The sequence below is a fragment of the Anguilla rostrata genome, chromosome 9, assembly GCF_018555375.3.
Source record: "Anguilla rostrata isolate EN2019 chromosome 9, ASM1855537v3, whole genome shotgun sequence".
In the NCBI taxonomy this organism is placed as follows: domain Eukaryota; kingdom Metazoa; phylum Chordata; class Actinopteri; order Anguilliformes; family Anguillidae; genus Anguilla; species Anguilla rostrata.
Genome location: NC_057941.1, coordinates 40,188,902 through 40,260,990, shown reverse-complemented (window position 1 = coordinate 40,260,990; position 72,089 = coordinate 40,188,902). Strand labels below are relative to the sequence as shown.

At 39.1% G+C, this 72,089-nt stretch overlaps 2 long non-coding RNA genes across 3 annotated transcripts; both read left to right on the top strand.

Annotated features, from left to right (window-relative positions):
* Positions 1-25,309: 25,309 nt before the first annotated feature.
* On the top strand, positions 25,310-27,703 carry LOC135263758 (uncharacterized). Its single transcript, XR_010332537.1, has 3 exons — positions 25,310-25,593; positions 26,257-26,376; positions 26,989-27,703. It is a non-coding gene; the product is annotated as an uncharacterized LOC135263758 (long non-coding RNA).
* A 10,864-nt stretch (positions 27,704-38,567) lies between these two features.
* Positions 38,568-42,547, top strand: LOC135262414 (uncharacterized). Of its 2 annotated transcripts, none has more exons than XR_010332225.1 (3): positions 38,568-38,751; positions 41,507-41,693; positions 41,930-42,547. It is a non-coding gene; the product is annotated as an uncharacterized LOC135262414 (long non-coding RNA). The 2 variants fall into 2 exon arrangements; XR_010332226.1 differs by having other exon boundaries at positions 41,507-41,711.
* Positions 42,548-72,089: the final 29,542 nt, after the last annotated feature.

Sequence of the window (72,089 nt, the reverse complement as noted above, 5' to 3'; positions counted from 1 at the left end):
TCTATGGCTACAGGCTTCTCACACTTTGTGTCCAGACTATAACTGATATATATACACTACCGGTCAAAAGTTGAAGTTATTGAAATTTATGCAGTTGTCTGAATGTACTTTGCAATTAGGATGAACCCCAGACCAACTAGGCGTTGCCTAGAGAGTATTGCATGGCGCTGCAAAATGCTGTGGTAGCCCTTTTGGTTCAGGGTGCCAGTCACTCTGTGCAAGTCACCAGCTTTGGATCCAGCAAAAGAGCCCCAGACATTCACGCTTCCTCCTCCATGTTTGACCTGTAGGAAATGTTTGCATCAATTTTCGAGGCTTAATTTACTTCCATTGCTGCAGAAAATCAGTAGTTGTTAACCCATTACTTATATCCTGAAAAAGGCCTTTTTTATAATTCTGACATTTACATTATTTTTCAGTTTTTGGTAACCTGAACTTAAAAAAAATAAATAAAAACCTCTGGCTGTTTACCACTTACCTTTGTACCATTTTAGGTCATTCACTGGACTTGAACTGCTTAAATTTCAATAAAACTGGACAAATGGGGATGTTCTAAAACTTTTGACCGGTAGTGTAAGCCTGAGCATAAAGGAGTGTCAGTCTTGTAGCCATGATGTGTAGCTTATGTCAGTTTAGATAGCTAAAAATGGTCTGTGTGGTTTGAAGGGAGTTTGTGATTCTGTGATGGGTTAGGCATGGTAACTTTGGTGTTTGCAATTTGTGTCGTGTAACCTATGGTCTTATGATTCTGAATTACAATTTTTATCATGTTATTGTCTAGGATTTTCACCTAGTTTTAATGAAGTAACCTATCAATTTATGATTGTGAAAATAATTTATGATAGCTGGTTCTGTGATGTTAAAACCATGGGATGACACTGTGACACTTCAGTATTTATAATTTGATTTATTATTGTATTTGATTTTGCTTGCTTTTAATGCCGTAACCTATGTACTGACCAGGGATAACAAATGGACATCATATTTTAACTAAGTCTGGTGCAATATATATATATTGTGCAGTCCCTGTCAAGTAAATTAATTAATTAATGAATTAATTAAATAGATTCATTTGGTCGAATAAACTGCAGTTTCTTTTGAAGAGCATGTTGTCAGATACTCAGGAACTTCTTCAAATGTTTTGATGCAGTGGGTATGTATAAATTTTAATTTATGCATTTCATACTTTCATTTCATGACTTGAATGCTTTAATATCAGAGATTGTGATGATGTCACTGCTAGTCCTAGATATATGTACACATTCTAGGGTACAAAACCATCTTCAACTCATTGGTAGTCAATAATGTCCATGTAGATGTACATTATGTAGAAACCAGTGGGGTATCAAGCCACTCGTGTTGTGGCTGTTAAGCAGACACCTGGATCGACACCAATCATTCTAGCTAGTTTTCCAGTAGCTGTGAGTGACATATTTTCTTCACCAATGATGTAAACTGTTTTTTGATGAGCTGTATGTAATTTCAATTGGCATTTTCGCTTTGGTTATTTTCATTTTATCCACTAGCTTTTGTATGCTGTTGTAATTACCCAAGCTTAAATATGTTTGTTTCTGTCTTTCATTATCATGCATGAAAAAATTGTTTTCGGGTGTTGTTAATGAGCTCTAAGTATATGTATACTGAATCTCTACTAAGCAACTTCCCACTGCCTATGCAATTCAACTAGATAGATACACTACTTGCTGGACTACTCGCACTAATTATCACCTGTTGTTAAAAGCAGAAGTAAATTTCCTTCTTTTTGTAGAGGTATTAAACAGCTGAGCTGGATTACCTTCTGACATATTCATGTTTGGTCTCGTTAGAATGAGACTAAAACCATGAATGTTTTGACACTAATAAATTGCTTAGTCCTGCTGACAACAACTTAAGACAACAATAAGTAAATCTATCAGCTTTTAGATATTCCAGTCCTTGTCTAACCCTCCTCCACACCTTAACTTTGCCTCACCCAAAAAGGCCATGCATTCTCCCCTGATCATGTATTACGTATTCATGTACCAAAAGTAGAGAGGACGTCCCTCCTTCTCTTTCAGTGACATAAATGTGGGCCTTTATTTACTTTTGGGTTTACATCAGTTGGCGTCTGAGTCTTGCAACTAGACCTTCATTCATTTATTTTGTGACTGTAACTTGTCTGTCAATAACATGCATTGTTGTTAGTTTGTTAGGTAGTTGAACCTTTGCCTTTAGATTAGAAAATGAATACCTGTTGTAACTTAATAAATCTCTTTATTACTATGGTCGTGAGTTGTATATTATAATAAAGGTTGATCCAACAGGTTGCTCTGCCTATCAATTAATTTGGCAATTTAATTGATAATTGATATCTTAATAATTAACAAATTAAATTTTTACAAAAAATCTGTTTATAAGTGCGGAGTTTAAACTGTCGATGCACTTTTTTGGTATTCAGAGTGCCAAACATTAGACAAGGGTGCTAGCTGTTAAAACCGGGATTCTGAAATTGCCATGTTTTAAACAAATTCTCACTTTCTCTACATTCATAATGTCTGAACAAAGAAAAGTACACAGACATTATTTTAAACATAGTTTAAACATAAAGAGAATGGAATATGGAAATATAGGACACAAGACATTGGTTCTTAGAAGACATCTTTCAACATTGAAAATAATAAATAAATCTGCAGCAACAGTTTTGATCAACACTGTTCTTCAAATAAATAAAAAGACATTGTTTCGAGGGAGTGTGTGCACCTCAACTCTTTCCACAGTCCTAATTACATTGTTGCTGCTCATGAGATATCAACATGTACAGGTGCTGCTTCCATCAAAAACACACCACAAATGTTGAACTGCACACAGGAGGATTGCTTGAATAAAAATTTTTTTTATCAAAAGGTAAATAATGACAAAACCATTACAATACAATGCAAAGATATTTCTGCCTTCATCAGTGTCAGTTTCAGACATTGCTCACCAGAGGGTGTCAGCTCCCAATTCCTAGCATGTCTTTCCTGCCCTCTTTCCCCATTGTGAGTAATCGTCTCTGTTTTCTCTGAGCATGGGTGTTACCTTGAACATTGTGACAATCAGACAGTAACTTCAGTACTTGTTTCCAGGTAAAATAACAATAATGGATCTTACACATTGATTATGTGCTGTATGTAAGGTTAACCTGAAAATAAAATTGAATCGCTCCATTACTCAACCTTCCAAATGGACTTAAAAAATTAAAGTAGATGTGTTAAGGCTTACTAAAATCATAATAAGTAACTGTGGAACTAATGGTATACAAATATAGATAAAGATAAATTTAAACTACTTTGTAATTTTGAAATAAAATTATAGATACTGTATGCAATTGCATGGTTTAACATGTTAGTGTGACATGCTTTTAATATTTTAGTTTCTCTAGTCCAATTCTCAAAAAATTACACAATAATATCCCAACTGCTAATTCATTTATTCCTTTGTGAAAAATTCATTCATTCATGAATTCATTCATTTATTGCCAAAATGTGGAGGTAGTCAGAACTCATATATACACTTTTAAAACCTGGTGTTCTTTCTTCTGTGCAGTGACCAGACCAGGGTTAAATGCATATTTGAAATATTTAACTGCATAGATGTAGATAAAGTAGGAAAGCAGTTCTGAAGATCCCTACGAATCATTAACTTAACACATTATGTGAAAGATGACTGTTCTGAAAATTGTTTAAAACTCCTTTAAAAAGGTCTGTAATCAACAGAGAATTTACTGCTATCTAAAGTATTTCAAATAAAATATTTGACCCAGGTCTGACAATGATTGCATTGGTACCTGGAATCTCAGCTGGCTTTTGAAGTAATTATCTCACAAGAATGGAACCCTACCTGTGAGGAATACACAACGACATTAGTGGTTACATATTGATCCTCTTCTGCCAATAAAGTGCACAGTACTCTCTGTTCATCAAGCATTGCCAAACTCTTTGCTTTCTATGATCATTTAAATAATATAAAAAGGAATTGTCAATTTCTCCCCTTTGGAATTTGGTGAAATTCCAAAAAGTAATGATTTTATTAAATATTACAGAATGTACCTGTGTCTGAGACATTATGACTATAATGCATAAATTACAACAACAAAAAAAGATCATACATCGAAGTTTATGGTTTTAAGAGTTTCTTTCAACTCATAACCAAATTAAAGACTAATCATAACCATTAAAGACTGAGGCCATTTTCCACAGCTGTAAGCTTTTCTCAGCAAATTAACTGACCACTTTAATCTAGGCTAGGTACAAAGGTAATTTCCCTAGCTGTTTCCAAGACTGGTTCAACAAGGACCTAATAATGAAGGCTAATAAATTAAGCCACTCTCTTGTGTAACAGAGATATCGATGGCCGACCATACATTGGAAGCGTTTGCGTTCATTTTCTGTTGTCAATAAATGAAGACTGAGGAAAATGGGACATGAGATCTGTGCTCCATTATTACAGTAGCAAATAAATGTATACATTTCCCTGGGAATTCAAATGTTTGTATTTTTGTTGGTTACAGTCATAGTTCTTTTTCAAATCTTTCCTCTTCATATAAGGGAATCTGACAGTTTGAAAAACACAATATAATTTTTAAACATCGTATTCATTCATAAAGGTAGAATTATTGCTAAATCTCGTGTAGTGTAGCAAACAACAGTTCACTTAATGATAAAAGGAGTAGAAAGGTGTCAAACGCCAAGATGACTGTCCCAGTGACCAGTGATGATTTGTTGCAAGTTAAAAAAAAAAATAAAAAAAAATAAAAAAAACGTGGTTGCCAGGAAATCTTTATTTATTTATCCTGTGCTCTTGGCCACATTGTACCAGACTGGTATAAGAAAAAGTGAGGTGCTCTCTGGTAGGAGATAGACAGAGCCCTGCAGTGTACACTTGATAGGTGCTCCAAGAGGGAATCAAGTGATAGGCTTGATACCCTCATGGGGCACCCTCAAGGGAAGGTACTTCACCTGAATTTCCATACATCCTGCTGCATAAACTGATTTGTATGTTAAAAAAGGAAAACGTAAGCTGTGTAAGTAATTCCATTCTCTCAGGGTCAGGATGGATGTAAGACAACCAGGGGCCCTCAGATTACCAAGGCATGCATGTCCATTTGCTATAAGGTTCTTACAGATTATCTTTAGAATGTCAGCAAGAGATGTGCCTCCTCATTGGCCTTAATTCTCTGGTAGCATGTGTGATTCATAATGTAGAAATACAGCTACATTCTTGTAAATGAAGTTGCATTTTATTAAAACTGAATAAAATCAATACAAGCCAAAAAAAGGGGGGGGGGAGGGGGGTAAATATTAGTAAGAATGACAAAAAACAACAACAACAACAAAACCATGCAGAATTCTTAGGAAGTGGTTACAGTACACTATGGTCAAAAGTTTTACAACACCTCCATTTTTTCGTTTTTTATTTAAATTTACGCAGTTGTCTCAATGTACTCTGAAATTAAAGCATAGAACAAATAAACTATTGGAGATTTTTTTTTAAAAGAAAGAAAGCATCGTTCTGTTTAACACAATTTATTCTAATTTTTTGACTCATGAAAGTAGCCACCTTTTGCAGATAGAACAACTGAACACACTTGTGGCATTTGTTCTACAATGGAAATCAAATATTGTTTGGAAAGATCTTCCCAACACTGTTGCAGGAGTTACCACAAATGTGTTGCACTTGTAGGTTGCTTTGCTTTATCCCTTCTATCCCGTTCTACCCAAGCCAGCTCGATAGGGTATAACTCCGGAGTCTGTGCTGGCTATTCCATGATCTGAAGCCTACCGTCTTGTTTTTTTCTTCTAAGATAGTTCTGACATAGCCTGGAGGTATGTTCTGGGTCATTATCTTGCTGTAGGATGAAACCCTGCCCAACTAGGTGTTGACCAGAGGGTATTGCATGGTGCTGCAAAATGCTGTGGTAGCCCTTTTGGTTCAGGGTGCCAGTCACTCTGTGCAAGTCGCCAACTCTGCATCCAGCAAAAGAGCCCGAGACCATCACGCTTTCTCCTCCATGTTTGACAGTTGATGTCACACACTGAGGAACCATCCTTTCACCTACTTGATGGTGTACAAAAACCCTGCGTGATGAACCGAAGATTTTGATTAATCGGTCCATAAGACCTTCTGACAGTCTTCAGTAGTCCACTGCCGGTGCTTCAAGGCCCAGGCAAGCCTCTTTTTCTTGTTTAGCCATTTTAGCAATTACTTTCATACTGCCACTCAAACTGTCAAACCTGCAGCTCAAAGTCTTCTCTTCTTGTTGAAACTGAGACTTGATAACTTCGACCACTGTTAAGCTGTGCTTGAAGCTGCTGTCCTGTCAGCCACCTATCACGCAAGCTGTTGACTCTCAGAAACTTGTCTTCTGATTATGTTGTGGATTTGGGTCTGCCAGATCTTTTCCTGTCAGAGTTTTCTCCAGTTTCCAAGTGTCTTTCGATGGTGTAGGAAACTGTACTCACTGACACGTTGGCTTTCTTTGCAATTTCTCTAATGGAAAGACCTACACTTTGAAGGGTTATTATGGTCGGTCTGTCTTCCTTTGTTAATTGCCTTTTTCTCACCATTATGATAGCAATATACTACTTCCTGTGGTGCAATATTGTCCAAATAATGCTTCAGAGGATGTAGTAATAGTCTGTTCCAACACTGATTTTATAGACAGAGAGTTTGTAAGTAATCAACAAAAGATGAGACACCTGTAAGAATTATTTGCATCAACTTTCAAGGCTTAATTTACTTCCATTGCTGCAGAAAAGCTGTAAGTTGTTAACCCGTTACTTGCTCCCTGAAAAAGGCCTTTTTTATAATTCTGACATTTACATTTTTTCAGTTAACCTAAACTTTTTTTTTTTTTAACCTCTGGTAGTTTACCACTTACCATTTCAGGTCATTCACTGGACTTAAACTGCTTAAATTTCAATAAAACTGGAAAAATGGGGGTGGTCTAAAACCATCCAAAACTAAACATGTATGAACAGAGAAGAGAAACAAATTGTTTTTTATCCAAACAAGCTAGCTTCTATTATCAGAATATATCTTGGTGGTGCTGGCAAGAGCAATTACAGAAATAAAACAGATATGAAATAAAAATGTAAAAAATGTTGTCTGTTAGCTCAAAGGTTGTAAAACTGCCTGAGCTGCAGATTTTCACTAGTTCCCTGTCTCGTACTGAAACACAGGGAGAAAAAAATGTGTTTCCACGGTCAATCACCTGCCTGTCATTCAATCTGTCTAACTGAAAATGACAGCTGTTACAGATTGTGTTCCCAGCAGGGAGGTTTTGCGCGGGGACATGAAAAATAATCTGGTCCGAGGTCTGTCATTTCCTGTCCTGTTTATTAAAAAAAACACTGCTATGTTTTTTTTCCAGTAGTACATTTACCTTTCTTGCATTAATGGAAGGTGACACAATTAAACTGCTTTTCATATTGTGAGAACTGGTAAGACGCAAACTGTAAGACAGGTAGAGGCATCCAAGTGTGTGCAGTATTTTCCTGTAAAATGAAATGAAATGCTTTGGTAAATGTGCCAAGGGCTATTCCACATCATGTACATGATTATTCACAGAAATCCCCCAGTGTTCTACAAATATGAAAATCGAACCAAATGCATGTAGTGAAATATAATGACATTACTTTATCAGGGAGTAGAACAGTACATTAGATATACAGTACAATTGCACTGATGATGTTTTACTTTCATATTTTTGTATTCATTGGTAAATGGTAAATGGACTGCATTTATACAGCGCTTTTATCCAAAGCGCTTTATAATTGATGCCTCTCATTCGCCAGAGCAGTTAGGGGTTAGGGGTTAGGTGTCTTGCTCAAGGACACTTCGACGTGCCCAGGGCGGGGTTTGAACCGGCAACTGGCAACCCTCCGACTGCCAGACAATCGGTCTTACCTCCTGAGCTATGTCGCCCCATTGGCTCATGTGCAATTGGAGGTTAAGAACATTTTCCACTTTTAAAAATTCTCCTGGCATAAAGCCTTGTGTGCGTCTGTGCTCACTGCGCACTATTGAGATTCAGAAGATTTAGGTACCAGCTTAAGGAGTTTTATTTAAATCTAAGTTACATGTGTTTTCTAGGCAGTTTTCTGACATAAACACTGAATGCAGTTGTTTAGGCCTACAGTCATTGTTGGGCCATACAATTCAGTTGTTAAATTGTGGGTGGGATTTATGTTGGAGTACCTTGGGGTCACAACATTCTTTTTAAAATTTTAATATTTTATCCACGATGTCATTGGAGGATAATGAGGTCAGCATACAGTGAGCTCCATAATGTTTGGGACACAAACGAAATAATTGGCACTGTAGTCCATGATTTAACATATGTAATCAAACAATTCATGTGATTAAATTATATATCCTCAGCTTTTATACAGTTTTTTATATTTATATATATATTTTGGCTTCACCATGTAGAAATTACAGCACCTTTTATACATCCCCCCCCCAAATTCAGGACACCATAATGTTAGGGACAAATGTTTTCACTGGTTTTTCTGATTAGGTATGAGTGTTCAGTTGCTTCCTTCGTGCAGCTATAAGATAGCTATCAGTATCTAGTTGTGATACAAGGCTTTGATTCAAGGCTTTTGATTGCTGGGCTCTGGTCTCTGACCCTACATGCAAAAGCGTGCCAACCTAAGGTATCCCTGATGCCAATGCACCTGTCAGGCACTGCCAATGGTGCAGCCAACCTATTTTCCAGGGGCAGATTGCAGGCCATTTGGTCCCGCTTCGGGATGGCACAGGGGGATATTTTTGTATCCATGGAGAATGTTCATTGTGCACTGTGGTACTCCATGATGGGCCCGATAGGGACCTTAAGTGTAGATGCCCTGGCAACCTAGTGGACTCCAGCTCTGCTTTATACTTTTCCCCCTTTTTTCATGCTGGTGGTTCTGGCGAGGCTCAGGGACTCGAGGGCATAAGTTCAGCTGACTGCCCCCAACTGGTCCCATCAGACCTGGATGGCCAACTTGAGGGTGTTGCAGGTGAGTATCCTGTGGCGCCTCCCGACTAGAGCAGATATGTTGTTCCAGGGTCAAGGACAACTTTGGCATCCAAGCCTCGACATTCACAGCCTGCCTGTTTGGCCCATGATCACAGATCATCGCAGGGCCTAGATCTGCCAGTGCTAGAGACACTTCATCAAAAGCCCCCTCTGCTAGGTCACTCTGTGCAAAAAGGCAGTTCAACCACTGGTGCCCCCTTAAGGGGTCTGACCCAGTCTTATGTGGCATTCTAGTGGTCCTTGCGTTCCAGCAATACCTCCTTGTAGAGGGAGTCCACACTGAGAAGTTATTTGGCAACGATCTCTGATTGTCATGAGTGTATCGATAGCCTGATGGTAGGATCACACCCTCTCAGTTTGGAATGCCCTCACTGAGCCACCCTTTGAGGGCTTTTCTAGACTCAATCTGAAGCTCCTCCGCCTGAAAACTGCTTTTCTGCTCGTCATTGTGTCTGTGAGTGAGCTGCATGCACTGTCAGTACACCATCTCTGTATGCAGTTGGGTGACTTCATGGCTTCTCTGTGAATGATTGGAACACAAGTTAAGAGCCAATCACATCATTTATTTCCACAGTTCTTCGGAAAGCAAGCAGCAGAAAAACAGCATTACATGAAAAATTTATATTAATTTACGGTTTTGCTAAATGGTGGTTAGTTCAAAGGCAGCCAAGGAAGTCAAGGCAGCCTGATTAAAAAAATAGTAGACTTCCTGGACCTGGAAAACACTGTTGCCTGGTGAAGATCATACGTACTAATTTACTGATTTATTTTTGATCTAGGGAATACATAAGGATGCTATTTAACATGTCCTTTATTATTAAAACAAAATCCCAGAGTCCACTGCGTGGCAATAGATGATGAGTGGTAATTACACTTGGGTTTGTCTGCTATTCAAAAAAAGAAAGAATAACCTTAAACTAATTATAAAAATTAGTCTGTTAATTACTGTCTTAACTTAGCTCTTTGCACACTCAGTAGGAAAGATCTGTTGGGACTGTGTGGGTTGATGTAACGTGTCAGACCTCCTTATGCAGTACTGCATTACACTGCAGACCAAGCCCGCAACAGGTGATATTTTGATGACCTAAAATAATAAAATGTGAAGATCGAATGCTCCCTGCATCCTGTATGATCACCATGTTAGAACTACTTTTCTGGATTGTATGGAGGACTAAATGTTCCCAAATTAAATAAATAAATAAATAAATACTTCATTTTACGTCAAAATAATTAAATAATTCCCACCTCATGGCTATTTAATTATTTCATGTAGTTCCAAATGGCTTTTTTCATTTCATAATGACACTTTTCCGAATGGCGTTTTTATTTCCGAACTCCCTTTTTCATTTCATAATGACACTTTTCAAAATGGTAGTGAGTTGGTGGAAGTCACTGGGGGAGAGAGACATCTGGGCTGCTCTGCTTGCTCCTTTGCCACCACAACCCTGATCTAGACTAAGCAGTTAGAGATTGGACGGATTGACTGTTGGTGGGCCTGGTTGTATTCGTTACTGACTGCAGAGCCAACACGTGCTGAACGTTTGCCCCTGATGTGCTGAACAAGACACCAGAGCTGACTGAGATGCTGTCAAATGTTACAAAATTGGTGAAATACTTCAAACACTCTGATCTGCAGAGCAACTTAAAATACTCCCTGACACAATCTGTCGAGACGCAATGTAATTTCAGTTTTGAGATTTTGTATTATGTTCTTCAGCAGCATGATGAGGTCTCCACATTGCTGCTGACTCATAACCAGTATGACAGAATACACAAATACACTAAAAATAGTGGTTGCCTTCCATAAGCCATTCAAAGATGCGACAAATGACCTTGAGTATGACAATTCCATTCCCAGTGCATCCTTTGCATACATGATTTGTGAGACTGATTGAACACTGCACAGTAGCAATATTAGAACCTGTGCTCTCAGAATTAGCAACTGTGTGTGTCCCTCGTCCTGAGGAATTTAATTGCCTTACTTTGTGTTAACTTTTAAAGCTATTAAGACTGTTTGGTTTACCCTGCGCCATGTTAGTTTTTACCCCAACCTCTGGATAAAATGTATCATTTCACTCCCAGTACTTTCGTTTATGTCCCAGAAATTTCATTATGGTGTGCAATCATAGCCAAGGGATGTTGGTTGTTTATTTAAAAAAAATGATGAATCTATTTCAAAATTGAGCCAAATAACAAAAACCATTATTTCCTTGCTTTCCCTTACATAGATCCACAACATAATATTACCTGCCATAGTAGGTGCGAGAGAGAGATTAACTATGCAGTGCTTTAACTAGTAAATGGATTTGTAGTTTGTAAACTCATAATAAATTCTGGGTGTTCAGATTTATTTGAGATAAAGTGTAAACAGGAGTGATTTCATTCTGCAGCAGAAGATTGACTGTGACTCAGCTGTCCCTACTCAGCAGTCATGAATAGTCGTAAATAAATTGCAGCACAATAATAAGTAGTCATAAATTAGAAAAAGAGGAACTCAAACCTTTCAACCTTTCATTTTAGAGCTCCAACATTTTTTCCTAAGGCCCTGTTTATAAAACTCATTAAATATCCAAAGAAAAGCATGGCACAATCACCATACAATGCACTACGTCATTTGATAATAAATTAATGACATACATAGTAACAACAGGAGGATGTCTGATGAAGGCTTGCCATTCATTGCTGCAGGGGTGTAGGAGTGATTTTGAATCTGCAGGGGACAATGCTAAAATGCTAGGGGGATTTGGGGTATGCTCCCCCTGGTAGAAATTTTTTTTTTTTAAATAACGAACTTCGGTGCTTATTTCTGATTACTTTTGAGAACAGAATATACTCATTATTGTGGTTGTAAGAAGGCCACATAGTTCTTGTGTAAACTGCTAATTAATGCGAAAACTTTTACGATACACCCTGAGAAGTAAACTCGACTACATATTTTCCTGACCAGAGTACAATTCCATAAAATACCTCCAGGTGAAAAAGAGCACAGCTCTATCTGTATTTTTATCAGGAATAGATATGGTTCAGTTTACCAGTGAATTGTAGGAAAGTGGAGCAATCATTGTTACAGCAAAGCAGTCTTTCATGCAGTGATTTTATTTCATAGCCAACAAACAACATTAAAACTGAAATAATTGCCTTAATAATGCTAAATCAATAATAAATCCCAAATGAGCTAAAATTATTTGATCATAAAGTGAACAAAGCTTATCACTTTTGCAACTTGGTTGTCTTTAAGGTTGTTTTTCAAAGAAATGCCTAATGTCTGGGCCCCTCCTTTTCTCTTGCTGCATAAAGTCAAGTGCAAACACAAGGATGTGTGTGAGAATGATGAAGATGAATTAAAATGGCACTCTACATAATGTGCCTTGTGTAGGATATCTGATAGATCCACCACCAGATAAATAGGTCCAAATGACTATATAAATGATACAGCATATACATATTGATTCAACTGTAATATGGACCACTAAGTAACAGAACCTTTACTTTCACTGAGAAATCAGTAATATGCGTACAGGTAGTTACTGTATAAAGAGTTCACTAATTTAGCTAGAATGACAGGATTCCTAAACTATAATTAGTGGTATTACTCCATCAAAACGACATAATAAAATCTTATAGATTTGTATGTCAGGAAGGCACACAAATACTCCTTTGAATTACAATGAGTGGAGGAGCTATCTGGCTAAATTAACCAAGTGGATATAGTAGGGGGAATTATGCGAAAAGTCATTATGTGGCAGATAGAAGCATGGAATTTGGTACCTATGTCCCTTGGGTGATCCTAAGACATCCTAAAAGGGGTGCCCAAAATAATCATAAACAGGAAGTGTGTTATTGAATAAATTCAAAATGGCCACCTAAACAGTTGGCAGTTGACTCAAAAGGCACCTAAAGAACCTCATAAAAGCATGAAATTTGGCACAAATGTCCCTTGGGCGACCCCAAGACATCCTAGAAAGGTTCCCAAAAAAATCTTAGACAGGAAGTGAATTATTGAAGAAATTCAAAATGGTGGCCTAAACAGTTGGCAGTTGACTCAAAAGGCACCTAAAGGACTTCATAAAAGCATGAAATCTGGCACACATGTCCCTTGGGTGATCCTAAGACATCCTAGAATGGGTGCCCAATTTTTTTTTTTTTTAACAGGGAGTGAGTTATTAAAGAAAATCAAAATGGCCACCTAAACAGTTGGTAGCTGACTCAAAAGGTACCTAAAGGACCTCATAAAAGCACAGAATTTGGCACACACGTTTCTTGGGTGATCCTAAGACATCCTAGAAGGGGTGCCCAAAAAAAATTTTTTTTTAAATTTGAAGAAATTCAAAATGGCCACCTAAACAGTTAGCAATTGACATAAGCAGGGCTTAAAGTTCTCCAGCACTGTGCTGGAATTTCGGCGCGGGGCCGTTTTAGATTCTAAAATAGATAATTATATGTCTATGGAAAATATTCATGCATATTTTTTTAAACTGTTGTGTAGCAAGAATATGGCTGTATATGTATGTATACAGCCATAAGGAACTCTATATTTTGTATTAATAAGGTGGACCTACTTCCTTCATTTGCACTGTGGCTCAGCGAAGTGTCAGCTCAATAATGCACGTGACTGCGCTACTTTTAAAAAGCACTGCAATGAATAGGCTATTCGTTTTGTTTTCATATTATCGTTGCAATCTTTTGGACTAATTTGGTAATTGTTTGTCCTATGCCGCATGCGCTGTTTAGAGACCAACGGAGGAACGAACGTTGAAAAGTTTGAAAGATAGGCTTATTGGATATTCTTTATGGCTTTGAAAGTTGTGCTTGGACTTGGATACAATTACCAGACTACGGTTTCCGACTGAGGAAAGGATGAGTAGATAATGCATTTTTCCGCCATTTGGACCTTTCAAGTTAACGTGAGGATTCACATTTAGAAACGATTAGATTTGGTGTTCTTGTCTTTCTGAAACGGGTCGCGATATGCGCCACAACCGTCATCCATCTGGCTTGTAGCCTACAGCTCTCTAGGCTTAGGCTATGTTTTTAGCATCTTATACCACCAAAGTATCTCTAATATCTTCCATTTGTGTTTTGTTTGTGCGCATATATTTTGTTCGTTTTGAGCGTATAACAGTAGCCTAGGTATCCAATCACGTTCAGTCGTCATCAACATTTCAAGTCATGCTCACAAGAGGTAATGTTTTTTGGTGAAGAATGGAAGTAAAATTTATTAAACCTGGTGAAAACACAACCGTTACCGTAGTTGACAGATATGTCAAAAATAAATGGAGATGGGCTTGGGTAGAGGAAACTGGTGGACAGTGCAAATAGACAGTGCACTTTACCTTTTTGTTTGTTTGCACAGTTTGTTATAAAAGTATATAATTTGGTACGTACATTGAGTGATCCGAATATATCCTAGAGGGGCTGCCCCCAAAAACTCTTAAACAGGAAGTGAGCTATTGAAGAATTTCAAAATGGCTGTCTAAACAGTTGGCAATTGACCTATGATGCACCCAAGTGGACTCATTTCAATCTCAAAGTTGCTAACATTTGTCATCAGGTAATAACAAATAAAAAGCTTCTAACATGCAGTATAAACTCTCATTTGAGGGACATTATCTAGTAGTGACTGACATGTGTGCCAATTCACATGTTCCAGCACATTGGAAAAATGCTGTGCGAGGTAACCCACTATCCCGGCATCGACACTTTCGAGAACAGAGGGGCTCAGTTTAGGAGTCAGCCACACTTTAGGAGTTCTCTAGAAACTTTGGCAGCCTCTAATAAAAATAAAATAATAATACATTTAATTGGTAATGCACTTTTCATTAGAAATAAATCTCAAAGTGCTACAGAGTAAAAAAACAGAAGCATAAAAAATGAACCAACAGCAGATAATATTAAAAGCCAGACAAAGGAAGAAGGCCTGAATTAAAAATGAAAAATGGCCTGATTAAAAAGCAAAAATTTATAGACCAATGCATTTGAAAAAAAGATTTTAAAAACCAGCACGAAGTTAAGGAAAGGCTCTGTTAAAAGGGAAGGTTTTTAGGCCCCTTTTAAAAGCATCAATAGTCTGTGGTGCCCTCAGGTGGTCAGGGAGACGAGGTGCAGCCGAGCAGAAGGCCCGATCCCCCATGGTGTGGAGCTTAGTCGTGGGGGGATGGAGAAGGTTGTTATTTCTGGTTCGCAGTTTACGGGTGGAGGTTTGTGGCATAAGAAGTTCCTTGAGTTAGGCAGGGGCATTTCCGTGAATGCACTGATGTGTTAGCAGAGATATTTTGTATTCGATCCTGAAGGAGACAGGGAGCCAGTGTTGTGAGTGTAGGACGGGTGTGATATGCTCATATTTTTGCACTCTCATCAGGATCCTAGCAGCACTGTTCTGGATGTATTGGAGCTTCTGGAGTCTCTTGCTAGTAGTCCCAATGAGAAGTGCATTGCAATAGTCCAGCCTTGAGGAGACAAAGGCGTGGACGAGTTTCTCCGCGTCTGACAGGGACAGAGTTTGGAGATGTTCCTGAGGTGGTAGAAGGAGGTTTTGCACAGTTGTTTGATGTGGGCACCAAAGGTCAAGTGAGAGGCGAACCAAACTCCCAGGTTGGATACTAATGAGGAGAGGGGAATGTCTTGGCCAGAAAAGGTGATGCGAGTTATGGCAGATGACTGGAACTGGTGTGGGGTGCCAACTAAAATAGCGTCAGTTTTGGAGCTATTTAGCTGCAGGAAGTTGTCTGTCATCCAGGCCCTTTTCTCTCCTCAAGGCGGGTGGTTAGTGATGATTATGATGATGATGATGACGATGACGACGACAAGGCTGCAGAGGGGGTTGGGACAGTTTTTAGGTATAGTTGGGTGTCATCAGCGTAGCAGTGGAATGATATTCCATGCCGGCTAATGACACAGCTGAGGGGGAGTATGTACAGGGAGAACAGGGTGGGACCGAGAACTGACCCTTGAGGGACACCACAGATGACAGGGTGTGTCCGGGACTTTGCACCTCCCAAGGAGACATACTCAGTTCTTCCAGACAGGTAGGACTGAAACCAGTTCAGGACAGAGTAAAAAAGTCAGATGGTGTAATTGAGGCGCTTAAGGAGGATGTCATGATCGACAGTGTCGAACGCTGCCGTCAGATCAAGGAGGATCAGGAGAGATGGGGAGCCAGCATCAGCCGCCATCAGCAGGTTGTTCGTAACCCTGACCAGAGTTGTTTCAGTGCTGTGTGCGGAACAGAAGCCAGACTGGAACTTCTCAAAGAGGTTGTTGAATTTTAGATGGTCCTTAAGCTGAGCAGAAACCACTTTTTCCAGCACCTTGGACAGAAATAGTAGATTGGAAATGGGCCTGTAATTGGCAAGGACTTCTGGGTCTAGGGTGTGTTTCTTGAGAAGAGATCTGATAACAGCAGTTTTTAGAGCTGATGGAAGATGACCAGCTTGGAGGGAGTGGTTTATGACTTGGGTGATCAGGGGGCATAGAGCACAGATGTTTGATTTAACCAGGGCCGTGGGAAAAGGGTCCAGGGCACAGGTGGAAGGTTTCATCTTGCGGATGATGTCCTCAACCTCTTGCTGTGTGACAGAGAAGCAACTGAGATGCTGGGAAATCCCAGGCTGTTGGTCAACAGTTGGGACAGGCAGAGAGGAGGAGCCGGAGAAAAAGTCAATAAAACTATTGCACTGTTCCTCTGTGGTTTCGGTGTAAATGCTGGCCAAGACACCAGTGTTTGAAAAGGTTGGAAATTGGAACACACTTATTCCAGTCCCATGGAATGACCCCTGAGCTATGGTTGATGAAGGATTATGGTCTATGTCATCAAGTGCCCCAACAGTGAAAAGACCTTTCCTTAGGATAGCAGGGCAGACCAGGTCCTGTGCCACGTGCTTTCGACAGACAGCAGATGCAAGCTGGGTTTCAATCTGTAGTTAATATTGATTCCCAATGTATTGAGGGAATTGACCATGTTCTTGCTTCTTGTTTGAGTGTGAACTTGAAGACCAATATAAAGAGGAAGAAGAGGCTTGTGAAGTTTGGAAGACCTTGATGGTCCTGCTGCATTAGCAGATCTTTTCTTTGTATTGAAAAGTATCAGCTGAGAAATGGTTAGGCATGTTGATTAACATGTTGATTGACGCTATCTTGATTAATGATATTTGGGCCATTCATTAGCATGGAAACCAGCGCCTTCAAACTGGGTGGGACGGAATCATTCTGACAGCTCTGTGGGAAGCGACCATCACATTCAAACCCTATATAGTCAAACATATCATTGCAAATTGATTTGACTAGTTTTGCCATTGCAAGTGCCTCTTTACCATAGTCATAAACCATTGTGCTTTCTTTCAGCATGGTCTGCATTCCATCTTTGAAAACAATTAATGTTGTATTTCCACAAGATTAGTCCTGACATCCATCAAAATGACCCACAATTTGTAATTTAAGTCTGTTTTTTTGATTGTTTTGTTGATACCAAGCTGACTTATCTGACTTTCATGTAAACCATGGAGTTCTAACAGTTTGAAAATGTATGTTCCCCCTGCCAAATTACTTTCAACGTATGATACCAATTCAGCAAAGCCCAAAGCTTCAACACATTTTTCAGTTTCATTTGAATCTCTGTTTTTCTCAGACCTTTGGATACTCCTGTATGTGTTTTTGTATTTAACAAGACATTCAAGATAGGATTTAGCTTCGATTGCAATTAGGTCCCCACCTGAAATTTTAGCTGTGTCCTGCATTTCAGTGGGCCTTTTCTGCAGACTGTCATCAAGATTCATTGTTGAACATTGACAGTGTTTTCAAAGAGTCTTCAAAGAGCAGAACAGGCACTCACTTGGACAGGTATTTGAAATGGATTGGCGCTTTGATCGCCACAAGTCTTCATCAACAGAGTCTTGTTTTCTTTTGTTCAGACTCTGACGCATTCGTAATTTCTCCAACTTGGTGAATGAAAATTTCAGATGGCATGACTTGTTCCACTTGGCTTTATTTTCCTCAAAAGCTTCAACTGTACCACAACCTTTGAAATCAATCTCCACAGGCATCCCATCCAATTCCCTAAATTATTTGACTAACTTAAGGAAAGTACTGTACACCTTTGCACCGTTTCTTTGCAGAGAATCTGCTGGACACCTCAGATCCCCTCCGCCCTCTGAGCAAATCACACACACACTCCAGTCAATGTTTGAAAGCCATTAAAAAGGCTGTTGGTTGAACAAAGCTACTTCGATATTACTGCTACTCAAAATTAGTTAGGTCTCTACTCTAGATAAAATCTAATTACAACTGAACAGAAAATGAGAAGCAGAGCAAATATTAGTAAGACACACCCCCCTCCGTTTAATCAAAACCAAAAGTTAGAAATAAATACAATAATTTAGAAATGTTTTTATCTAACCATGATGTGAATACTTGAACAGTTCACAATAAAAATCTGAATCTGAAAATACTGAATTCCAATCCATTAGTATTTTTGAATCTCCAACTCATAATGTATTTTTAAAGTTGAGGTAGAAACAAAGCTGGATCTAGCATTGGCAGACCAGGGTTTAACTGATACCCATGACACTTTGACAGCATGCATTTACGACTGTCTGCATCTCAGAGTATCAATCAATTCAGCAGGGAAACCGAGTCAGTTCAATTGCGAGAGCTGGCATTCATTCAAAACATTGACGGACAGGGGCAGTATGGATGACATGATTGAATATAACTTAAATATGGGATGTTTTTTTTAAACCACAGACACATAGCCAATGTGTCACAGGTGTCATCCCCAGTCATTCCGATAGATGGAAATTCCTACATGGAGAGCCCCTGAAACATCTGCACTGGATTGTCAAAATTGACATCGGGTTCTCATGCCTCCCACCCCCATGTACCCCTCGTCACTATGCATACGGTATCCCATCAGCAAAAAGATGCCATTTTCTTAGGACTCACTGTCCCACAATTCGCTAATAGTACGCTAACGTAGTAACATTACTCAGTCAAACCCCTATTCAAACAGATTGGCTTGCTAATGCTAATGCAAGACATGCATTGTTTTAAGACTCCCTGTCCCACAATCCCCAATTCCCAATAGTATCTACACCCAACTGGGTGCTTCTATCCACAACATAAGAAATTAGCCAATTGTTGGCATTAAAATGCTAATGAGTTGTGCCCCAATAGAGGGCTTGATCTCTGGTCTTATAAGATTTTAACAATAACAATTTTAACATTATCTATAGATTTTCATTCATTGGGTCTTTTAAAAGTTTTTAAAAACAATTATGTATATATGCCATTGACAATATACCACTCATAAAAGGATTCATTTGGAAGGTCATCTCATTCCGAGTGTTTTTTAAGCCTATGTTTGGTGTTTAAAGCTGTTTAAAATGTATTTAAGAAAATTTTCATGGATTATTTTGGGCAAATCCTTTAATACTTGTCTGTTTACTATACATGTAAAAGCTAAAATTAGCATAATAAGCCAAAATATCTAAATTATATCACTTTTTAGGAATCTTAGGTCTTTTCTGGCGGCCATTTTGGATTTTCCCTTTTAAAAAGCCTTTAATGGGTCCGAATTTTTGGGCACCCCTTCTGAGATGGTGAGATACATCCTAAAGAATGTCTGTACCAACTTTGGTTCTTCTATACACCGCATAAAGAGTTGGCCATTTTTTGAGCTAAATTACCCTGACTAATAGTGATTGCTGCCAAGTGGGGGTGTTGCCAGATTTGAAAATGGTAAACCCGCCCAATAATTGAAAAAAAATATATAGAATAATGCATGTTCACATATACAAACACACACACACGTTATATATGTTTTCTCCAGATAAATGTGAACGTGCTCACATTTGGTCAACAGTGCTACATGCAAGATCAGGGACAGCAAACACTCACCACCGATGTGATAACAAAGATAAGATAAATAGTTTGTTTTTAAGAGGGAATTCTTTTCAGTTATGTGCAGGCATATGAGAAAATTCCAAAAACATAACACATATACAAAAAAAGTCTTTCTCCCTACCAAACTTTCACATTAACTTTTGGTCACAATAAACTCAACTACAATTTTTTGCTTCCATGTCATTATCGAAATGTTGTTCAATGCAACATTATGTAAACATGCAGCGCATACGTGTGTCAAATATAGTAATATGATGCATTGCGCTAGATTAAACGTTGGATTGGATCCGTTCCTGGAGTGCTTTTGTTGCTGCATTTTTGGACAATTGAATGCTGGAGATAAATTAAATGAAGACCGCCAAATAAGCCACTGGGACATCCTACTATTAACGCTGCTCTGATACTTTCAATAAACATTACAACGCATTCCAGCTTCAGAAAAGTCTTGCTAGATTCATGATAAGCTTCTATCATTATGCATAGCAACAGTAACACAGCTCCACCTCCACGGCATTGCACAATTACACAGGTTCCTCTGGAATGACTGCTTCTGTTCACTTGCTGTGGAACCACGCCAATGGGTTCTTTCTTTCTTTGAGTAATAAAACCTTACCCTTTTGAGCAAAAAGAAGACACCATCATCCAGAGGCATCGGCTCAGGCTGTGAGGCACAGCAGCCTCACATTAGAAGAAACACTCATGCCATCAGTCTAGCAATAGCTGCTGTCACAGGAAGAAATCATTTCGTTGCCCTGCCTCAATCTCTGTCTCCAGCTGGGCTGAAATGGTTTCGCAGATGATGTCTTTGTTCCCCAGCATGCATATTAAAAAGAGCGGAACGGAGATGTGCTGTTCCTGGTGCATATCCTTTTAACCCTCAACAATACAGAGGGCCACTACCGTTCAAAGGCTCCACTGTTCTTAGTCATTTGTACAGTCATGCTTCACCTGCCCTGCCCACTGCTCACTGGCACTTGATTTCTCTCTCAGCCCCAGCAGCAGCATCACGCATTCCCCTGAAGGACTGCACTGTCACCCTGAGAGATAGGGCCAAGGTGCTGCAGACATTGTGACAACATGGCATTGTGTCACAGCAATTTGTTAGAGCAACAGCTAAGGCCCTAGATGAAAGCTTCTACAGCACCACCACCAACAGTGTACTCTGCCATGCAAAGGCAAAAGGCCTTAACTTCAATTTTGATCGAAAATGAGTTATTGTCATTTTTGGAACATTAAAGGTCTGCTTTATCGTGTGGACAAATATCTTGAGTCAATTTTGTTGTTTTTTTTTGGAGAAAATAGTGGGTTGTCCTTGCCATAACTTCCAAAGCCCTAGAGAAGCCAAGGCAGAATCCTCGTATCATCAGTTACGGTTCTTTGTCTTTGTTTCGCTGCACTCCGGAATGCTCAAATTGAGTTAAGGTACTCTGCCTTTGTTTTGCTGCGCATCAAAGTGAAGTTACTGTTTCGCGCTGGAGTTACGGTGTTATGCCTATGTATATCTGTCATCGAAGCATTTCTGACACACACAGCTTGAATGAACTGAAAAGCAAATCTAGTGTTGCAGTGGTTGTTACTAACTTTACATCTAGCTTTTTAAGAATGACCCATTGCTCTCGAGGGAAAATTTTGGTGGAGATGGCTTTGAAAAGCAGACACCAAGATCAAGGTAAGAAAGATTAGGCTACAAGAAAGATAGATAGGCAATCTACTGAAATTGCGTGCTAGCTAGCTAACTAGTTAGCTAACTACTTGACAAAACCAAACCTCCCATATGCGATCAGAATGCAAACAAAGCATTGGAAACAAACAATAACTAGATGGCTTGCCAGCTAGCCTATAAGTAATTGTAAATCATATGCAATGAATGCTTTTTTCGTGTCATGCAGGCTAGTCAGTGCCAGCCTGTGACAGCCCGACACTGACAGCCAAGTAAACAGCGCGAGTGGGTTAGGCCTTGCATAGACACACGACACACCCCCTAAGTAGCCTAATCACACACACACGAGCTCAGCAGTAACAATTCACAATTAAATAGATAGCCTACCTTTTCTTGTAACCTGATAAAAATCCATTGCAAACAACGTCCTCTGAGAAGTTAAATCCACAACATGAGTTTTGAGCATTACTCGCTGGCGTTCAACACGTTAAATCCATAACTTGAGTCGTTCTTGAGTATCCTACTGTGGCATTCATCCAATTCAATCGAAAACACGAGTCTTGTATCCTTTACTATTCATTGCGTGAGTAAACATTGCACTCAATAAATTGGTTGAAAAACGTTCTCACATGCAAAACTATTTTGTTTGATTGATGTCATCTGTGTCTACATTTGTCATGTCAGAAAAACAATAAATCCAATCATGTTACTCCATTTACAGTCATATAGGGCTGCCCCCGACCAAAGATTTTCCTAGTCGACTAGTAGTCGTTAGTTCAAACCATTAGTCGACTAGTCGTCGCACGTTTATGATATTAATTTAATTATCGAAATATATATATTTTTGGGGCATCAGAAAATGGTTTGAGTTCCAGGGCTGAGAAAGAATGTTATAAGTAACATTGTTAACACTGTGCTACATTACAGAGAACTAAAAAATGTAATAATGAGCCTTAAAAAAAATAATATAAATAATATATATATAAATAAATATAAATATATAAATATAAATTTTACAAGCACGCAGGAAAGCGAGCCGCCTGTTTGACAATGCTAACAGCAAAAGCGGTAATGATTCTGAATGTGTTAGAACAACCAGCAAGGAGACTGAACATTTTGTTAATTTATTTCAACACAGTATAACATCACACAACTTATGAACTTGTAACACCAACACAATAACGTATAAAAACAGCCTTTTGTTAAAAAACTAAATTGAAAAAATATTTTTGTTTCTTTTTAAAATATAGTACAGCAAACTGAAACACTTAAGAGAAATATCAGTGCAAAAGCAAGCAGACCTATGGAGAAGTAGCCTCAACATGGAATGAAAACTTTAAATTTTTTCTGAGGCCAGAATGCAAACAAAAATGTAACATTAACACATGTATCGGCAGCAATGTTGGGTCGATTCGTTTCATGTTTATGGCCCTGACTTTGAAATGGCTATCGAATCCGATAAATAGAGTAGCCTACATGGTTGTAGCCAACTTCCGTTTCATTTGTGGAATAGATGGCCGTGCAGAAGATTACAGCGTTTTCAATTTGTTCTACTACCACGTTAAGAGCGCGCATGCTTTGTGTGGCGAATGGGGAACAGGGACTTGTCACGGTACGGGTGCTGGGACCCAGGCGCAGAGTGGGGAAAAAAAAAAAAAAAACACGAAACTCAAAAAGGGAAAATTAACAAAGACTTTACTAACGAAAGGTGAACAAACAGGGAACAGACAAGGCCACAATGGGCTAAAACACAAACTCAAAAAATAATCTAATGAAACAGAAAACAGGAACTCAAAAACACAGACAGGGCAGAACACGGGAAGGCAGAGCACAAGGGAAGGTCAAAAACACAAGTCAGGAACAAAATACAGGCAGGTACAAACGGTTTGTAACAAATAGAATTCGGGAACAAACACAAGCAGGGCAGAACACAGGAAGGCACAAGGGAAGGTCAAACAAAACACAGTCAGGCACAAAATACAAGCAGGTACATACAGTTTGCAACATCGGAAACAAACACAAGGAACCAGCACCCGAGTCAAGGGAACAGAGAACTTAAATAGACAGGGGTAACAAGACACAGGTGAACTCAAAAAACAATCAAACCAGAAGGAGGGGATAAGACACAGGTGGGAACAATGATGGGATAACGAGACAATTGAAACAATCATACAATTAACAGGAGGGGAGCAGGACACAAAACAGAAGTGCCGCCATCTGGCGGCCCAACAAGGGAAACACAGACAGGAACACAGGACCATGACAGGGACTGACATTCATCAATGTCAGTCTTAACAAATAATAATGATTTGTGAATCACAAATCATTATTATTTGATAATAATGATTAACAGTCAATTATGATTAATTGTAATGCGCATCAAAAAACTGAGCCATAATCTAAAAGTTTCATATGAATTGAAAGTCACAAAACAGTGTAGACAACAACAACAACAACAACAATAATAATAATAATAATAATAATAATAAACTTTATTTGTACTTTTCAAAAACAAAGTTACAAAGTGCTTTACACACATAAAAATAAATAAAATAATACAAGATGTAGACGACAGCTTAAGGGACACATTAAAACAAAGTATATGAATAAATTAACATGAAAATGGGAGCAGCAATAATAAGATTAAGAACAGGGGGTGCAGTTTAATTAATGTGAATAGCTATCTATTAGCCTACACTACATTATTGTATATATGTATTTACAAAAAAACACAGATGGGTTACAGTCACCCACCTGTATGTCACAAAGGCCTATACAATATTAATTTCCTATGCATGTCTGTAATGATTATTTGCTTTATTCATTTCAGTTTCTTGTGGGGATATTCCTTGCAAAATGCAGCCAAAATTCCCCCTGCAGAAGAACTAGAAGAGAAAAAGTGGACAATTCTGGACAATTGTCTGGATGATATCAGTTTTCCTGATGATGAGCTGTTTTATGGAACAGATTATCTGTTCATCACCAGCACACCTTACTCCACCCTTGCTCCAGCCCCTGAAGAGCCCACCCTTCCACTGACTGCACCAGAGCCCGCCCTTGCTCAAGCCACAGTACCACAGCCCACCCTTGCTCAGGCCACAGTACCACAGCCCACTCTTGCTCCTCCTCCAGAGCCCACTCATAAACCACCAATAAGAGAACCACATGGCCCCAAATGCAGGAGAAAATGCTCTGAGAAATTTTCAGAGGACAGACGGAGAGAAATCTGGGGCAAGTACTGGGACATGCCATACCCTGAGAAACGTTCCTTCATGTTTCACACTGTGAGCCAGGTACCGACCGCTAAAGTCTGTGGTGATGGAAAACCAAGTCGGCAGGGCAGGTCTTTCATCTACATGCTGAAAGATGAAGGCCAGGTCCCACAGCAGGTGTGCAAACATTTCTTTCAACTTTAGGGTACCACCCGACCAATGACAGCCTGGTCCTCTCAGTGATGGGCAAAGAAATCACAACTCCTCTTGCTCCACCGAAAGATCAGAGAGGGAGACATGCACCAGCCAACAAGCTGGACCTGAAGCCATTGCATGATCACATTGAGTCCTTCCACCCGACTGTCAGCCACTACCGGAGGGAGCATGCCCCATGCTGCCACTACCTCCCCAGCGACATTAGCATCAAACTCATATATACTGACTATGTAGAAAAAGGCAAAACTGCTCCTACGAGTCTTATCGAAAGGCTGTAAAGTCTAAAGGCCATGATACACGGGCAACTTTTTTGGGCAATATTGCCAGCAATATTGCTGACAACGATTGCCGGCAATATTTTCTATTGAAAAGCGGCAACTTTTCATTATCTGGGAAATTAGATCGATGGGGCAACACAGTAGGCAACTTTTCGGGATCCTCCAATCAGAATACAGATTTTAGTCATGTGACTACTTCTCTTGGCTGAAGAAAATCGACGAAGATGGCGGCCAATCTTGCCTGGAGCGAAGAAATGGAGAGGCAACTGATTTCATTTTTCTCAGGTAAATTGAATCATTAAAACGTGTTGTTCTCATGTATTATGCATATACATGTATTGCTAATTGTTTTTCAACAACTGTCATCAACTGTATTCTCAGCTATCTTTATTTATTAGCATAAGTTACTACTAATGTTTTCGTACGTTTCCATGGTTACCATGGGCTCCGTCAGTCATAAATGTATGCATAATTTGGATTAAATTAATTATTTGACGGAAATCTGTCAAAGTAACAGAACCTGGGTAATTAATATGACCCAATATTCATAGCTAGCACATTGAATAAGCGTAGTATTTACCTTAAAAAAATCGATGGTAGCTAGTAGCAAGCTAGCTATCTAACGTTAGCTAGCAAGTACCTAACTTAGCTAGCTAAATTAACTCGCTTGCTGGCTGTGTGCGTGTGAGTGTGTGTGACTATGATGAAGCTAGCTAGGTGTGTGTGTGTGTGTGTGTGTGTGTGACTATGATGAAGCTAGCTAGGTGTGTGTATGTGTGTGTGTGTGTGACTGATGAAGTAAGCTAGGTGTGTGTGTGTGTGTGTGTGTGTGTGTGACTGATGAAGCAAGCTAGGTGTGTGTGTGTGTGCCAGTCAGAGTCTGTGTTGAGGTCCCGATTTCTCTCCCCCCCACATCACATCCATCTCTCCCTATTTCATTTATAACAGAACACCCGTGCCTTTGGAAAGTGAAGCTTGAGGTCTACAAAGACAAAGACAGGAGGGACAGATGTATGGAGGCCTTGCGCAACCAACTAAATTCTGCACAGACAGAAGTTGTTGTCACAGGTAGGAAATTGAAAAGGGGCAGTTAATGATAACTTATAGGTCTTTTTAAATGGGTGCTCCTGTAAGTTTTAGCAACACGCTCGGTGGTGATGTGGAGTCCACATGCAGCCAAGGCAATATGCCCACCTAGCTATTTCTCTGTGAATAGAGTATCTTGCCTAATTTCCATTAAGAATAATACAACCAACCAAAATGAGCAGTTGGGTCACAGTATGCTCATCACCCCAACTACAGTACATTACTGAACACACGCAAACAGACATAATGGGTGTGTCACATTATGTCATAGACGCAGACAGACAAACAGACACTGCACATTGACAGCTACAGAGGGGCTTTCATTTTTGGTAACGCAAAAGTAAATGTAACATGTTACTTTTCTCAGTAAGTAACATTGTAACGTAACAAGTTACTTTTAATGGAAGTAACGTTGTAATGTAACAAGTTACTTTTAAAAGTAATGTTCCCCAACACTGTTGGCCAGTAGCTTGGCACTAGGCCCAGGGCTCCAGGGTAATGAGAGTGGAGCTGAGTAGGCTGTATTAACTGTTAACTGTATTAACAAAATTCACTTTAAAAGCTTTACGAAAATTATCTCCTTATCCTTTGCAGTCGATATCATTAAAAAAAATTTCAAAAACATGCGGACAACCTTTCAGCGGGAAAATAAAGCAGCATCCAGTAAGTGGTCAGGCGATGGAGCAGATGACGTTTACATTCCAAGATGGAAATACTATAAAGACCTGCTTTTCTTGAAAGAAGGAGGAGAACCCAATGAGACCGAAGATAATATCCCATCCCAATCCCAACCCATCCAAATTGAAACCGCAACTCCACCCATCCAAATTGAAACCGCAACTCCAGACAAGACCACTTCCAAAAATGTAAAAAAACAAAAAACAGGGGACATCAGCAAAGCAGAGGTGGCAATGGAGTATGCCTTGGAGTGCTTGAAAAGACAAGAACAGAAGTTGGAGTCAGCACATGCAGGATTTTTAAAATATTTAGATGAGTGTCTGCAAGAGGTGCCGGTGGAGAAACTGAGGAGTGTGAAGAGGAAGATTATTGAAATTGTACATACCAATATAGAAGAGTAATCTCAGATAGAACTAGTTTAACCAATTAGTTTTTTTATTACCCATTTTATTTAAGTAATAACATACAAGAGGAAAGACTATACTGTAATTAATGTTCAATAAAATCTAACAAAATTTCATTTTATAATCACCTGTTCACTTGTTTTCATTACTTTTCTATGTGCAGTGTGAATTTGAATGAAAAATTATTTTGAATAAATGTGTAATAAATTAACTGAATAAATATAAATACATATAAATTAATTCAAATTAATTTAATTAATACACTTAATTCCCCTTCCTTAATTTGAATTGGGTAAAGAAGTTATATGCTTTACTTCTAAAATCTATAGTATGTTCAGACCTTCATAGGTCATAGGTCAGGAACATCATGCACTACAAGGAAATGGCACTGTTCTGCCAACTGACTGCTCCATTTGTACACAAGTAGGAGGTAAACTCTTGTCTGATAGTTTTGGCATCAGTAGTTGGGTTTCTGTCATGAGTAGGTTCCAGCTGTAGTAGGCACTCTGGTTCTTCTCGCCAAGATCCTGGAATTACATCTCCAGTTTCTTGGTCTTTTTCAGTTACGTTGCCCATTGCCCATTGCCACCAGTGTATCAGGGCAACTTGAGTTGCTGGCAATATTGCCCAAAAAAGTTGCCCGTGTATCATGGCCTTAAGAACATTAGCTTTACTAAGCTTGGAGAGGAGGAGTGTGAGAGCTGTCTGCTGCAGGAACAGCACATGAAGGCTGACCACCGGGGGGAGGCTGCAGTGAACTGCCCGCAGTGTGAGAGGTGGCAAAAACAGAAGAATTCAGCAGCAGAGAGCAGGCTACACTCAGATGAGGAAAGGGACTGGCCTGAAGATATATCGACCAGAAGTGTAGACCTGCAGGAGGTGATCATACTCCCACGAATGCCTGGTGATAAGACGGATAGTTGCATATCATGAAACCTTTGCGTCAGTTGGAAAAAAGACCAACAAAAAGAAGACCATCTCTGTTGTCTGCCACGAGGGGATTGCAGGGCGGAGTGCTACGGAGATAACATCGGCTTATGCAGCGGCTTGGAGAAGGAGCGGGACATCAAGCACGTTGTCTACTGGGTAGACAATTGTAGCGCTCAGAACAAAAACTGGTGCCTTTTCTCTTCGCTTGTGTCCTTAGTTAACTCCAACACCATCTCAACTGAAGACATCACCCTTAAGTTCTTCGAGCCAGGGCACACATTTATGAGTGCGGACAGTTTCCATCATGGCGTGGAGCAGGAGATGAAGAGCTGACCAGGAGGGGTGGTCTATGATTTCGAAGACTTCCTCTCTGTGGTGGCAAACTCCAATTCCAATAAAGTTGAGGTGGTGAAGCTCAGAAATTAAGGCATCAGGGACTGGACGGATGGCCATTCTGCAGTCAAAGGGAAGAAGATACCCAAACTTAAAGTTGTCCAGTTGCGACGTGGTTCAAGGAGCATGTTTGTGAAGATGTCCCATGAGGAGGAGGACTTTACAGAGCTGGATTTCCTGCAGAATAAGTTTCAGCTAAAGATACCCACCACCTTGAGGCCACAGGACAAGGGCATAGAGGAGGCCAAGAAGAGGGATATCCTCAAGAAGCTGGGTCCCCTCATGCCACCCACCAGGAGGCTATTCTGGAGCTCCCTGGCTGTGAGCAACAACGATGAAGAGTGATGACAGGAAGAAAAAAAATTCTCAAGAAAGAATACAGTGGGAGAGAACTTTATGGATAAGATTAATTTGTATTAAATTATTTCTATTTCATTTTGTATCTAATTTGTGGGAGAGAAATTTACGGAGATAACATGAATTGTCATTTTGTATACCATCTGCATTTTTCATTAAATGATATACATTTAACTTTCTATCTGAGTGAATTTATGTATACAGTGTGACTTTTATTCACTATTAGAAAACTTACACACGACATCATCAACAACAACTTTTATCCCCTGTACAAATCTGAAAACATTTACTGATATTTAACCTAGGGCATTGTTACCTATTATTGGCATTGCAAAATCAGTTGCAACTTGCAATTTAAGGAATAGGAAGAGAAATAGTTTTGTTTTGTTTCAATTCAATACAACAATGGGGTTATAAAATAGGTCCTAATGATATGTGAGTTGGTAATGCACCTTCATGACCTTCAAATACACATTAATTCATTCTCATTTACATTATATTATATTTATGTTTATATTATATTAAGCCTAATTGTGCCATGATCACTAAATTTTATGTAGATGTTATCATTATTATCATATACTGATTTCATATAGTGATCAGCAACCAAGTGAGCGATCAAATGGAAGTTAATGCCTTTTGCCTTGGCATGACCCCTTATTATTTTGCAGACAATGCAAAGGCAGAGTACATTAACTTCCGAATAAGGGTCAAAGGTCAAGTTTGAGCTCAAGATTTTTATGTAGATAAATAACTTCATTAAAAAAACAAAGAATTGCCACATTTCCAATATTCTGCCTACAATTCATTTGGCTGGACAATAAAACAACTTTAAAGTCATTTTTCTCAGTTCTACACTCTGCCGACCATTTGGTTGAGTCGTTGTAAAGACAGATATTAAAAATATGAAATATGTCCCTCTTTCCTTTCTGTCAACTATGGTAAGCATGGTGATGTTTGGGAATCTCAGCTGCTGCCTCGATTGCGGCTGGAGAATCTGCCCTGCCTTGGTGAAAGGAATGGCATGCTGTGCTGGGTAGAGATTCTTGCAATGGTTGATATCAATGCAGATGGCTACAGTCTCCAGCATGCTCTCAAACAGCCCTGGGAGAGGGACGCAAATGCGGGGAGCATGACCAGCACCAGTTTGAGAGCAGCTGAGAATGTTAAAGTGAGGTAGAATGAAGTTTTTAGCCTTGTCCCAGCAGAAGAGGTCAGATGAGTTTGGGAGGACACCACAGACTGACTGAATCAAGAACTTCATGCAATGGGTCTCAGTCTGCCATAATTCAGACCGAGAAACCTAATGGTCCAGTGGCTTTTTTGTTTGTTGAGTTTGTAGATATTTCTGACTGCACAAATAAACAAATTTCTTCTGTAAAAAGAAGCTGAATCGCTCAACTGAGCTGCCAGTTAGAGAGTGAATATGTCACTCAGTGCGACAAAGGGGGGATATTGCACAACAGAAATGTCACAAGGTGCAAATATGAATGTGGAATGTTGGTGGAAAAAGCAATAGCTATGCAAATGACATAAATGTAGTGGTGATGCAAATGACATATGGCAATAACATGTTGCTTCACTATTTGAAACCCTTGGTGATCAGTGCACTTTTAATGGATAAAGCCTGTGTAAGTGTGTGCTTTTACATAGCCTATTCTTCTCTTATCAGTTCCACAGTCAATCTGCAGCTTTGGTGATTTGCTGGGACCGCACGTACACAAATTGGTTACATTTAACGCAGATATGTAGCTGCTCTATTCTGTTTGTTCAAAGTCTCTGTTCCTGAGAAATCCTGAAAATATGTCAGTGGAATTATTTCCGCAGAGTTCCAATCATTTCTAGAACTACAGCATCCACAAATATTCAACCCCTCCCCAAAGGCTTTATAAACTTCATCAGACAATTAGCAGTGAATTAAATTTGTGTGATTATATGTGTGAAGTTAGTTTCGTTAGCACTTAATTGGGAAGATCGTATCAAATTTCATTTAGTTGCTGAACAGCATGCTTTAGTAGACAGTGACAGTGGCACGTTCGCACATGGGTAAAAGCACCTGTTGTCTATTGTTCGGGGTTTGTGAAGAAAATGGCAGAAACTGCCTGTATTTCTTTACTGGGTCGATTTTTTTAAATTTAAAAACTCAGTTATTTTAAGCCCTCATATTTAGGAAAGCTGTGGAAGGAATTTTAATGATAAAGTCCCCAAAGTACTATGGCATCGCTCTGGCCTATCTAGTTTTAAAGGAAACTCACTCACTGTCTCTCTGCAGGTTTGTGTGTGTCTGATTGAGAAACTTGGTGTGGACTTCAGAGAAAATCGCATCAAAGAGATGGAAAAAAAGATCCAGATATGAATAATAATAGCCAAATTTGGGAGGAGAAAACATTCGGGGAGAACGCATTATTCGAGTGTTGCCGAATATGGCACCTAGTTGCCACCCCAGTCACTCAGACTCCTCCCCACTTGTGGCTGATGGGCCAGTTTTCATACGTAGGTGTCCTCAAGGTCACAAACTGTCACAAGCCATATTTGCAAAACAGATACCTCATTTTGTAGCTCTGCTCCTCTTGTTTTGTCAATAGTTTTTATCATCCCCCTTTACCACATCCAGTGACGTATAACTTAATTTGCTCAAACTGCCTATATATGTTCTGTGAATTTTCTATATTTCTGTATATGCATGCAGCATAAAAACAAAATTTATACAAATTATAAAGATGTATACAATTAAATTAAAAAAATGTCAAGACTAGTGTATTGAAGCAATTAAAAGCAAACCACTCCTAACAACTATGCCACAGCAACTACAGTACCACAGAAATTAATGTCAACAACAGAAATATTATTTTAAGGCAAACTTTTTTCAACAGGAAATGTTCAATTTCATGTCCTCAAGGCATCTCTAAATATTTCTTCATTTCATTCCCCATGATATGCTCTAAAATGTATATGTTCTGTCTTTCAGAATTGATGTACCACATTATATATGATGACACTGGTAGCACTAAAGTTTCAGCTGATATACGGATGAAACCCCATTTCTGTGGGATGACAGAGAGATAGATCTGCAATGAAGTGCTTGTTTTTTATTTTTTGCCTTGTGGTTACAGAGGGATTTAGAGAGGACTAGAGACTGGATTAGTGTGTGAATCCAATAAAAAGTTTTTTCTATTTTTTTATATATGAAATGCAAATAGTGAAGCACTAAGACACACAAAGGAATTGATTCAAAATACACACATATACTGCAAAATGTTTCTGCTTTGTCTCAAAATTAGCATTTCTTCCTCCAGCTTTTATAAGAACTTATTTTCACACATAATAATAATAATAATAATAATAATAATAATAATATAGCACACCTTTTATATGTTGGATTAATATAAATAAAACTAAAATGTAATGCTTAATAAAACAGGTACATTCCAAAACACCACCTCAAAAAAGTTCATAAAATAGAAATAAAAAACAAAAAACTAAAAGTTATTTCAAAGTTTTGTAAAAAAATATGTTTTTAAGAACTTTTACTGACGCTGAAATGAAAGCTGACATGAAAGGTCAGATATTCTGCACAATATGGAAATACTGATGGATATGAATGTAAAAACTTCTAAAAAATGATGTCTTCAAAACTCAAAAGTCCATAATTTAAAATGAACTGATCATTAGTGTAATTCATATCATTTACAAATTAAAAATGAATAATGGTTATAGTCATCTCACAATTAATTAGCTATGAGCGCAGGAAGGAAATTCAGAGAGCCAGACTGCAATTTTGGAAGGGCACAAGATCCCCTTGAGGTTATAGTTGCTCATAAGCCTTAACTGAAAATAAGACCCATTATGCAAAGCAGGACGTACCCCCTACATTGCGCACTAATATAGCACGGAGCACATTCAGCAGATGATTCATTGCGCAAGTGTGAAAGATTTAGGTGTTCTTTCTTCCTGCAGCTAAGGAGTTTAAAGTAAACCCCCACTGAAAAAACACATGATCTCAGAATGCAGAGGATGGAAATTTAAGAGGACACTACCTTGCAAAAATATTCAGACCTCTTGAAAATTATTAGGGAGGCACGGATATGACAATTTCTGATCGATATCGATTCCAATCATTTGGGGGACACATCGGCCGATACAGATACCGATAGGTGGCTCTGCTTCCATAAGTTTTATGGACAACAATTTAAAATCTTGCCATTCTAATAAACACAATTTTAATTACACAATTTTCAAGTAATGCAACAAAGTTAAACATTTAAAAACAAAAACATTTTTTATGATATTTCTTCGCATTCATCCAACTTAAAATGTATCCCTCCAACTGAAAGTGCAGTATCAGTGTTTCTCCTAGAATTTTTTATGCACTAAAAAACCCATAAATAGACCCAGCAAGCAGGGTGGCATATTGATGTGGATTAAATTAAAGTGTCAGGGATTTGCTGGATCTTAAGCATTGCTACTGGAGGAAAAAATAGGGACACACTTGGCATTACTTTGCAGGTTTACCAAGGTTGTATGCACCTTGTGCATTCTTTCTTCTTACCATGAAGAATGCCGGACTAGTTTGCATTTTGGACAGAGCTGAATGCAAGCAAATGTGTTGTGCTGCGTGTCAAACGTGCTGCGAGGGGTAACAGCAATAGATTCACTTGCAGTCACATCTGTCCAGAATGTAAACAAGTAAGGAATTCTTCTGACAAGCTCCCCCTCGCTCACTGTCACATATCACCCATGTCACCAAAACAAACTGGGGGATCCCCGAACGGGCAATTCTGCACTTCCTCCACCCTTGCACAGAGCTGGAGTGTTTCCCACCTAATTCCCCAGCTCTCATTGTTTATTTCCCTCCCCAGGGCAATAAAAAACAAACTTTGCTGCTTCCTTGTTTTTCTATTCTTCTTTTTTCTAAGTAATAATAAAAATAGTAATAATAAAAGCATGGTTGTTCTCTCTCTGTAAATGAAACTGAGACCCACCAGTTCACCTATTCCTCCAGTTGTCCATCAGATGCTGGAGGTTTCCCTACAAAACCGGCAGGTGATTCAACAGCTCACCACCAGCTAAAAAAATGTGAGGGTCAGGGCCCTAGGATTTTGGTGGCCCTAAGTCTGTCAAGGGGGGGGGGGGGGGTTGGGGGCTGCTGGATTCTGTTGAGCGGGGGGGGATAAAATCCTTCTTACATTACATTGTTGAAATGTTCTGTTGCCGTTCCATTTTCAATTTATACCACTAGTTCCGCGATAGGGGATGAATAACGTAATTATGAAAATAACGTTCTTTATCTTAGAGAAACACTGCATCGTGTGGCCCCCCCTCATGGTCGTGTGGCCCCCCCTAGCGGTTGTGGCCCTAAACAACCGCATAGAACGTTTATGCCACGGGCCGGCCCTGGTGATGGTACAACTGAACTTGGCAACGGCTCAATGAACACCACTGCCGGATCCTAGAGCAACCGTCCACCAGCTCCTTAAAAAGCTGACACCCCAGGAAGACGTATAAGCATACTTGCATACAGTTGAGTTTATGGCTCAATGAGAGCGCTGGGACCAACAGGAGGGGGCTCAGTTCCTTGGACCCTATACAATGGAGAAGGCTCAACAAGCCTATTACTTGCTCCTGCTTGCTGATGCCCAAAACTATGACATCTTGAAAAAAGAGGTTTTGGTTTGCCTGGTGTTATCCCCAACTGGTGCAGGAAAGGTTCCAGCTGAAACTGATGCACCCAAATTCAGAATTTATTCTCTCTTTTAATGTGCTTTTCTGCACATATAAAGGCGCTGACAAAAACAACTGCCAGTTGCTCTTCATCCATGGTGATCTTCTCCTCTTCTCATTGGCAACCACTGTGTGCAAACCCTTCTCGTTATCTTGCAATGTGCAACCTCTCGTCATTGTCACATTTTATAGTGTGCACACAGTTAAGATAGCAAGATGGGAATCATGGTCAGTAAATGTGAGATGCTCCCTGGTGATGTTTGGTTTTGCTTGACATGCAAACGAACTTAGTGGACCTAACACAAATATTAAGGTTTAGGTGGATTTTAATATTGTGGCTGATCGGTGTATACAGTGGTCACTGGTTTCAGATGACGCGTTTGCTGCCGCGGCGGCAGTTCTGCCGGCCAGAAGGAAATGGATGTAGGGTTCTGACAGTAGAGGGCAGCAGTGTGTAATATTTCCTCATAAGGACAGCTTCCACTATTCTGCACTGTAGTTGACGTCACGGCGCGTTGCATTTCTGGGTGATTCGCAATCTTAAAATGAGCTTAGCTCTGTGATTTTAAGATAACATTAGTACTAGGGAATAATAAAGCCCTAATACCAGCTGATATTGGGCTGGTATCAGCATAGAAGCCATTCAAATATTTTTATGGATCTGGTAACTCTCTTTAAAAAAAAAATATTACAACAGTTTGCAACATAAAACTCGTAAGACCCTAAAAGGGACGTCAAACCCGTTTTTGCGATTTTTCAGCTAAACAGTTTATTTTTCACAATTTCATAAATGCTACACATAAATACCTAACTTATCTCAAAATAACAGCTGTTTTCTTTAATGCGATTTAATACAAACCAAAGTCAATTGGGTAAAAAAAAAAAAACTAACCTATTTGTTATAATAAAAACCTAATACCATAAACTTTAAAATCGAGAGCCAGTTCAGTTTGGGTAATTGTATGATTAATATCATTTAATACCAGTTGATTCTCGTTTTTCAATTTATGTTTTAAAATGAATATCGAACACCCATTAATTTCTTGCTTTTTTATTTCTGTTCCTGAAACGGAAAACGATTGGCCAAAAACTACACAGATCCTTTCTCCCCAATGATAGTTATTTCTTGCTGAGGGAATCAGCTAATTTTTTTTACATCGTATTAAAGGAAACAACTATTTTCTTATGTTCTAAAAAGTCAGCGATTTATATATTATTATTTGATTATACTGTAGCATTTATGCTATTATGGATTAAAAATAAACTGCCAAACTCTGTTTTCTGAAAAATCGGTTTGACCTCCCTAGGGGTATGCATCATTTCACACTGGCAGCAGGTTGGGAACTGGGAATGGAAAAGACATGTCTCCTTTTCACCGTAATTAAAAAATAAAAATAAAAAACACCCATTTGTCAAACTAAAATGCTTTATATCACACTGCAGACATGATCTTAAGCCTACGTAATGACCATGACTGATAGATGGCCTAATGTAATACTCTTCATCAATTTCTTTGATGACAGACTGTCCAATTTACGCCTCTAATTACTCATTTGCGAAACAGAAGGAACCTGCCGGGTGAACGGAGATTTTTCTTGCTTTCTTATAAATCTTCGAGCAAATAAAAAATATTTTTTTTAAAAAAAGAACATAAAAAATGTTTATATAGGTCTTTACACAAATATGTGGTCGTTAAACATTTAAAAGGCTGTGTTTTTATTACTTCTGTTACTTCCCACAACAAGTTCATGCATATTATAAAACAATAGTCTATGTTGCAAAACTATTTAACATGATATCCACATACATCTTATGTGGCTTTAATTCCATTTCTACGGTTTTCTCATGGTTTTTATTTATTCTGGACAAAACAATTTCCTGTTGTGTCACCTACCCATGTATACTTTAATTTCAGTCATTGCAAGTGTACTTTAGTATCCGTTTTGAAAGTATACTTTAAATATGATTAAATAAAATTGTATTTCAGTAGACTTGTAAAACGTGAAATTTGTTTCCATCAATGGGAAGTGTACTACTACACTTTTCTAACACCTATTCAGAGCCTGTTGAGCCCTGTTGCCATGTGCAGTTGTACTGATCTGTGTGACTTTGTAATTGTATTGATATTTTGCCTGTAACTGTCAGTCATGGTTTTATGCATTCCGTTGAGGGCACTGCATGATTTAACATTATTGTATACTTAAATTATTAGCCAACTTGGCAGTTTAATTGAATGTTTTACAACAACGATGCTTCTGACAAGCCATGTTTATCAGGCTGTTGTGTGATGAAATAAATGTGGCATCAGTCTCACTTGGTTTTCAGTAATTTTTTTGTTGTACTTTCAGTGCTTGAAGGAAAAAGGTCTCATTGCATGTAACTTGAAGAAACAATGCCAAAAATGTCTACAAAACTGAGAGTGTTTGTCTTGGCCTTTAGCTTACAGGTGCTTCTTGGGTATTAAAGGGGCTAAAAATGAAGTTTGTACTTTTCTGAGAAAACTAGCTGATTTTAAGTGGATGTCAGTGTAGACATAATTTTCTGACTGGACTGTGTTTACATTGGCGGTTTTATAGCTGCATTGTTGTTTATTCACTCCCTCTCCACATTAGCTGATGTGTGGAGAGCATTCTGGTGCAAAATGCCTTGCTAAGTGAACTCCCATAAAAGTGGCCGTGTCACTAAAGATTGTTTCTTGTTCAGCTGAAGAAGTAGGATCTATTGATTTATTTTCCATTAACAACAGCCAGAGATACACTCTTTGAAAATACACATATTTCTATAGCGCTCCCAAATGGCTGACTGATCCCAAATTTTACATAGAAGTACCAAGGCAAGATGTCAACACCAAGTTTCAAGAAGATCGGCCATTGCTAAGCCTGTCAAATGGCTTCTGATATCTGATTGACTGATGCCAGTGGGTTTTACATAAAATATATCAAGATGTCTGTTGATCTTACAACCTACTGTTGGGGACTTGCACAGAGATGTACAATTCCAAATTTCAACCTGATTGCTCTAACAGTTGCTGAGTTATAGGAATTTAAAATTATTTGCAATAGTGCCACTATTGGCAAAGAGGCACCAATTTGTATGTATCCTCAAAATCAAGTACTGCATTGTTATAGCAAATTTGGTGATGACTGAACATAGTGTTCACAAAATTACAGCTGTTTTAGTAAGAATGGCCACATCCATAACCACTGATTGGCATGTCACAGACAAATGGTCTGCAACATCATGTTATTATTTATTTGGTTCAGAGGGGCATTTCAGCCAAGGAGGACAAAGGGGCAGAGGCTCGAGCCACTGTAGCCACCCCCTCTGCACGTCTCTGCTCAAAACCATGAACTTCATGCAAAGGCAGTTCCATAACAGTGGCTTTTTTTGGCAACGTCAGAATTAAACATGGCATAGCAGCACAGTTTGCATGGCAATGCACGGTAATCATGAGTAATCCCAGAATTTTAGACTTAAAAGGTTATCAAAATTATGACTGCAACCTAAAACGTCAATCCAAAAATCAATCCAAAACACTTGGCATTCAGTCTTGAGGTAAAAGTTAAGGACACATGTTGATTAAATACTGGCTATAGTATTTACCTTTCAGTTAGGACGACCAAATTGCTAATTTTTTGTGCCCATTGCCTGTATTTCATCGCTTTTCACGTGTCCCAACTTATTCTGAGATTTTTTCAATATTTGAGTGGTACCATATCTCAATGTTTTATGACTGTATTTGTGAATATCGGTTTTAATTGCATTACAGCATTTACACAGTTCCCCAGGGAATCTGGTCACCCTGAAAACCTATTTCAGTCCTGTATATAATCAGGTTACCGACCAGCTAACCATCAACAAACTGAGTGAGAAAGTGAGTATTTAAATTTAAATTTTCATTTTGCTCCTCCATTTAAAGGTCAGTGGTGTCTTGGTCTGCACAGAACTTCTTGGTCTCTTTTACATTATTCAGTTTCCCATAAATCGGTGTTATGAGGGCTGCTCTGGTCACGTAAAAAATGTTTTATTATCAAGAATGAACAAAAGCCTAAAGTCATAAACACACTCTTCCTTACAAATAAGAATGAGTTGTAGAAAGAATGTTTCCAAGAATCTTCCTTTTGTCTCAATTTAGAGGGCAAAAAAGACCCAAAGGAAGAAAAACGGATGGCTCTTTTGTTATTAGTTTTCCACAGAAGTGAAGATGCAGTTTCTTGGTGAAATGTTATGATTCATGTTTCAAGGGAATTGTTTTGATTTGTCTATGTGTGTACCCCACACACATACTAATTAAATATGTTTTACTGCATGAGTATAACTGAAATAAAAATTAACAAAAAGGGTATTTTATTGGTCCACATTGTGGTATGAGCTTGTCTTTGGAGTTGCAGATGGGAATATTTAAGAAAAACAAATACACCTAAGAAAATACAGTAATGAAAATGTTATGAGCTCACTTTGAGAGGCTAAAATGTTCCTGCTCAATATTAAAAACCATCAAAACAAATAAAAACTCTCCCTGTGGCAAGTTAACCCGACCCAAACATTTTAATTATTTCATGTGCTGTACTTACTTAATCCGATCAATAATAAGAGCCTACCGAATGTCTAACTTGTTCCTGTCATTCAGATGTATAATTACAGAATGTAATATGCTGTACAAAATAAATTTTGCAAAAAGCACTCAGTTTAAATTTTCAACTCTGTGAAATGTGACGCTTGGCCCATCCTTATCATGGACAATTTGACGTTGGAAAATTACAAGTAATGAATTTTTTACAGCATGGCAGCAGAAGCTGTTACGGGGGACATCAAGTGGAGCCAGACATATTAATGGCTCTATCTCTCCTCTAATTCCCTTGATCTGATCTGTTTAGATGATGTTGGATCATTGAATATTTAATATGGTAATTTAAGGAAAATGTTGCTTTGAAATGAGGGTGGGCTGAGCAACTGTAAAGGGGAGAATCTCTCCATGATTCAAGGACGTTAATGCAGCATAAATGAACCACAGCAGAATAATCAAAAGTGATACAGCTGCAGTATATCCATAGGACCTTGTCCAATAATTTGTTGGTGAATCTAACATTTAGTTAGAGTGCTATACTTAGGGCCACCAGTTTGTCTCCACCATGTGACCTTGCAGGGATTTAACCCCTTAGCGCACATGCCAAATCTGGCCAATCCTTGCCCATTTAGGGGGTACCCTATTTAAAGCTTTATAACTCCAGATGTGAACACCACAGAGACTTGAAAAATGGCTTAAATGAAGCAAGACATTTGTACCATTTACAATACTATTAGATTAGTTTATATTCATAATTTTGGAAGAAATAAAGTGCCACAAATGCAATTGTCTAGGCAAAAAAATCAAAAATGTATTTGCTCTTTTTAGTTTGCAATGAAATACTGAGAGATTGCATATATACAGCAGGTTAAATTATACATGTCCTGGATCAAAACCTTCTTGACCACAAGTTCATAAAATCTGAGGGTGTATATGTAGAACTACTAAGGATCTATGAAGCAAAAACTAAGCAGTGTACCCAACGTCTCCAAATCTACCCAAAATGTCTATATTATGCATTGCTGTAAATCACAAAATATTCATGTATTTAACTACAAATCAACTGTTTTGACTCAAGAAACTCACTGTTGCATCATTTTCAAGTGGGAATTACGAGCTTTCCATCAGGGCTAAAATAGCTAGGGGTCCAAAAACATATAGAAAATCTCTACAAAAATGAATAAAATGTTTTTTTGTCCATTATAAAGCATATAAATGAGCCCTTTATGAAGGTTTAAGGTGAAATGTTGATATCAGATTTTAAAATAATTCAAAAATATTGTCACACAATGCGGTACAGTACCTAAATGTGTAATACTAAACTCTTGTATGTATTTCTATACACTGTACTCTTGTATGGTTTCTTGTATGGGGATGGGACGACATTAAAACTATTTTGAACCGTCCACCACATTTTGGCAATGTTCCAACTCTCATGTCATCACTGTTGCATGCATCACAAGGAGGAGAATCTCAAATTCGGCCAACCTAGGACTGACACCTGTCAAAAATGTGACAGCTTGTTCATGAAGCTAACAATGGCGTCAAGCGAGGAGAGAGCGAAGATACTCGCAGAAAGTGAGATTCACCATAGGGAAGCGGAGAAGGCCTACAACCAGCTAGACGAAGACACCGAGTGGGCCAAAGCCAATGATGGATGCCACGTGATCTGTGTAGACCTACAAGCAGTGATCTATACGCCAAATCTAACACTCTCAAACATTTATTATCAGCGGCAGTTAGCTAATTACAATTTTTGCTTGCGAGAAATGGGTTCAGATGAACCAGCTTCAATGTATCTGTGGAATGAGGGAGTGGCCCACAGGGGGTCCACAGAGGTAGCCAACTGCCTGCTGAAGTGGGTGGAAGAAAAAATTTGCCCTGCTTGCAGAATCAGAAGAGCAAAATTTGATCATTTATAGTGACCGCTGTTGTGGGCAAAATAATAACTGGAGAATGATCAATTTTATGTTGCTGTTGGTGTCAAGGAAGTACTTCACCCAGGTACAACAAAAATTAATGGTCTCAGGGCACTGTGTACCATGTGACCGCTCTTTTGCAGTTATTGAGAAAAGAAAAAAGTGTCCATCCTCCACACCCCTGATGACATCACAACAACGATTGGAACGGCAAGAACAAGCGTTCCATTTAAGGTGGTGAAGATGGCATGTGAAGATTTCAGGGAAATCCCAGATTCTGTCCTGAAACGGCCAGCTGGACTTCTCATCACATCACAGATGTGGTTAAAGGTCTCAAGTATTGTAGTAGTAAGATTTTACTTTTAGAATTTTAGGTAATCTTTAACCATCTTCTTCATTTTACTTAACAAGGCGTTCCTGTGAAGATATGGTAAATTATGAAAGGAACACCACTGTTTACAGTTACTTTTACCAACTAACTTGTAAACCTTTGGTATTCTACAGAACTGCTTTTTTTTGTTGTTGTATAATATTTTTGTTTGGTTTGTTTCCTGTGATTTCTTTAGCCAAGTATCCTTGGAACCTCCACACAAGGACATCACACAGTCTCTATGAGGGGTGGAAAACATGGCTCATTGTAAAAAAAGAAGTCTACGCCTCAAGCTCCTTCCTTCCTGCAACACTACCCAAGGGCATATGAAGGTACCCTGGCAATCAAGAAGGAGAAATTCCGGGATCTGATGACCATGCTCAACTTCCTCCCACAATCTGCACGTGCATTCTATGAGACCTTAGAGTGTGAAAAAGAGTGAAAGATGGAAGTGTGTGTGTGTGTGTGGTTGGAGCTGTAGTGGTGGTGAATGGGTAGTAGTAATATCATTTTAGTGTTTGGTTATATTAGTGGTAGGGGGTGGTGGTATGTAGTATTAGTTTGTGTAGTGATGTTGATAGAATCAGTAATGTTGTAGTAGTAGAATCATTGTTCGCTTTGTTGTATTTAACTGTTTGTGTGTGCGTGTGGGCGTGAGTGTGTTATTTTAATAAATGGTTAACAAACATTTGCACATTCATTCATTGATCTGCAAACTATTGACTGTACATTGACTGCAGTGCATCTTTAGAACTAATTAAATCAACCATCTTTGATTAGAGCTTGTTCAGGGAATCTCCAGGACCAATGTTCATAAAGCATCTCAGAGTAAGAGAGCTGATCTAGGATCATTTTAATCCTTTGGCTCTTTGTGAATAAGGTTAGGATATGGAGAGAGAGACCCTGATCCTAGATCAGCACTCGTACTCTGAGATGCTTCATCACTGGACCATGGCGAATAGATTTTCAGAGCTTTTTAAAAAATCTAATTTCAATCAAGAGTGCGTAGACTACTTTGTTAAAGTTATAATTTCTTAGACTTTAAAAATTCAGCAATGCAATAGTGACACCCCGTGAAAGGCATTTAAAAAAGGTAAGTCCTCTTAGTCTGAACAAAATACATGCAATGGTAATTATTTGCATGTGCATTCAGAATTCATTCAATTGAAAGCTCTTATTTTAGAAATAACTAAACCGAAACAGTGAACTACTGGGTTTCAGATGAAAACCCATTGTATCCTCATAATGACAAATTATTATTTTTTATAGCTAATTTAGTGAACTCTCTCGTCAAGCCTATTCTAGTAGCAAAAGTGTACCCTCCTTTGCTTTAAAGGGATAGTTCACCCTGGTGTTGCTATTATTTCACTTACACCCAAAGTGGTACATAGGACTGTTGTGATGGCATCCTCGCCTCACTGTTGGATGGGACCAATGCTAGCATCCTGCCGTTGTGTAGACTTTCCCCCCAGCTAGCTTTCTTTAAGTTACTACAGTACTATGTACCACTTTGGGGGTAAGTGAAATAATATCAAGTTTTAAACAAACAAATAGTAAACATGTCGTCCCCCACCGCCCCCTAGCGGCACAAAGTCAACGTTACAGTGTGACTAACGAATGAACAAACGGAGATGGATACAGTCTGACTGTCTCACACCTATGACTGCAATTTTAGTAAAATACGTGAAGAAGAAGGGATGAGGATGAAGGTAAAGAAAAAGAGTGAAAGCTACGATTGCCAGAGGGCTATCACACATTTTCCAAGACTAGAGACATAGGGCTACCAAAAAATCACTATGAGCCTTCGTCCCCCAATTTGGTACCGATTGACCTTCTGGCTCATGGACTATAATGGGATATATACTGTTCTTCCTCAAACATTCTGGTGTTCCATGGAGATGTACTGTTCTTCCACATTATAGAAATTAAAACATTAATTAAAATGTTTTAAAAATTAAATCAAAAGAAATAATCAATGTAATAACAAACATTAGGCAATACCTAAATATGTTTCAACTTCGGAACTCTGGGTGTTTAAAACTAAACCCCAATAAAGAAATGTTTGATTTTCCAAAAATGAAACAGTTGGCATTTATATGGTTCTTCGTTGCAAGGGTAGAAGTGACTAATCACACAATTGAGTTTCTAATTGAGTCATTTATAAAATCAATTAATTGATCTAATATGGGCAGTGTCAGGAAGGAAAATGGCCATGGATGGAGGTTTAAATGCTACAAAAAGCATGCCTTTGAGCCGGTGGTCCTGGTCCTGGAGAACTGCAGGGTCTGCTGGCTTTCATTGTTACTCAGCACTTGAATAGCATAGCAATTGAGCAGTTGATTACACAGTTAACTTAGGTCACTTGGTTTCTTGGGTCTGAATCGTGGCTGAATTCCACTGCAAAACAACATTTAGCTGATTTAACAGATAAAGGCGTAACCAAATTAATTAATTCTGTGTGGCTGGCAAAGGAGTCTCTGTACAGCGATATTGGCAACCAAAATGTTCATTTTGGTAGAGGTATACGCCACTATGACACACCTCTATGCTTCCTCATTTTTGAAGAACTACAATGGGCGGGTAATTTGATTTTGAAGATACATCCTATGTAGGCAAAGGGGGTGTTGACTGAACTCACACCAGAGAGAGATTGTAAACAGTATTAGCTTGCTAGCTAGCTAACGGAGTGGACTTGCTCTTCTGAGCTCTCTGTGGCCCTTAACGAGGATACACTATCCTTCGTGAGGTGGGGAACACTGAGGATATAAAATGGATAGAGGAGCACATTAGCAGGGTAGACCAGAGACCACAGTGAAATCACTTATCACCAAAAAATTATATGAAAGATATATATTAATTGCTGTATTAATATGCAACCATATAAAGCAGGGGTGTCCACTCTTAACCATGAAGGGCTGGTGTGGGTGCAGGTTTTTGCTTTAGCCCAGCAATAAGACTCCTGGTTCTACTTAAAGTCTTGATTGAAAACCACGATTAGTTATCCCTGTAAAACCCACATAAACCCAGGCAGTTTGTCAGAAAACCCCTAGTATCTCCAAAATTATATACAGCACAGACATGGTTCAAAGCTTAAAATAAACAACACATCTGTACCAAAATAACCAAATCCCCTGATCCTACAGGAGTCTCACTCTGTAAACAAACGGACATATTTGGGTTTGGCAGAATGCATAATGCCAAGTGTACTGGCCTGAATAGTGCCAATTGGAAAGTTTGGTGTGGTAGGGAATTGTGCGCTTCCAACTTTGTGGCAACAGTTTGAGGAAGGTCCTTTCCTGTTTCAGCATGACAATGCCCCCATACACAAAGCAAGGTCCATAAAGCAATGGTTTGCTGTGTTTGGTGGGGAAGAACTTGATTGGCCTGCACAGAGCCCTCTACACCAACAAACACCTTTGGGATGAATTGGAATGCCAACTGAAAGCCAGACCTTACACCCAGCCTCACTAAGGCTGTTGTGCCCAACTTCACTAATGACTGAATGGAGCGAATCCCCGTAGCCATGCTCCAACATCTACTGGAAAAAAGCCTACCCAGAAGAGTGGAGGGGTCCATCTGATGTGTAAAATATACTTGATGTAACATTTTATACTGTGCCAACAGTGTCTACAGTCATAAAAATTGTGTATCCTCAAACGAATATACATCCAGTTTTCCTTGCAAATACTTTCCTCTGAATATTATTTCCCATTTTAATCTTAGATAAAGGGTATTTGATTTTAAATTTGATAATAATATGTGATATACCTTAGATACAGCCGTATCTGTGTCGTCTGCAGTGTTTAGCAATTCTTCAAGGTCAATGGTTCATCTAGGGATTGTTATTTTGAACGTATCATATCTCTACACAACTGAAATTGTGGGAGATTTTCTGATTTGATTAAAAGTCTGAAAAACACCTCCCACAAATAAATGCTGGACTTCCTGGATACCTTTCTCATACCAACACTTAAATGTATCATCATTGAAGCAGGGAGATCTGGGTTTTTCCAAATTGGTATAAAAGGAGAAATAAATTGATTATAACCGATAGATTTATGAGATTTATTCCAGATACCCCCACTATTAAGAACCATAGAGTTTTGTGTTATTTCCTTATAATTTGCAGAAAAGAATAATGAAGACCAATTCCTCTTTTGGCAGAGCTGAGTTGATTCAATCCTGACTGTAAGGAAGATACTGTACAGTGTCTTTAGAGCAATGTGAACAGATTTATTTTTTCAAAGAAAAAAAAGAAATGCACTTTCCATATTTTTAAAAAAAGGATATTGGTAATACTAAAATATAAACATAACAATTTTGGTAGAAAGCTCAGTAATTTGGTTAATTGTAATTAAAACCAAAGGATGCTATTTTGAGGAAAGTTGTGTCTACGATTTTTTTTAAAGTAAAACTTGTGTTCTTGTAGGTATAAATAGAAAAAAAAAAGTTTATAATTTGGGTTGTTATTAAATATATGAACATACACCGATCAGCCACAACATTAAAACCACCTACCTAATATTGTGTAGGTCCCCCTCGTGCCGCCAAAACAGCTCTGACCTGTCGAGGCATGGACTCCATCTCTGAAGGTGTCCTCTGGTATATTTGGATTTCTGTATATATTTGTATCTACTGTATATTTATATCTGATATTTTGTATCTACTGTAAATTTGTATCTGATTGTGTTACTTTGTTGTCTTTGATGTTGCAACAGTGCAAATTCCCCCAGGGATCAATAAAGTACACTACTACTACTTATTACATTATTGGTTTTTATTACATAAAAAATTTGAAATGGATTACATTATTGGGAGTTATTACACTATTGGTAGTTTTTTACAATATTTGTTGCTACAGGGCTATAAAAAGCTAAGATATTGTTAGAGGGTGAATTATTTCCACGATTTTAAAAACTCTTGACGGGTCAGAGCTGTTTTGGTGGTGCGAGGGGGACCTACACAATATTAGGCAGGTGGTTTTAATGTTGTGGCTGATCGGTGTATACTATATATATATATATATATATATATATATATATTATTATTAGGTACACCTGTTCAACTGCTCGTTACTGCAAATATCTAATTAGCCAATCACGTGGCAGCAACTCAATGCATTTAGGCATGTAGACATTGTCAAAACGATCTGCTGAAGTTCAGAATGGGGAAGAAAGGTGATTTAAGTGACTTTGAACGTGGCATGGTTATTGGTGCCAAATGGGCTGGTTTGAGTACTTCAGAAACTGCTGATCTACTGGGATTTTCATGCACAACCATTTCTAGGGTTTACAGAGAATGGTCCGAAAAAGAGAAAATATCCAGTGAGCAGCAGTTCTCTGGGTGAAAATGCCTTGTTGATGGCAGAGGTCAGAAGAGAATGGCCAGCTAAGAACAGGAAACTGAGGCTACAATTGGCACGGGTTCACCAAAATTGGACAAAACAAGATTGGAAAAACGTTGCCTGGTCTGATGAGTCTCGATTTCTGCTGCGACATTCAGATGGTAGGGTCAGAATTTGGCGTAAACAACATGAAAGCATGGATCCATCCTGCCTTGTATCAACGGTTCAGGCTGCTGGTGGTGGTGTAATGGTGTGGGGGATATTTTCTTGCCACACTTTGGGCCCCTTAGTACCAATTGAGCATCATTTAAAAGCCACAGCCTACCTGAGTATTGTTGCTGACCATGTCCATCCCTTTATGACCAGTGTACCCATCTTCTAAAGGCTACTTCCAGCAGGATAACGCACCATGTCACAAAGCTCAAATCATCTCAAACTGGTTTCTTGAACATGACAATGAGTTCACTGTACTCAAATGGCCTCCACAGTCACCAGATCTCAATCCAATAGAGCACCTTTGGGATGTGGTGGAATGGGAGATTTGCATCATGCATATGCAGCCGACAAATCTGCAGCAACTGCGTGATGCTATCATGTCAATATGGACCAAAAACTCAGAGGAATGTTTCCAGCACCTTGTTGAATCTATGCCATGCAGAATTAAGGCAGTTCTGAAAGAAAAAGGGGGTCCAACCCAGTACTAGCAAGGTGCACCTAATAAAGTGGCCAATTAGTATATATATATATATATATATATATATATATATATATATATATATATATAAATATATACCTAAATAATGGCCATCCTCCCTCCGACCCCTCACCCTGCTCAGCACTCTGATGAGTTTTCAGGTTTGTTCAGACTAGTACTTCTACTGAATTCTTGGAAGATTGAGGCTTTATAAACACCACATTGGGTGAAGATTTAACATGCTATCAATCACTGGCTTCTGAGAATCAATCAAAAGGTTTTGCTTTGTGTACTGAAACCCTACATTGGGCGTAGTCAGCCAGTCAGTATAGCCATTTTGGGGTTCGTGAAACCTCACTCTCCCTACCCTAGACCCTCCTGTCCAGAATGGTGACACCAGGGACCACTGGCACTACCCTAAACTGGTTTGATTCCCAAAACTAGAAAGTATCAAGGAGGTAGCATCTACCAGTCACCAACAATGCTGTTTTTAGCTGCTACCAATGTACTCCATGGTGTTCTACTTACAACAGTAAGGTGATGTCAGGACGGTCATGGCCATATTGTATTGTCCCTGAAGCTGGAAAGCATGGGCTCTCACTTTGCTTCATATATTTCCTACATCCTGCCCTACAGCGTACTACAAAATCATCATACTTGCCATCGATTTGGATTGATTGAATCTGGCAACTGTGGGACCAGTTGGTAGTCCAACAGTCTTATTACTGGAGAGGTCCACAAGAATAACCAAGGGAAGTGGGAGAACATCAGTTACTGGGAGGTGAGCCAAAATTATATTCAGCCACTGAAAACGTCCTGCTAAACATCCAGTAAGATGTTCTCAAAGAGGAAATTAGGTCTGTATTGTATTTTAGACAATGATACACTTGCTCAGTGTTAATGTCCAAGACAGATTGGCAGCTATTTTCCCTGAGGCCATGTAATCTTTTAATCTTTGTAGAAGCTTTTATTGCAAAAACAGCCATTCTGATCAATATTAACAGTCTCTAATTAATTCTCTTTTTTTCTGTGTAGGGTATATAAAGCTGAGAATAGAACTGGCTTTGAAAAAATTTAATATAGTCTGAAATTGTACTGGGGGGGGGGTTACTGAAACTTATTATAAACCACAATTCACTGTGCATCTTGTTAAAAACTTATTTTAGGTAAAAAAGCAATGATGATAAAATTTGAAAACACTCCCGTGGACCTTTCAAAAGATGTATAACTTACCATAACATGTAATCATAATCAGTCAAAAGAAGAGTTTTGTTCTGGATATTGTGATAATTACATGTTTCTTTTAAAACTCTTAGTAGTCTGTTAAGAATTTTACTGCTGTCTAAAGGTGAAAGTATTTCAAATAAATATTCAACCAAGGCCTGCTGTGCAGTCTCTGAAAAAAGCATGCACACTGTTGTTCTCTCATAGCAGGGTTCAAAAATATAAACAGCATTTATTTAAAGCTACAGGAAATCAGATCTTAAATCTGGAAACTTCCATTTTCTACTAGTGTGCTCTTCAATACAGATACAGACAACATAAGCATAAAATCGATCAGAAAACGTCTACATTTTTTAACAGCCCTGTCTCTGATTCAAGCCTGGTTTATAGAATAGTGTGGGCATTTCATTGATATGAAAATCAGATGTCACACATAATCAAACATGCATGCCTGTGGTTGCTAGGTTGCACATTGTATTTCTCTGCAGCCAGTGTTGCTAGTTATCATGGCGGAAAGTGGTGCCGATAATATTTTTATGGTGAGGCCAAGGAGCCTGATCAGCCACAAGAAGATGTCTTTGTGGAAGACGCCCTGCCACTTACCTCTTGCATCTTGTTTATCAGGATATTTTTCTTGTTCTCATTACATTCCACATTTGGACATCCCCCCTTTCTAATAACATAGCAAAGCCAGGTTGTCTGAAACAGCCCACTGGTTGGCTGAACAAAAGGAAACATTTGGAAAGGATTTCAACCAGGAACTCATGCAAAGTTGTTAATATTGCTTTTTGGGTAATTCTGTGGCTGTCAGTACCCCAAAGATGTGTTCAATTGCAAATTCATGTTTTTTGGTTAACCTTAGCTTTAAATGAAGCTAAGGTTAAATGACAGCTACTGTACAAAATGCCCGTTTCAAAACTAAAAGCAGCTATACAATTAAGAACGAACTGAAGTTATTGTTGGTGTTGGGGCCTCTAGTGGTGCAGCTCGTAGAGCCCTATCCACATGCTCAATGCGAGCTGTGACGTCAGCGGTTCGACTCCGACCGCCGACCTTTGTCGCACGTCTCTCCCTCTCTCCTCCTCGTATTTCCTGTCTCTCAACACTGTTCCATCCAAATAAAGCTGAAAAGAGCTCAAAAAAATAAATAAAAAAGAAGTGATTGTTGGTGTAAGGGTGCAAGACTGTAAACCTGGTGTTTTCAGCCTTTTCCAAAAAAGAACTATTTGGTGTGTTGTTACTGGTCAGGTTACCCAAGTCAGTAAGGTGCACATAAGTGCAAGACCATGATTAGTTCAAAAGTGGAATTAAGTATCATAGTGCTGGGCAAGACCAAGATTTTGACCCCACATCGGCCGTTCTTGAATATATTATAAGCTTAAAATGATGAGCTAAATAAATTATTCACTGAGATAGTCAATGTACCTGAATGTGTTGACAAATTTACAAGTGACTTCACAGAAAGCTGTGTATCGCCCTCTTGCTGTCGATTCAGGCAAAACACTTGACCTGAAGTTTTAACTGTTAAATTTATAGCCAGCATGGATATGTTTTTTGTATTTCATGTTCTGATATGGTGAATAGCAACTAATTCGCTTGCAGTGAATAGCACTGTCACCTCACAGCAAGAAGATCCTGAGCTGGAATACCGGCCAGGGCCTTTCTGTGTGGAGTTTGGATGTTCTCACCATGCCTGCGTGGGTTTCCTCTGGGTACTAAAATAAAATCCACACACTCATAAACACACACAGTTAATTGACAGCAACTCACTTACATGCTCTCACTTAAAATGCTGTTATCAGTCTCTTAACATACCTAATTAAAAACATTTTTATAACAGATGCAGAAAAAATGAATGAATAACTACCAAACTACTACTGATGTTGAAATCTGCAAAAGACTGAATGTAATATGTCCATAAACAAGCACATAATACTCACTGTGCTATCGTATTAGATTCAAGCATGATCACCTTGGGACACATAAGGGATAAGGGAACACATCACATGTACTTGCTTTAGAAGTTGGGGGGGGGGTGTTGCAAATCAAATCTGCCATGCAGCATAAAGACAATATTGCTTTCAAGTGATTTTACAGAGAGTGATCCTCAAAGCCATAATTAAAAGAAATAAAAGAATGAATACTGTTATTTCCCACATGAGAACTTCTTTGCTGCTAACGGAGATGGCACAAGTGTCATATGTGTTGTGGATTTGGAAGGCCGCCCCTGTGCCAAAAAAGGAGGGACATCCCATTCCTATGGTTAAGTCAATGACTCCTTTGTGTTATTATCTATCAAGGATATCAGTCTTCCTATCACATTACACTAACCCTTATTAGTAAGCATATGTATGGCAGCCCATTAGCAGTTGGCACAGCTGGTAATCCTTAAGTGTAAGTGGGCTGTTAAGATGAAGTAGGCATAATGAGGATACGCTGCAAGGAGAATCCAGCACTCTGACAGGTGCTTGCATGCTGGGAACTGTAGGGTTAATATTGTTATAAAATTGATAACTGCAACAAACTGTGAAATCTGCTGCTTTGACTGCTCACTAAAGAGCTGGGTAACAACAAAAAATCAACATGGGGCTGCTTGGTTGGCTCATCTGGTTAAGTTACAGTTTTAATTCTAGTGCATGCACGGGCCGCATGGTCTGGGTTTGAGTACCAACTGTGCCCACAGGGCACTGCATAATTAGTAGCAGCATCACTCGGGGTTAGAGAGGGTTCAGTTGGCAGGGATCCTAAACTTGCCACTCTCTAGTGGACCCCAATGGTCAAATGTCCCCACTGGCCTGCAAGTGTGTCTGTTAAGCTGCATGAAATGTATTCCAGCTCATCTCTGTGCAAGCCCAAATTGTGAGCTGCAGTGTGATAAGTGGTACATAGGTTCCAGGAATTAGTTCTGATATATACAATTAGGCATTCCAAACTATGGAGAAAAAGGGTGAAAGAACAACATTATGTGTGGCTGAGGATCCCTGTTCTGCACTTGTTAATATTTAATGTAGCTACGACTGCATGAATTTGCTAGCTGATCGCATTTTATTTCCAAAAAATATCAAATGGGCATCTGAGTGAGAAACTCCAGGAATGTTTCACTCATCGAAAATTCAGCTTCTCTCACATTGGCCGTAATCACAATTTCAGCTGTCACAGCCACTAATCATAAATTGAGCTTCTCTCTCATGTCATGGCAGACCCAGAGGAGAATGCAACATGAATGCAACAGCACAAACTCTGTGCTCAAAAGGCATTCATCCACTACCACAAATCACAAAAAGATATTAAATCACAAAATCATGAAAAAGGTTATTAAATTAAAAAATAAAAATGTATTATATCTATTCATGTCTTTAGCAAAAAAAAACCATATTGAGTCGTCCGTGGTAGAGGAAGGAAGGAGAGGGCAAACGACCAGGTCCTCTCAGCTTTTAAAGGCAATATCCCAGGTGTCAGCAATAACGCCTAATTACGCCCTCTTCTGCGTAAGCTGGAACTCCACCGCAACTACAGGAGAAACAACACAGAGACCAGTGAAGGAAAAGCAGAGGGTCGCAACCAGAGACTGTAAAAAATATGGACAAAGCTACTGTAACGTCACCCATTTACTCTCTGTAGGTCTCTAAAACACGTTTTGAAGCTCAATGGCGGGCGCGGCCATGTTGTCGATTTGGAGCCAAAACCATAGAGTTAAGCGGTCTTGTGATTTTTACAATGTGATTGACAGTCCGGTGCGGAAAAGCCCATCAACCTGAACGAACAATTTCAGAACGAACTTGAGGCTAGCTGACTGTCTGCCGTTATGTTTTAAAATATATTATCAAATGTCTACAGAGTTTAATTTCCATCCGTGACTGTACTGTGTCATGTAATCACATTATATGTATGACAATAATACAATTATGTTCAGTTATCTTCAATTTATGTTTCTCAGCAAAACGAATATGCTTAGCTAGCATATCAGCTTGCCAGTGAGCTAGGTAGGCTATCCGTGGTTATCTCACGCATTAGCAATATGAACCACAGGGGAAGAACATCGACTACACTGATGGTCAATCAATCAGAGATGTGTAGGCTACTGGTGATTTGACTAGGCTAATTTTCGTATAACTGTCTGGTAGACCTGCTGTTAACCGAGCAAGTTATCGTCGTAGGTTTTCGCCACAGTCAGTAACTGCTACTAGCTAGGCTACTCCATCGCCGTTTGTGGTGTTCACTTGCTGGGTGACGCTAGCTGACCGATCGTTCGCAAGTCACTTTCTACCGAATAAAAATTAACACTGTCAGCGGTGATTAACAAATCTACCAAGTATTTTAATAACTGATCTGCAGGCGTGTAAATATGACAACGCACTTTGTACAGCAAGTTTTCCACCTGGTGCATGAAGACAAAAATAATGTACATTGAATTTCTAATTTTATTAGGCTATTATTTTTTTTTCTTGTAAATCATCAAAACCAATGGAGAAAAGCCAATATACGCAAGGAGCCCCCAGGACCGATTCTGAGAACCACTGTCTTAAAATACTCTTGTCGGTCTCTTAAATGCTAAAAACATGTTCCTTTCTAAATGCCAGTCTTACAAAGATGGTTAATTTTGTTAAATTCTGTGTGTGTGATTTCATCGTGCGTTGTATGTTATTCAGCAAATAAACCTTAAGACTCTTAATTTGCGTCGTGAAACTGAAAATTTTGCAGTGTTTATCCCAAAATCGGGATTATAGTAGCTTTGTCACATGCGTGAAGCATGGCCCAGGTAGACCTTCACGGAATGTACACGACTGACAAGCCGTCGAACACGTTTGACAGATTGAATATTTGCCGGTTAGGGTTAGCTAGTCAAATGGCTTGGTAGCCGAAGTTGCAAACTGTTTTAGCATAGGCTACTGGACTACCAAATATAGCAAGCTGATTACGCTTTCTGCCAACTAATTATTTGGTTAAGTAGGCTAAAGGAAATAGTAAAAATGACTTGGCTACTGAAAAATTTCAGAGCAGGATTATTTTATGGTCGTCTAGTGCAGCTGTAAATAGCACACGCCACAATGAAATCACTACGAAATGGGATGCCTGCATTTTCTGACTTCGCACAGGTGTAGCTACCGTGGTCGGAGCCGCAATGTCAAGGCCAAGAGGCGCCACCTCCCACTCCAGTGACCATAGACTGTAGCCCCTACTGTAGCGTAGTCCTCCGCAGTAATCAGGAAGTGACGTAAACTGTACCTCATTGGTCCACAACAAATATTATAACAGTGCCCAAATGACACAATAAATCATGAAATCAACCCATGGACAGTCATAAGATGAATAAAATACACATATTGTGACTATTTGTTCTCATGAGAAAAAATTATTGACTTTGTATTTTGACCGCATTTGTACCGTAGACTTACATGGAAACCGGATATGAAAACACCTATACTAGAGCCAACCGTAGTGGCGCTAGTGAGCAACCAGGAACAACAAGACCAGGAAATGAGCTTCAAAAACGAAGTCTGGTTTTGGCCGCTTGGTCGCAACACTACCTACGCTATATCCCCTGCCCTCAGGAGCATGTGTTTTTATATTACTTAGAGAGAGAGAGAGAGAGAGAGAGAGAGGGAGGGAGGCAGGGCTGCAGTTTGAGTCCAACATTGTTCAATATTTATATCAATGAATTAGCGGTGTTACTGGAACAATCTTCAGCTCCTGGCCTCACCCTAAACAACACAGACGTTAAATTCTTGCTCTATGCAGATGACCTGGTCCTGCTGTCACCCACTAAACAAGGATTACAGCAGAACCTGGATCTGCTAGAGAAATACTGTCAGAACTGGGCACTGACAGTAAATTTGAAAAAGACAAAGATTATGATCTTCCAAAAAAAGCCCAGATCTCAGGAAAACAGATACCTCTTTACTCTAGGAAACACCGTCCTAGAACACACACTAAGCTATGATTACCTAGGACTAAAAATCAGTGCGTCAGGGAGCTTTGGCCTAGCAGTGAATGCATTAAAAGAAAAAGCCCGCAGGGCTTTTTATGCGATTAAAAGGAGATTCCATACAATAAATATTCCCAATAGAATCTGGTTAAAAATCTTTGACTGTGTCATCCAGCCTATCATGCTGTATGGAAGCGAAATATGGGGTCCACTCAGTCAGCAAGACTACACCAAGTGGGAGAAACATCCAGCTGAAACCCTGCATGCAGAATTCTGTAAAAACATACTAAAAGTACATAGAAATGCCCCTAACAATGCATGCAGGGCTGAATTAGGCAGATTTCCGACTCTCATTCAAATTCAAAAAAGGGCATTAAATTTTATTGAACATCTAAAAATGAGTCCAACAGACTCCTTACAATTCTTGGCACTCCAAACCCAAGAGCTCAGCCCAGGAAAGTATCCCCTCAGTCAGCTGGTTCTGAACCTCTCTAGACTAACATTAACACATACTAATGCAAACCAGCTTCAGACCAGCACTGCTTCACAACAGCCCATTAGAGTCAACCAAATTATAAAACACATCAAAAACTCCTATCTGGACCATTGGAACAAAGAAACACAATCCCAAAATAAACTGAATTGTTATCGGGCCCTAAATAGAAAATACACACAGGCAGAGTATCTCTTCTCTGTCAGAGATACAAAGCAGAGACGGATCCTGACCAAGTACAGGCTCAGTGACCACACGCTTGCAATTGAAATAGGCAGATACAAAAACTCATGGGTACCAAAAGAAGAGCGAATATGTGGTCACTGTAAGACAGGAGAGGTGGAAACAGAGATGCACTTCCTCCTTACTTGCACAAAATATTTACAAATTAGAAAAAAATATTTCCAAAAATTATCCCAAATTATAAATAATTTTAATTACAAATCAAAAGAAGAAAAATGTGCAATTCTTTTAGGGGAAGGATCAACAGCCCCAATTGCGGCACAGTTCATTTCAGCCTGCCATAACCTGAGGGACAGTGAGTGACCACCCACCCCATATAAACATTGTACATATTTATTGATTTACTTATGTTGCTGTCAATGCTGTTATTTGTATATATTGTTACATTTGCCATTATTATTTTAATATTATTATTATTTTACATATTATATATGTATGCTTTGGCAATAAGTATGTCTGTATTTCATGCCAATAAAGCAACTTGAATTGAATTGAATTGAGAGAGAGAGGTGACAAGCGTGACAAGACACACTAGTGATGAGCTCTTAAAATTTTATCTTTTAACTTAGTTCTTGATGAATAAAATGAATATTTAACAACCAAAGAAAGAACCACTGAACATATGTAGAACAGGAAAATTAGTGTAGAAACAAAAAATAATTAATTTTGAACACAGTATAAAACAAAATTAGCATAAATTAGCAAGCAAAGCTAATTCACAAGCAAAATTAACTGAGCAGGACACCTGATAAACAAAGACGGGAGAATAAAACAGAGCAAAACAGAAGAACACAGAACATACAAGGTAGGCCTCAAAGATATTATTAAAAACTGAAACATTTAAAAAATTTAACCAAAGCCTCAAAAACAAGTTAGCATCTAAACATAGCTAGCCAACAGAGAGCTGAAGAAAGTGACAGCTGGAGATTCTCAGTGTCACAATTTTGGTTACCATGGCAACGGAGAAGCCTGCAGGCAGCACTGAGGCAGGCAGCACTGAGATACAGTACCCTGATGAGGTCACCAATGCCCAGACTAGGAAACAGTATAAACTGTCCATACTGAAGAACAGCCCTGAGTCCCTGTACTGTGATTATGCTCACACAGAGGATAGGAAGACTAAAAACAACCTAATCTTCCACACAGACCACCCAGCAGCCTGGCACACAACCCTGTGTAATCATTTTCAGAATGTCAAAAGGAGAGGCATATGTCATGGGAGACAGATTGTCATTGGAGAGCAATCAGATGACAGCCCAACAATGCTAACAATAAACATGTACCATAATGGTACAGTGTTAGTTCAGGGCAGTGAAGCCAGCTTAAATTCCTTTGAGGAGATATTCTCTCTTTTAAAAAATGAGGCAGACAAAATTAAAGGAATGCCTGAACTTACCAGCCCTGAGCCTGACAACAAAATGAATCCTCAGCCACTGAATCCCCAGCCACCGACCGCACAGTTTACACAAATAAACCTGTGTCTACCAACGGCAGCCCTGTACCCCCCAAATACATGGAGAAAATGTGGGAGAGCCTGGCCCTGCTGGAACAGGACTTCACAGAATTCCGGGAGTTCACCATGGCCAGACTGTGTGAGAATGGCCTCTCCTAGCAGCTGCGGGATGAGGTGTGTCAGGTAAAGAGAGAGTGCAGGATGACAGTAAATGAGGCAATAGCTGAAGTGAAAGAGCTGCTGGAGGAGAACAAAGCTCTCAGAGCCCAGCTGGCCATCCTTAAAGAGGACCTGAAATACAGGGACAATATTTATTACACAGAGCTGCAGACTGTAAAAGAGCAGCTCCACAGCTACACAGCACAGCCCTCCCTGACACATACACCCTCCCTGACGCATAGCCCCTCCCCAAAATACAATCCCATGCTGTCACACACATACACACTGACACAAACACAAACCTTAAGTTACAGATCCTGACTGATACACAGCCCCTCACTGACACACTCACACCGACTGAGACACAAACACCCCCTAACACACAACCTCCTACTGACACACAGCCCCTAACAGACACACAGAAGAAGAACCCCAGTGCCGAGGTAGTCGTGCTCATGGACTCCAATGGGAAGCACCTGGACACACGGAGGATGTTCCCAGGCCGGCGGGTCAGCGCACTGCGCTGTGCGAACACAGGACAGGCCCTGCAGCAGCTGAAGAGGGACACACTGGGGAGCCCCGCCTGCATCATCATACACACCGGCACCAATGACCTGCAAGCTCTACAGCAGCACACCGCTCGCGCTGTGAGGAAGGTAGCAGTGAGGGCCACACAGGAGTTCCCCGACTCCAGAGTGGTGGTCTCCACACTGCTGCCCCGAGCTGACACACCCCCACACATCATCACATCCATCAACGCTGAGATCACCAGAGGATGTTCCAGCCTACCCAGTGTACTCCTGGTACACCACCCAGCCCTGCGCCCCTGGCAGCTGCATGATGCTGTGCACCTGAACAATCAGGGAGTCAAGATCTTTGTGAAGTCCCTAAAAGACATCGCACTGGGCCGCAGCCCCATCAGCACTCCCCCCAGCAGAGCCCAGTACAGCAGGAGGCCCCCCCTTCTTCCAACCCCATTCCACCAGCGCAGCAGCATATGGATACCTGCTGCCCATCAGCACCCTGCCTGGCCCAACCCCCCCAGGCTCGCCATCCACAGGCCCAGAGCCCACCAGGAGCAGCTATGCTGCAGTCCTGAGCCAGCCAGACCCCCGATGCCCCCTACCCCCAGCCCCCACCTTCGCCCCCACCCCCACCCTCGCCCCCACCACCACTGAACTGGGAGAGATTAAGAACCTCCTCAGCCTTCTCTGCAGCAAACTAATGAATTAAAACCTCATCAAAGTGGGTAACAAGTCTATAAATTTTAAATATTTTAGAAACAAAGTTTTAAAATTCTGTTGTTCGATATACATTTTGTTTCACATTGAACTGTGAAACCACTTTCGATTAGTTTATGGAATGTTCAGGGTATGCGCTCCTCGACGTTTGGGCTCAAGAGCGCAAACCCTGAGTTTATTAACAATGTAAATAGTCATGATGTAATTGTTTTTTTTAGAAACATGGTGCCGTGTAGACGCACTGACTCACTGTAACTCAGGTTACAAAGAAATCATAGTGCCATCATTGAAATTAAACCATGTCAAGCACGGCAGAGACTCTGGAGGACTCATAATATGGTTTAAGGAAGACCTAGCAGCACACATCACCCCAGTAAAACGAGGCCCAGCACACATATGGCTAAAGATTGAAACAGAAATAGTCATGTGTGATAATAATGTGTACCTGTGTGCGGCCTACAACCCCCCTACTGAATCCCCTTATTATAATGAGGAATTTTTCCATAACCTCCACACAGAAATCAGCCATTTCCAGGCCCAGGGACATGTGCTACTGTGTGGAGATTTTAACGCTAGGACTGGAACAGAGCCAGATTGCATAAATAACAATGGAAACAGACATATATTCGGACAAACCCCTCTAAATTTAATACCAACCCCAACCAATACCAACACAGAGAAACAACCCTGACCGTGCTGTGAATAAAAATGGTAGGGAGTCAGTGCATCTCTGTCGAGCCCTAGGCCTGTACATTCTTAATGGCAGGATCACAGGGGACTCTTTAGGAAGGTTCACTTACTGCTCAGCTCTTGGGACTAGTGTAGCCGACTATGCCATCACTGACATGGACCCCTCTTTCATCAGTGCATTCACTGTTAGACCACAAACCCCATTTTCAGACCACTGTCAAATAAATGTGTACCTGAAAAGAATTGGACAACCCAGGAACACTGAAACACAGCCCTCTAAACTGTACAATCTCAATCCGACATACAGATGGGCTGCAGACAGCATAGACAAATTCACCAAAGCAATCAGTTCCACTGAAATTACTAACCGTATTAACAGTTTCATTTTAACACAATTTAAACCTGACCAAACTGGCGTAAATCTGGCAGTTAAAATGATAAATGACATTTTCCATCAATCAGCAATTAAAGCTAACCTCAAAATAATTAAACAGAAAAATAATCAAAAACCAACTTTAAAAGAAAAATGGTTTGATGGCGAAAGCAAATCAATAAGGAAAAAAATAAGACATCTATCAAATCTGAAACATCACCAACCACAAAACCCAGATTTATGCTATAGTTATTGTGAAATGATTAAACTATATAAACAAACTCTAAAAGAGAAAAAACAAAACCACATTCAGAAAACTCTTATTGAAATTGAAGACTCTATTCACCAAAACTAATTCTGGGAAAAATTGAATAAATTTAAGTAATAAAACAAATCATGAATTAGCCATTCAAAATCATGGAAAAAACACTTCAAAGACCTATTTGAAGAATTTACTCCAAACAATCTCAAATTTGAACAGAAACAAATCAAAGAAAAATTACAAATATTAGAATCAGCAATAAAGAACAACCAAAACCCATTAGACAATCCAATTACTATAAAAGAGTTGAAAGAACAACTAAAAAAAATCAAACCTAAAAAGGCATGTGGCCCTGACAGTATCAGAACAGAAATGCTGAAAGACAGTAACTCTGAACTCCAGAAGGCCTTACTTAAATTATTCAACCTGGTTCTACAGACAGGATGCTTTCCTGACATCTGGAATCAAGGGCTTATATCCCCAATTTACAAAAGTGGAGACAGATTGGACCCCAACAACTACCGAGGCATTTGTGTGAACAGTAACCTGGGGAAGGTTTTCTGCAGTATTCTAAACGCCTTCTTTACCGAACACAATGTCTTGAGTAAGAGTCAGATTGGCTTTCTCCCAAAACATCGCACTAGTGATCATATTTACACCCTACACACCCTAATTAATGAACATAAAGTAAGAACCAAAAAAATAAAGGAAAAATATTTTCTTGCTTTATAGACTTCAAGAAAGCATTTGATTCAATTTGGCATGAGGGCCTCTATTACAAAATTTTGCAAAGTGGTGTAGGGGGTAAAGCTTATGATATAATTAAATCAACATATTTGCGAAATAAGTGTGCGATAAAAATTGGCAAAAAAAGAATACAGAATACTTCACTCAAGGGTGTGGGGTGAGGCAGGGCTGCAGTTTGAGTCCTACCTTGTTCAATATTTATATAAATGAGTTAGCGGTGTTACTGGAACAATCTGCAGCTCCTGGCCTCACTCTAAATAACACAAACGTAAAATTTCTGCTCTACGCAGATGACCTGGTGCTGCTGTCTCCCACTGCACAGGGGCTACAGCAGCATCTGGACCTGCTGGAGAAATACTGTCAAAACTGGGCCTTGACAGCAAATTTGAAAAAGACCAAAATTATGGTCTTCCAAAGAAAACCCAGATCTCAGGAAAGCAGATACTGCTTTACTCTAGGAAACACCGCCCTAGAACCTACACTAGATTATGATTACCTTGGACTAAAAATCAGTGTATCGGGGAGCTTTGGTCTAGCAGTGAATGCATTAAAAGAAAAAGCCCGTAGAGCTTTTTATGCAATCAAAAGAAGATTCCATAAAATAAATATTCCCATCAGAATTTGGACAAAAATATTTGATAGCGTTATCCTGCCAATTGTGCTATATGGAAGTGAAATATGGGGTCCACTCAGTCAGAAAGACTACACTAGATGGGAAAAACATCCAGCTGAAATTTTGCATGCAGAATTTTGTAAAAATATCCTACAGGTACACAGAAATACTCCAAATAATGCATGCAGGGCTGAATTAGTTAGATATCCAATTCTTATTCAAATCCAGAAAAGGGCACTAAATTTTATCGAGCATCTAAAAACTAGCCCGGAAAATTCATTACAATATAAGGCTCTAAAAACCCAAGAGGTGAGCCCAGGAAAGTATCCCCTCAGTCAGTTGGTTCTGAACCTCTCAACTAACCAGTACTAACACAAACCAGCTTCAGATCAGCACTGCTTCACAATTGCCAATTAGAGTTAACCAAACTATAAAACAAATCAAAAACATATATTTGGAACATTGGAAGACCTGTACCAAACTCCAAAATAAACTGAATTGCTATCGGGCCCTAAACAGAGAATACACACAGGCAGAATATCTCTTCTCTGTCAGAGATATGAAGCAGAGACAGATCCTGACCAAGTACAGACTCTGTGACCACATCTTAACAATTGAAAAAGGTAGACATAAAAAGTCATGGTTGCCAAAAGAGGAACGTTTATGTGGTCACTGTAAGACAGGAGAGGTGGAGACAGAGATGCACTTCCCCTAGACTGAAAAATATTCTGAAATAAGGAAAACATATTTCAACAAATTTTCAAAAATTAAATAATAATAATATATTAAATAATTTCCTTCCCTGACAAACACAGAAAAGATAAAAATAGTTCTGGGAGAAGGGTCAACAGCCCCTCTCACAGCAGATTATGTTTCAGCCTGTCACAACCTGAGGGACAGTGAGAAACTACCCAGGTAAAAGGTATGTGTTACCTGTTCAACTTGTACACATAATTAGTTAATGAAATCCTAGTAAAAATTGTTTATTGCTTTTTTCTTTCTCTTCTCCCTCTATTTGGAATTTCTGTATTTGTGTGTTTTTAAAAAATATTTTTATGTAATGCTTTGGCAATATTTATTGTATGTATTTCATGCCAATAAAGCAAATTGAATTGAATTGAATTGAATTGAATTGAATTGAATTGAGAGAGCGCACACACACACCTTTATTTAACCAGGGTAGCCACATTGAGATTGACATCTCATTTGCAAATGAGCCCTGGAGCTCATGTCTTTGGACTGTGGGAGGAAACCGTAGTAACCAGAGGAAACCCACGCAAGCACATGGAGAACATGCAAGCTCCATGCAGAGAGGATCTGGCTGCCTGGGACTGGAAGCCAGAACCCCCTTCTTGTGAGGCAACAGTGCACCCACCGTGTCTTTTTTTCTCAAACTGTTAAGTTTGAAAAATAAATAGGATAGTAATGTGCACTGGAACTTTCTGAATTTTTCCATGTTTACATTTGTACACTGCAAAGGTTGTGAATCACTGTGGGTTCACAGTAAAGTGCTACACCTCTCTGATTATATTTCTGGTCCAACATAGCAACATATTGAAAGAGGGTAAAATCAGTTACCTTGAGATGTCAAATTAACAATCAGCAGGCCTAACAGCATAGCTAAACATATTTTTCTTGTCCTCAGCAAACTGATGGAAAGGATTATTCATGTCCAGATACAAGATTACTTTAGTTGTAATGGTTTCACCACTAGATCTCAACGTTCTTACACACAGGGCTATTCCACTTGTACTGCTCAAAGACAAATGAGAGACAATTCAGTAAAAGAGATTGATAACAATGATATCAGCTGCAGTGATGCTTGACTTCAGTTGTTACATTTGATCCCAGAGGAAAAATCTTTTGCTCAGGATAGTCTTTTCTTTAACTCTTGAGAAAGTAGTAAGATCTCAATTGTACATCTTTCTGAGATCACTGCAATCTGAATTGTTGCTCCTAAAACCCCCTTAGGAGAAAAGATGAGATAATGAGAGAATGAATTTGAGACTTCAGTAAGACGAATGGATATTGAATTGAGATGCGGTTGTTTCTCATGAGGTCACTATGAGAAAACTGAGACATATTTGAGAAGAATCATGAGATCCTTGGAGTCATAGCTGAGTTTTCTTTGAGCTCTTTCTCTGATCTCATGGTCCCATGTTCAGGAGACCTAAATTAAACTTATTTAAGATCATTTGATCAGAGTAAGACATAAATGAGATTACCTGTGGTTGTTTCTCCTGAGTTGAATTTGAGAAGTAGGAGAAAAAGCCTTTGCTCTCACCTTAGTATTAAAAATGGCTCATTTGTGTCTAGGAGAAATGAAAGAAACAACTATGAGATCTCTTCTTGGTTTTTCTTTCCTATGGGAAGTTACTGATCATGATCTTTTAATTGAAATGTCACACCATAAGCTATTTCCTTGATGAAGACCTAACGCAGAGCACTTATTGCAATAGCATTCTGTCTGACTGCTAGTTTGAGGTGTGTCACAAAGATGTTGTCTCAGACCACTCCTTTACTCAATGTCTTGCCCTCTACTGTGAGTAATGCAAGTATAGTGATGCACATGGATAATTCCATACTGTATTATGCAGCTTCTACACATAGATTGCCCAGAATAGTTACTAGACTTGCCTTGCACTGATATATCATAACCAATACTGAAATGATGCACAACAGGATCTCATGGCTTTCTGTAGAAAAGTTAGCTGAAGCAAAGCCACATCACAATGTTACTTATTCTAATAGGCCCGAGTTCTTGTAAAGTCAAAACTTTTATGGAACAACCTTCATAGTCACTACACTACATATTATGTTACCTTGTCCAAAAACAAATTCAAATTCAAATGATTGCACCCACCCCATTGTTATATCTTGTGTGTGACATGAACATGTATGTTGTAGCATTAACATATTTAAATGTAACTACATTGAAGTCTGTTGTGGAAAGACCAGCTGCATACAGTTGTACCCTGTTCACAATCCTTCATCACAAACTCAGGTTCTCTCACAGTCATTCATCATAAATGGAGCTTCTCACAAATGGTCACTCACAAAATTATACAATTTTCGGCCTAACCACTTGATCTACATGACTGTTTTCATGTTAATTTTATATTCCACATCCCACCCATATTCCACTTAATTGTTACTGCCCTTTCTGTGAACTCAGTCGTTTTCCTTCTCCATAATTACTCTTATACCATATTGTGTTAATACAATAAAGACAGAACCCACAAGAGTCATGTGTCTTTCTGAGAAAAATAACAAATTATTACAAAACCTATTTAACGGGTTTGGGTGCTGAAATGATCGTGAAGAGAAACTTCAGGAAGGCAATTCTCCTTTTGGGGTGTTTTCACATTCACAGAGTCAACCATAGTATGCCAGAAGAGTTGTCAGTGCAACATGAAATTAGCCTTAGTTAGCGTTTAATTTTTGGAAATGGCAATAATTTTGGTGAGGGGTGGGCGGACATATAAATAATAGGTATAAAGTGTTAAATTGGTATAAACTGGTTTATGCTGGTTTTTATCAATTTCTTACTAATTTGTGGTTAATATCCTTTCTGAGGGACTTCAAAGTGCACCATGCAACAAATCTCACATTTTCAGACGTACAAGTTTGGAGTCCAGCAGAGTGCAAATCCTGCTATAACATATTTAAAAGCTGGCTCTATTAATTTTAAATCACCATGATTACTCACCTGTCAAAGAGAATGAGGAGTTGGGGTCTGGTGCAGGGCTCCTGTGAGGACATGTCAGGACCTGGGTATGGATAGGTGTCCACTCTGGTGCAGAACAGAGGGAGGAATCCCTGGAGTCTGATACCCTGTTGTGTTGTATATTTAGGCTTCACAGGAGAGCAGTAGATAGAGAGGAGAGTAATTGCTTCCAATAATAACCCAAGGGGGACAAAAGATGCAAGGCAGCAGACACCTTAGGAAAAATAAAGCCTTTGTAATTTGTTAGCTCTTTCGTCAATATTTTAAATGGCTTGCATTTGATTCTGGGTATGATGAATTAATTAATGATTTGCACCAGAGGCTTGTCTGAGGAAGCCATTCTGGACTCTTTTTTATTTATTGCATAAGTTGTAATTAAAACATGTTTTCTGAGGTGATCTCACATGGAAAATAATGACAGCACTGTTTTATACATTTTAAATCTGTATGCCACCATCATTTTGCATTTCAAGCAGAAGGAAAGTGCCTCACTGTAAAGAGAATCACCGTTAAAGATTCTCAACACATTCATATTTTCAAGGGAAACATTTTTATTTTAACTGCGCTGACACAAGGTCGGACAACATCAAAATATTGAAACAATAAATTATTTTCGGCTGGTTTTTTGAAAAGTAGACCATAAAGAAGCATGTTAAACTATGGTGCGTGGGTGAGAAAAGGTCTCTTTGTTTGAGAAAATAATTGAATCTCACACAATGCATTAATGTTTTGAGTTTAAAGTAAAACACTGTTTTATTCCAATACCTTTTCATCACTGTGGATACAATGCCTAACACTAATTTACTAAGAAAAAGAGCCTTTCACCATTAAGCAGTATCAGAATTTCTCTCCAAGAATGCAATGTAGTTTATTGTTAAAACTTCGCTGTAAATTGACATAAACACTTTACTCTGCAGTACTAAAACCAGTATGCTGAATCGTAATGAATTCTTGTAAAATTGTCACTATGTTGATTGACACAAGCTCACAGCCTGTCAGCATTCATTTTAATGGCAGGTAGTTAATCCCTCTGACTTCCTCTTCGGTGTTCAAGGTTTGAAGCCTACCATCACATTGTTTGGCGACAAAAAACATCTGTAACAAGTTTTGAAAATGTATTTGCTTGGAGATGTGAATATTGACTGGGTAACAAAGAATCAATAAATCAATTGGATTCTGTGTTACTGACTTGGGCAATCATGAATTTTCCAGTTTTTGGCTTTGAAAAACCCCTTTTTGTTGTTTTAGCAGTGTGTTTGTGATCATTGTCTTCCTGTAGGGTGAAGCGCCATCTAATGAGTTTGGAGGCATTTGCTTGAACTTGAGCAGATAACATGTTTGCAGATTCTGCTCGGTACTTCTTAGCAAACTGGCCATCCATTACACCTACAGACATGCAAGTTATGCAACTCATCAAGGAATGGTGCGAGTGGAGAAAATCAAAGCGTTGAGGAATAATCGCGCCGCACAATAAGCGTCTTTCCTGCGGCCTAAAAACGAGTTGAACAGTGTCACAGAGGCGAGTTACGTGGTGAACTGATCGCTAAAAGACTGAGGCCGTATTCCAAAAAGCAAATCTGTAAAGGAGTACAAATACTTGCTCCAGAAAACCTTTAATTGTTTCAGAACCTTAGCTTGTCTCACCGGACTGTGTCTGATCATATCAGTGACATGACACGAGATATTGAGAAGTATTTGCGAGATTCTGCTTCCAATTTTGAGTTTTATTCACTTGCTATGGGTGAGACAACAGGCATAACGAACACTAGCCAGCTAGCAAGGTGCGTGTGTGGGATTACAACGGATTTTGAGACACTAGAAGATTTGCTTTCACTGCCGGCTATGCTCGACAGTGCCAGATGTGAGGACATTTTTCAAAAACTGATAACAGCAATGAAGTCTTAGCGTTAATCAATGACAAAACTAAGTGGTGTGACAATTGACAGTGCACCAGCAATGGTAGGGTCTCACAAGGGTTTAGTGACCCTCCTCAAAAAGGAGATGGCACATCTTGGTCTGGATCCAAGTGATATAGTCACATGCCATTGCATCATTCACCAAGTAAATGTGTACTCATAGTCACTATGTCTAAACAGTGTGATGAAAACTGTTGTTTCCTGCATTAACATCTAAAGCAGAGGGCTGAATAATCCCCAGTTCAGGGAATTGTTGAAAGGCCTTGAAACTGAGTATGGATATCTGGTTTTCTATTGTGGGGAGCAACCATGCTAAGGAAGTTTTACGAACTCAGGGACGCTGTGAATGGTTTCATGGAGTGCAGTGATAGCAGGTGGCTCTGTAACTTTGCCTTCATAATGGACATTGCCAGCCGTCTGTCAGAGCTCAATGTTAAACTGCAAGGGGAAAACCACCTCCTGGTCTCACTCCTTTCCCATGTGAAGTCACCTGAAGCTAAACTAAAGCTGTGGCAGGTGCGACTTGAAAGGGTGAACATGGGGTTTTTCCCTACTCTTCATGTTCAAAATCTTCAGCGTGAAAGGACAACGAAAAATGTGAAGGAATGTGCTCACTTGTTAAGAGAATTTAAATGAAAGATTTTGAGATGTAAAGGCAAAAGAACTGGATCTCAACATTTTTGCCACTCCAGTTAATGTCAGTGCTGCTGATGTGCCAGAGTGCATGCAGCTAGAGATCATTGACCTGCAGAACAACTGTCAGCTAAAGGCCAGGCAGCAATATGAGCTTTGACAAATTTCTGAGTTTGAGGAAACGTGCATACGATGGCATCATGATTAAGAAACCACGTACCGCTTTGAACAGTTCTTCTACCGGCAGAGTAGCATAATGGGTAAAGAACTGGGCTTGTAACCTAAAGGTCACAGGTTTGAATCCTGAGTAGGACACTGACATTGTACCCTTGAGCAAGATATATAACCTGCATTGCTTACAGTCTGCTAAATGCCTGTAATGTAATGTAATGTTCTCCAAGCTCTCACTTGCAAATGACAGACTTCTTTCCAGACTGACAGACATCAACTTAGAAAGCCAGCTACATGTGGCAACAACATCAGTGTCACCAGCCATTCCACAACTGGTTGAGAAAAAGTGTAGTCAGCCACCACATTCCACAACTGGTTGAGGCAAAGTGGCCACTCAGTAGTGTCACTATTTAATAGTCTACAAAATTACATTAGTTTGTAATGGTCAAAAGAATACACTGGTGGAATATCAGGATTCTACAGCTCTCTAACTCTTTGATCTGGTAACAGCAAAACAGCTGCTGAAGCAAGCACACTAAAGTGTATTGATAAACGTTACATTCTAGTTGTCATTGTTTAGCTTTTTTGGGGGTTGGCATATTGTTATTACATCTGTCTCCTGTCAGGAAAATAAAACCTCATGCCCTCTTTGTTCTCTATTGTGTCTATTTGATGACATGGTGTTTTGCTTTGTTACTTGGGTATATAGTGGGAAAAGTGGAATGGTTTGAGTAGGCTCATCAGTACGACCTCCTGCACGCCATTCGCATATAGCCATTTCATAACACGCGTATTTTGCATTACTGTATACTGTGATCATTGAACAAACTGTACAATAAACTGCATTCACTTTAACCCGGCATTCCTTTTTGAGTCTTGCTGTTGCACAACTAGCAGTTTTAAGGTCCAACACACACACGGATATCCGCATCCTGTAGTCACACGCATATACACAAGTGCTGTAGCAAGATACACACACCAGAGGGGCGTCCACATCTACCAAGATAGACAATGATCCATATAGAGCCACACTACAGTTGGATCATTTGCAGTCCCCTTCTATGTATAACTCTATAACTACAGTATGTATAGCACAGATGAAAGGTTAAAACATTATTTCAGAGTCAGATCACCAAGAGATCATTAAATTTACATCCTGTTCCAGTATCACCAGGTAAGATTAAACGCATTGCATCACCACTCAGATACTTCTGCTGTTTGGTGTTGTTTGGATTATTAGTGAATATGTGCCCAAACTCAAAAGCTTGTCCTGGTGCCCTATACTCAAAAACATTATTACTATCATGCTTCCCAGGAAGAATAATGGTGAAAATGTATGCGGTTAATTAAGTGATCTGACAAATTAAGCCTGATTAGGAAAAAAAACCCAGTATGCATGTGTTCTTCTAGGTTGAAACCACTGCGCTCCATTATCATCAGAGCTGACATAATATATAGATTTTGCAAGCCTTCCTCACCAGACTTTGGTCAAAATAATTTTAATACTTCTCAGTTAATATGATATGACAATTGAATTCAGATCATTGTCTTTCCATAAAGGAAATCCAGTAAAGGTACTGCATGTACAATTGGTCAAAGTAGAATGAAATAAGCCTGAGCAATGTTGAGTAAAATTGAGTTTTTGAATTAGTCGTTTTTGAAGTATAAATTTAATTAAATGGCCCAATTTGGCTTTTTAAAAAGAACAGTATTTAACCATAAAATGAACATAGTATGGGGTCATGATTATGTTAGTAGAACATGCTTCTGGTATGTATTCTTCAGGCAGGGACTTCTGGTATACCAGAATGAAATCTGTACTGCAATAGTGCCATCTGGGGTATTCTGAGGATAAAGCATCTATTTTTGAGAGAGAAAGACAGAGAGAGAGAACTGTCTTTTATCTGTGAAAGCACAGGTATGCGTTCTTGTGAGTGTGTGTATGTGTGTGTGTGTGTGTGTCTGTGTGTTTTCAGAGAAACTTGGGAACCACTTTTTTTGGTTTCTGCATCAGTAATGTTATACCGTGGTGCGATCAGTAGCTACTTTATCTTTATCTTCAATTTCCTCAGCTAGAAAACATGCTTGTTGCAGACTATTGGCCCAATATCAACTCAGCTGTTGGTCCACCAGACTGGTCGTTCATTTTTGAGTTGTTTCATCTTATTGTACATTTCATGTATTCTAATTTCTTGACTTTCAAACCAGTGGATGTTGGCATATTCCACTAGTGAGCTATGCCCCTAAACCCTTGTTGCAGAAATACTCCCTGAGCTGGGCCAGCACAGCAGTATTTGGTTAGATGTCCGTTATCTGGAATATAAATTTAGATACCCGAAATGGTATGACAGCAGAATATCAACAGGTCCATCTTGTTTTTCTTTCTGCTTGGACAATCCTAAAAACCATTTTATTTTATTATTATTATTATTGTTATTATTATTGTTATTATTATTAATATTATTATTATTATTATTATTATTAATAATAATAATAATAATAATAATACATTTTATGTATATTGCGCAACTTTACACAGCATGGCTTATGGAGAAGCAATATATAAGCAATATAGGAAGCAATAAGGAAAGGAAAAAAAGAATAATTAAATGAACAATCAAAACCAGGATAGGAGAAAAGAGAAGTAAAAGTAAGCCAAGGGTGCAGAGTGAGGGAAATGGTGTTGGGTGAAGAGGTAGGTTTTTAAGTGAGATGTGAATGTAGAGATTTTGGTTCAGTCATGGAGATGATGCAGTAGAGCGTTCCAGAGTTTGGGGGTCATGGCACTAAATGACCTGCCCCCCATGGTGGACAGTCTAGTTTTGGGGACCACCAGAAATCAAGGGCCAAAGGACCTGACGGTGCGAGCAGTGAGGTAGGAAGGGGCCAGACCATTGAGTGCTTTGTAAGGATTTTGTAATGTATGCGTGAGGGAATAGGTATTATGACCTGGTCTAGCGTCAGACCGTAACAGGATAAACGATAAGGGAAATGGGTAGGGAAACATACTGCAAACTGATCAGTAACTCTGGTCCCTATCTACCTATCCAAATGTAACTGAATGCTGGCAAGTCTTCGAAGGTTACTAGGCTTTGAACGCTGAACTTCGGACAGTTAGCTGATAAACTAAAAGCCCGAATAGCCCAGTAAGGAGCGTTAGATCTCCACCCAGAGTAGCTTTCCAAAACAATAAAGGAAAAATAACAAAGCAAAACTAGACAATTCCTGCAGAAATTGTGAAGTGTGGTTTTCACCAGTGCAAAGTCGATTTTGTGCTTTATTTTTAATAATATTTTTACATTATTATTACATAAGTATTCAGTATTACTTTACTGTCCCGCAAAATCAGCATGCTGTCCTGCATTTGAATCATATGGATTTGGTCACCCTAATCACTGATCATGATAGCCATAATCTCTCTCTCTCGCTCGCTCTCTCACTCTCTTTAACAAGACCCAGATCTGCCTTGGTTGGAATCTGTCATGTAACACCTCTCAATCCCACAAAGATGGCAAAGAAAAAATGAATGTTATTATTCTTTACATAAAATAATTTCTTACATTTTTTCTGCAATGTAGTCCATCACACAGAAGTGGAATATAGGCTGCAGTCCAAACAAAGGTTGTGTCCAGTTAAAAATAAACACCGTAGAATCACCTTGATCTATCATCAAAGTGCTGCAGTGTACAAAAGCTCTGAGAGTTGAATATCACGTCAACAATTCACTTGGTATTCCACGAGAGACGGTTGACTAACAAAAGCCTGCGATCCAAATCTTGATATATTCATCTATTTTGCTCATATTGTATATTGTCCTATGGCAGAAGGTTTGCTAAGACTTTCGTTTTCATACATACATTTAATCTTGTCGATGTAAGACAGAGAAAAGACAGTAACTTTAGTTGGTCAACTCCCGGTGCTGCGTTAGCTAACGCTAGCTAACTAGGTATGCTAGCCCTACCTATTAGCTAGCTAGGTTAGCTAACATTCCAGCTACAGCTAACGGCGAACAATTGGACTGAACAACTAACTTATTCGTAGTGATTAGAGATTTTTGATTGGAGCAAAATATAAATGGTACACATTTGCCAGATTTTACTCCGGTAAAAACGCATTTATATACATAGGCTAGAAGTGGACATAGCGATTTAGCCACAGACTGTAATGTTAGAACATATTTATTGGATATAGTTCATTCATTGTTATCAGTGTACTGCTGGAATTTTCTCTTTACAGATTGAGCGCGCATTCAGGGTGATATAGAAGATCTTCCGGTGGATTGACCGCCCACATTCCACAATTGTCCAGTCTCATCACAACAGGTTTGTAATTTGTGTTAGCGATTAGTTGCATTTAATTGTGGGAAAATATCAAGTATATATAGATAGATCAGAAGGGGACTTAGGTTGTGATTGTGATTAGAGGACAATAGTTGTTGCAGAGTACT